At 42.0% G+C, this 72089-nt stretch overlaps 3 protein-coding genes across 5 annotated transcripts in view; 2 read left to right on the top strand and 1 right to left on the bottom strand.

Annotated features, from left to right (window-relative positions):
• The window catches only part of nipa1 (NIPA magnesium transporter 1), a 12344-nt gene extending 8883 nt beyond the window's left edge, over positions 1-3461 (bottom strand). The window contains exons 1-2 of one of the 3 annotated variants that reach the window (XM_080197970.1): positions 3361-3461; positions 3095-3283 (exon numbers count right to left, since the gene is read on the bottom strand). In XM_080197970.1, coding sequence (XP_080054096.1) covers positions 3095-3221 — 127 coding nt within the window. In that variant the 5' untranslated portion in view covers positions 3222-3283; positions 3361-3461. Of the gene's footprint in view, positions 1-3094 lie in introns of all 3 variants that reach the window. The other 2 variants (XM_080197969.1, XM_080197971.1) reach the window with 2 other exon arrangements.
• A 14733-nt stretch (positions 3462-18194) lies between these two features.
• On the top strand, positions 18195-20448 carry LOC145349432 (macrophage-expressed gene 1 protein-like). The gene has a single exon (XM_080197968.1). The coding sequence runs from the start codon at positions 18248-18250 to the stop codon at positions 20423-20425; it is 2178 nt and encodes a 725-aa protein (XP_080054094.1). The 5' UTR covers positions 18195-18247; the 3' UTR covers positions 20426-20448.
• Positions 20449-26976: 6528 nt separating this feature from the next.
• Positions 26977-71339, top strand: LOC145349314 (uncharacterized). Its single transcript, XM_080197814.1, has 9 exons — positions 26977-27042; positions 48117-48488; positions 51511-51786; positions 53660-54112; positions 56508-56538; positions 59467-59513; positions 63107-63181; positions 65616-65665; positions 70339-71339. The coding sequence occupies exons 1-9, from the start codon at positions 26997-26999 to the stop codon at positions 70417-70419; spliced, it is 1431 nt and encodes a 476-aa protein (XP_080053940.1). The 5' UTR covers positions 26977-26996; the 3' UTR covers positions 70420-71339.
• Positions 71340-72089: the final 750 nt, after the last annotated feature.

Genomic DNA, 72089 nt, shown 5'->3' with positions numbered 1-72089 from the left:
ATCTTAATCTTGCACCCCGCTTTGATTTGCATGTGATACATTTCAATGATTAATAGCTAAAAATCTTCGCATCCAAATTTCCCATCACCCTTTAGATGTGTTGTTACATAAAAAGCATCTTTTATTCACTGACCTCAAACCAAAAGCAGTTTTGATGATTTTGATTTGATTCATTATTGTCACATATATTAACATACAGTGAAAAGTGTTGTTTCTTGCATGTTATATATTCAATGCATACTGTTTGTGGAGACGGGAAGGAGAGACTGCAGAATGTAGTGTTACAGTCATAGCTAGGGTGCAGGGAAAGATCAACTTCCTCTACAGGGAACCAGCAGCTAGCAAGTAGCTCAAAATTGTCAAAGGACTGATTTTCACTTAGGACTGTTACAACAAGGGATTTTCACAATATTTTGATTGCAGTATTAATGTAAGCCTACTTATGACACTAACAAATAAACTTTAAAACATGGAAAGTTTTGCAATAGAAAGTGGTTGATTCAGAAAATATTTGATATGTATAAGATAAAGAAACAGAATTAGGTCATTTGGCCCATTGTTTCCGCTCCATCATTTAGTCATGTCTGGTTAAAGTCAAAGTTTATTTGTTAGTTCCATGAAGGCTTACATTTACACTGTAATGAAGTACTGTGAAAATCTCCAAGTCACACACTAAGGGAGAATTTAGCATGGCCAATACACCTGACCAGCTTGTCTTTTGGACTGTGGGAGGAAACTGGAGCACCTGGAGAACACCCAGGCAGACATGGAGAACATGCAAACTCCGCACAGACTGTGCCCAAGCTGAGAATCAAACCCAGGTCCCTGATGCTGTGAGGCAGCAGTGCTAATCACTGTGCCACCCTACCCATTTTCCTGCCTTCTCCCCATAATCTTTCAGCCCATTACCAATTAAAAATCTGTCTAACTTGAGGAATATTCACTGTCCCACCATCCACCACACTTTGCGGTAGTGAAATAAGTTCATAAGTTATACTATGAATCAGAACATATCACAGGACTATGAAGAAGCAGCAGGATTGTAATGAAGTGTTGGTCACATGTTCTGCATTTTGAACAAATATTTCCTAAAGTCAAAACAGGATACATTAAAAAACTCTTTGGATGAGAGTAGAAATAATTTTAAGATTGGATTTGCATAAGAAAAAAAGAAAATCAGCAGATTTAACATACACAGTATGTTGGATAACACCACTTTTCCCTTGCAAGACTAAGTATGCTTTTTAACATTTTCCAAACAAGTGCAGCCAATTTGAAAATGTTTTTCTAACGCAAAAATCTAATTCAACTCAAATATTAAAGAACAAAGTAGTGTGTCACATTCACCTGTTAAATTATTCCAAATCAATATTCCAAATCAACACTTAGCACCCTGAATTTTATATTTTAATACTGTGTTCAAATGCAAGTGAACATTATCCAATATATTTAGTGCAAAATTGCTTCTTCAGCACAATTAGGTGCGAAAAGTAAATAAAACTTCAACTTTACCAGCATCATTGTTGTAGAACTTGTGGTAGAACATAGAACATTGTGGTAGAACATAGAAATATATTGGATTTCTATGAGGATGTGACTAGTGCAGTAGACAGAGGGGAACCGGTGGATGTGGTGTTTTTAGATTTTCAAAAGGCGTTTGATAAGGTGCCTCATAAAAGGTTGCTACAGAAGGTTAGGGTGCATGGAGTTGGGGGTAAGGTATTAGCGTGGATAGAGGATTGGTTGTCTAATAGGAAGCAGAGAGTTGGTACCAATGGGTGCTATTCTGATTGACGGTTGGTGACTAGTGGAGTGCCACAGGGATCGGTGCTGGGGCCTCAGCTATTTACCATTTATATAGATGATCTGGAGGAGGGGGCTGAGTGTAGGGTGACGAAATTTGCTGATGACATGAAGATGAGTGGAAAAGCAAATTGCGTGGAGGGTGTGGAAAGTCTGCAGAGGGATCTGGATAGGCTAAGCAAGTGGGCGAGGACCTGGCAGATGGAGTATAATGTTAGCAAGTGTGAGGTTATCCACTTTGGCAGAAATAACAGTAGGAGGGATTACTACTTAAAGGGCAAAAAGCTGCAGCATGCTACGGTGCAGAGGGACCTGGGGGTTCTTATGCACGAGTCGCAAAAACCCAGTCTGTAGGTGCAGCAGGTGATCAAGAAGGCGGATGGAATACTGGCCTTTATAGCGAGGGGGATAGAATATAAAAGTGGGGAGGTCTTGCTGCAACTGTACAGGGCACTGGTGAGGCTGCAGCTGGAGTACTGTGTGCAGTTTTGGTCGTCGCACTTGCGCAAGGATATTTTGGCCTTGGACGGAGTGCAGAGGAGGTTCACTAGGCTAATACCGGAGATGAGGGGGTTGGACTATGAAGAGAGACTAAATAGACTGGGTCTGTACTCGTTGGAGTTTAGAAGGATGAGGGGGGGATCTTATAGAGACATATAAGATAATGAAAGGGATGGATAGGGTAGAAGTAAAGAGATTCTTCCCGCTTAGAAAAGATAGCAGGACTAGAGGGCACAGCCTCAAGATAAGTGGGGGGCGGGGGGGGTGCGGGCAGTTTAGATCAGAGTTGAGGAGGAACTTCTTCACTCAAAGGGTGGTGAGTCTCTGGAATTCTCTGCCCATTGAAGTGGTGGAGGCTACCTCGCTAAATATATTTAAGTCACGGGTAGATAGGTTTTTGACAGACAAGGGAATTAAGGGTTATGGGGAGAAAGTGGGAAAGTGGAACTGAGCCACTTCAGATCAGCCATGATCTTATTGAATGGCGGGGCAAGCTCGAAGGGCTAGATGGCCTACTCCTGCTCCTATTTCTTATGTTCTTAGAACTGATATTCTTTAAAAATATATATAACCAGCTATTATAGGAAGTGATGAGCATTTCCAGTCAGTGTGGCCAGTTTTAAATGTGAACATTTCGGATGACTCAATCCACAGGAAATCTGCAATAAGATTAACAACTGGGCATTGCCCAATAAAAGCAAAACCGCTTGGGAGGCGTGTGTGTTTCTGTACCCTGTTGCCAGGTATTAAGCTGGGTAATTTGTGGGTGGTGAATTCGGTGATTACGAACCTCTGCTCTCGGCTCGAAGGATGCCTTTTCTCTGCAGCACGAAAGTGCAGCCGTTCAGGAGGCTGGAGAGCAGGGCGATGCTGAGTCCCAGGGAGGCGCCTGCACTCTGCTCCCGCTCCGTCCCCATCCCGCGCTCACCTGGCCAGGTACACAGCTCGCGCCGCCTCACCGCAACTCCTAATTAACAACCTGGTGCAGAACAGTTCACATTCAGTCATTTTCCTTCCAAATCAATGTCATTAAAACTCCAATTGCATCCAACCTACCAAAGGTCATTTACCACCGGAGTTCTTTTGGAAGTAAGTTTTTTTTTAAGTTTTATTAAAACATTCCTTCCGTATTCTCAGCAACACACCCTGGTTTTAACACATGCGCAGTGAGAGAGAAACTAAGATGTCTGCTGCTCCGAGAGATGCCTTGCTTGGAGCTCCCTCTAGCATTACAGTGTCAGGACCCAAATCTCACATCAGCACATCAGGATTTTCCCTTTCTCTCTCTCTTGTTGTGTTGGTGGGTTGTTGATTGGCAAGAGATTGCTGGCAGCCAATCATCTTAGGGTGGCACAGTGATTGCCTCACAGCTCCAGGGACCCGGGTTCGATTCCCGGCTTGGGTCACTGTCAGTGCGGAGTCTGCATGTTCTCCCTGTGTCTGCTTAGGTTTCCTCCAGGTGCCACCATTTCCTCCTACAGTCCGAAAGGCGTGCTGGTTATGTGCGTTGGCCATGATAAATCCTTCCCCAGTGTACCCAAACAGGCACCAGCGTGTGGCACCTAAGGAATTTTCACAGTAATTACATTGCAGTGTTATTGTAAAAACTATTTGTGACTAATAATTAACCCCTACTTTTATTTTAACTTTACTTTGACATCACCGCAGATGTTCCTCAGGGCAGTTACAAAAGCCTCTTCCATCATTCTGTTGCTTCATAAAAGCAGAAGTAGGATCTGAGGATTGCAGAGTGTTCAATTCCATTTCAAGTTAAAGATTAAAGATTGAAGTTGAGTTATTAGTGTCACAAGTAGACTTATGGCACAGCGGTTAGCACTGCTGCCTCTCATTCTTTGTAGAATCCCTACAGTATAGGAAGAGACCATCCAACCCATTAAGTTGCACCAAGAACAATCCCACCCAGGCCCTACCCTGATATCCCTTCATATTTACCCACTAATCCCTCTAACCTACACATCTCAGAACTCTAACAGGCAGTTTTTAGCATGGCTAATCAACCTAACCTGTATATATTTGGAAACCAGAGCACCTGGAGGAAACCCATGCAGACACAAGGAGAATGTGCAAACTCCACATAGACAGCAAACCAAGCCAAGAATTGAACACAGGTCCCTGGGGCTGTGAAGCACTGTGCTACTGTGCCACCCTGCCTTCTGTCTTCCTATGAAAACCTAAGTTTCTGTTGCAGTTGCTGCAAGGAACTTTATTCAACGATACCAATATGTTGTCAATGAAACATTTTGAATTCCAGCCCAGAGATTAATGTGGATGATTGTGGCAATATCATATTTAGTTTGCTATTTTAGCAGAGATGAAACTTTTTATCTCTTGCTTTAAAATAATGGACAAAACAATATTATATGAATGTATCAAGCATTTTCCACCAGTATTGCTAATTGTTGGCTTAAAATATAATGATTATAGCAATGAATCAAGAAAAAAGGATATTACTTAATAATTGATTTATCCCAATGTACACGGTTCACAATTACAGTTTTCCACCCATTCTCTCATCTGAAATAGTATAAAGTAACAAAGGAAAGCCTGAGCCCCCCCCCGAGAAAATGAATTCCACAAGTGGTGTTTAGATGTAGCAGTGCACTATTTGTTCTCTCATCCAAGTATAGGCAAGACTGCTGAAGAGAAGCAAGCTGTCACTATACAATACCATTGTCTTTATTTGACAATGCAAAACACTTACACATAAAAAAATGATGTGCGTGGGACTCACATAACCACATGATTGCGTAACAGTCAACAAGTGTGACTGGTAATTGTAGAAGCGTGCATGCTAAGAACAACGCTTCCTTTTGTGGTAAATGCCTAAAGGATTGTTTGCTCTTGCTTAGTTCCTTCCATGATGCTGTGCTGTTTTCTTGTTGGAATATAGCAATACGAAGATTACAGCTTCACAAAAGCCGTGTGTGAGGAGAGGGCAAAAGAGAAAATGATATTTAAAGTTCTGTAAAAAACAATCAAGTTGGGTGTACTAATACAGTTACAAAAATGCCACAGCTCCTACATGTATCAACAGATTATTGAAATATTTAGTTTGATTTATTATTGTCATATGTATCAGGATATAGTGAAAAGTATTTGTTTCTTGCACTATACAGACAGAACATACTGTTCATAGAGTACATTGGGGAGAAGGAAAGGAGAGGGTGCAGAATATAGTGTTAGAGTCATAGATAGGGTGTAAAGAAAAATACATCATATGAAAAATGAAACACAATTTAAATATAAACACAACTGATGATGCCACCTTCTCTTGAATAACATAATTATCAGAAATTAACCTTTTAAAAATAGTTCATTCAGTGATGATTTATCTCCATTGTATTTCAGCTCCAATTCCCTGCAGCTTACAGTGCTACAAAATGGGCCTGATACTACAATGCCTTGCATGGTGAACTGTGGGGAAGTTCTGTGCAGAGGCCACAAGGATGGCAGGAAAATCAGTCACCCCTGACTGGTCGTGTGTGTTTCCTAATCAACCAGCAGCCACAGCATGGGGGTATTGAACCTGCACCTCGGCATTGGTGTTCCGGGATGCTATTCTAACAATGTCATTCTAGATTCAACTTAAATACAAAAATAAAAAAATTAGGAAATTGGTTTTTCAACCTATGAGCATGAATGTATTGAGTTCTCAAGGCAATGATATTGGACAGTTAGGAATATACGAACATAAGAACTAGGAGCAGGAGTAGGCTATCTGGCCCCTTGATCCTGCTCTCCCATTCAATAAAATCATGGCTGATGTTTTCGTGGACTCGGCTCCACTTACCCGCCTGCTCACTATAACCCTTAATTCCTTTACTGTTCAAAAATCTTTCTATGCTTTAAAAATATTCAAAGAGGTAGCCTCAACTGCTTTGCTGGACAGGTAATTCCACAGATTCACAACCCTTTGGGTGAAGAGGTTCCTCCCCAATCTGCTCCCACTTATTTTGAGGCTACGCCCCTTAATTCTAGTTTCACCCGCCATTGGAAACAACTTCCCTGCTTCTATCTTACCTAGTCTCTTCATGATCTTATATGTTTTTATAAGATCCCCCCTCATTCTTCTAAATTCCAGTGAGTATAGTCGCAGTCTACTCAGTCTTTCCTCATAAGCCAACCCTCTCAACTCCGGAATTAACCTAGTGAACCTTCTCTGCACCCCATCCAGTGCCAGTATATCCTTTCTCAAGTAGGAGACCAAAACTATACACAATACTCCAGGTGTGGTCTTACCAGCTACCCTATACAGCTACAACGTAACCTCCCTGTTTTTAAACTCCATCCCTCTAGCAATGAAGGCCAAAATTCCATTTGCCTTCTTAATTACCTGCTGCACCTGCAAAGCAACTTTTTGTGATTCATGCACAAAGTCACAAGATCCCTCTGCACAGCAGAATGCTGCAATTATTTTACCATTTAAATAATAGTCCATTTTGCTGTTATTCCTACCATAATGCATGACCTCCTGTTTACCAACATTGTACTCCATCTGCCAGACCCTCGCCCACTGACTTAAACTATCTATATCTCTTTGCAGACTTTCAGTGTCCTCTGCACACTTTGCTCTAACACAAATCTTAGTGTCATCCGCGAATTTTGACACACTATACTTGGTCCCTAATTCCAAATCAGTTATGTAAAATGTAAACAATTGCAGTCCCAACACTGATCACTACAGTCACTAATTGCCAACCAGAAAAACATCAATTTACCCCCACTCTTTGCTTTCTGTTAGTTAACCAATCCTCTATCCATGCTAATACATTACATGTAACGCTGTGCACCTTTATCTTATCGAGCAGCCTTTTGTGCAGCACCTTGTCCAATGCATTCTAGAAATCCAGATATACCACATCCACTTGTTCCCCATTGGCCACATTGCTCGTAATGTCCTCAAAGGATTCCAGTAAATTAGTTGAACATGACTTGCCTTTCATGAATCCACGCTGTGTCTTCTCAATGGGACAATTTCTATCTAGATTTCTCGTTATTTCTTCCTTGATGATAGATTGAAGCATTTTCCCTATGACAGAAGTTAAGCTAACCAGCCTATAGTTACCTGCCTTTCGTCTACCTCCTTTTTTAAACACTGGTGTCATATTTGCTATTTTCAATCTGCTAGAACCGCCCCAGAGTCCAGTGAATTTTGGTAAATTACCAAGAGTGCATTTCTATTTCCCCTGTCATCTCTTTAAGTATCTGGGGTGCAGGGCCAGGAGATTTGTCTACCTTTAGACTCTTTAGCTTGCCCAACACTATGTCTTTAGTGATAATGATCACTTTCTAGATCCTCACCTGCCATAGCCTTCTTGTCATCAATTTTTGGCATGTTATTTGTGTCTTCCTGTGAAGACCTACACAAAATGCCTGTTCAATGCCTCGGCCATTTCCTCATTTCTCACCATTAAAGGACCAATGCTTACCTTAACCACTCTTTTTCATTTTATATATTTGTAGAAACTTTTGCTATCTGTTTTTATATTCCGAGCTAGTTCACTCTCACAATCTATCTTACTTTTCTTTATAGCTTTAATATCTGCATTTTCCCATTTTTATCCACACCTGTTAATCAGACATAACCTCTAAAGTAATATGTTTAATATCAGACTATCTTTGCTTAGAGCCAAAAGAAGTGTATTTGAGCCTTTCAATTAACAGAGAAATAATTCTACAACTTGGATGGGAGACTCCATTTGAAATTTGAATTTGGAAATTCGTGAGTCATGCCTCTGCTGTCAGAGAGCAATGGAGCGGTATTCCCTATGCCAACAACCAAAGTCCTACAGCCCATCCTAAATCATGGTTACAGGGCCTTTTTCATGGCTGGGTTAGTTGGTCCTTTCTCTGAGAGGGGTGGAATGTCTTGGGACCTTTGGAAGGCTCTGGTTGATTTGAAACCAGCTGGATTTATTGGATTGTGTGAGAGGCAGAATTCCTAGGGATTCCTTGGAAGCCCCTTTGCAAACTTTGTACTGTTCGAATTGATGCAGTAGTTAGGCTCCCTTGGATTCATCGTGACAGACCACCTGTCTCTTGCTGCAGAGCTCAATACACGCTTCCTTGTGAGGCAGTCCTCTCAAAGGAAAAGTTTTATTTATTTATCAGTCATAAGTAAGGCTTACTGCAGTTGGCACTTGGTAAGGAGTGATGACTCTGAAAGTTTGGCCATGTTTGTAAACGGTAGGGGGTTGCATAGCTAAGGAGAGCGGCACGGTGGCACAATGGTTAGCACTGCTGCCCCACAGTACCAGGGAGCCAGGTTCGATTCTCAGCTTGGGCCACTGTCTGTGTGGAGTTTTCACATTCACCCCATGTCTGTGTGGGTTTCCTCCCACAGTCCAAAAGATGTGTGGATTAGGTGGATTGGCCATGCTAAATTGTCCCTTAGCATCAGCTGGACTAGCTAGGGTAAATGCATAGCTCTTCCTTATTGAAATTCCTATCGTAGCACCAATTATAGGCACAACTGTTATTGTATGTGAGCATTAACACTTTAAAATAGATTTTGCCATTTGCACGCAAGTAGGAGAGTTTTCAATGCATTTTGAAATGAAATGTTACAACCCATTTATTGATTTTAATACATAACAGTTTTTTTTATCTGTGTATTTAATTTTTAAAAACAGCTCTAGGATAGGGAGTGGGTTAAGGTTCAGGTACATTTGGGAGAATTGTATTTTGGTAACATTGGAAGATTGTCCAAGGGTTTACTAACACTGGACAACTACCCTGGAATTTGGGTGGTGATCCAGGGCTTTGGCAAAACTGTAGCAAACTTGTAGTTTGACACATTTGGGCTGGAGTGTGAGGTTTAGTGCACCAGTGAAATCCTGATGTCTGACGCATGACTTGTTCGTACTTAAAGTCTTCTAGAATCACAAACTGAAGGACCTTGCTGATCGGGACACTGCTGAAAGAAAGAGAAAAGAACCTCCATTTCTATGATATCCTTCAGATCATTCCAAAATTATCATCAGCTTTCTCCTGCAGCACAAAATGATGGACCACGCAGCAAGTCAAATCCGATGAGGGAAAAAACTAATAATCCAAGAGAGGCCACGAATGAAGTGAATATCAGGCATTGCTACTGCTGGTGTTTTCAGTGCTAACATTTAATATGAAGAAGCTATAGTCACTGATCATCATGGTTGCATATACCAGCGCACATGCTGATGTGGCTATTTTCCTGTGAAATCAGCCAATGTCTCCCACATAGGGAAAAGTACCGAAGGAAGGTGGCGGATATTCAAAGAATGTTTGTCTGGAGCTATGCGTGACAACGTTCCGATGAGACAAGGGGGTTTTGGTAGGTCAAGGGAACTGTGGTGCACGAAGGCTGTGTTGAACCTAGTGTCCTCTCTGACACTGCAGAAGGAGGCCATTCGGCCCATCGAGTCAGCACCAACCACATTCACACCCAGACACTATTCCCTTAACCCCATGCATTTTCCTTAAGGGACAATTTAGCATAGCTAATCCACCTAAACCACACATCTTCAGATTGTGGGAGGAAACTGGAGCACCTGGAGGAAACCCATGCAGACACAGGGAGAATGTGCAAACTCCACCCACGTGGAGAATCAAACCCAGGTCCCTGGGGCTGTGGGGCAGCAGTGCAAATCATTGTACTGTCGTGCTGCCCTCCTTAGTTAAGCTATCTATGTTTCACAGCCACACAACAAGGTGTTGGAAACACAGGCTCTTTAAACTCACAACTTGGTCCTCAGAATCAGCTTGATGTGATTCCCAGCAGGTTTTGTGAGTCAGCCAAAGAGAGCTGCTTTCCCTAAGTGTATATTGAGCTCTGCAGCAAGAGATAGATGGTTTGCCACCATGAATCCAAGGTAGCAGAATCTGCTAGACACTTGCAGTGAGGTGTCACTTAGTGAGATTGAGATAGTGATATGACACCCTGCCCCATGGTCACGGCTTTTTTGACACTTATTGTCAACGAGAGTAAGTTACAGGCCTGGCAAAGACAATCCGTCTCAAAGTTCATCGCAATCAATTAAGCATTTTAAAAGTAGAGTTACTATTACACTGACAGCTAATTTTCACAAAGCAAGATCCAACAAGCAGCAATGTGATGTTGATTGAGGAATAAAATTGGTCAGAAAACACAAGGTCTCACTGTTCCTCTTTGAATAGTACCATAGGATATTTTACATTCTCCTGAGAGGATGGACAGAGTCATCCAAAGTACAGGATCTTTGAGAATGCAGCACTCCATGTTGGTCTATTGGAGTATGAACTCCCTGATTAAGGATCTAATTGATGGGCGAATCAGAGACTCTTTGCCTAATACTTAACCGGAAATGTCAGTTCCTCTGACACCCCCAGGGGTAATCTGCTAACTGCTAGCACTCAGTGTGCTGCTTTAGAGTTTGTAAATAAAGGGATTTTTGTGAGGTGACTTCTGCCTCTGAAGACTTATAACAGAGTGTCTGTCTCGATTGTTGGTTCAAGTCTCTGGGATGTAGCTCGAACCCACAACTTTCTGACTCTAGGGTAAGAGTGAACCAAGGCTAACCTCAAGGTTTTACTCTCAAAGCCATGGGGGCCAGTCACAATACTTCTTGTCTCTGCTATTCCATCTCGAAGTCCGTCGCTACTTTCTCCTCCCTGCCCCACCACTGAACCTCCACCCTGAAGAATGGTTTGACATCAACTAAAGTGTTTAATTTCACTTCAGTAAAATCACTTGTCTCCAACCTTGGCCTCAACAAATTTGTTACTGCAACAGCCTTTGCTGCCATTAGGTTTGACCATTCCAATTCTCTCCTTGCCAGCCTTCCACCTTGCAATCTCCATAAACTGGAGTCCATCCGTCTAGTTTTTCATCAAACGTCCTGGTGTGGCAACAGTTTTCTCAGAATTATTCCACTGTTTCTGTTTCCAGCATTTCCCTGGCATGAACTGTCTCAAGAGATCCGCGACAGCACTTTATCCATCCTTCCGGTCAGCTTCGGCATCTCCTCATTCCCTCTCCTGAGTCCCCTTTACCCAACCCCTCACATTCCATTTACGTCGACTTATCCAAAAACCCTCTTTTGTGCCACGTTGCACCCTGAGATGTGTTGGGGAAGCCCCCACATGCGCAGAAATCATTCTCACTGGCATCCACAGCCAGGAGAGAATCAGACTCTGGATGACAACAGAGGATTTACAGCAGTGTCCAGCAATGACAATCATAGTCCTCCAGTGGCACGGCAACTGACATCAAGCCAAAAGTACAGGCCTGCTGATTTCCCACTATAAAACATAATTTTTCAGTTTTTCACTGAGGAACTCATTGCAACTGGGAAATAGGATCAGAAATCATTTTCTAAAACAAAACAGACTAGCTGGAATGATTTAGGAAAATTTGGGGAGTGTCCCATTCACTGTTTATGAGCAGGTCTCAGTTTTGGAGCGCCGGTTGTTATTTTCTGATTTCAATGAGCCAGCGTGAAGAGGAATTGTGTTTTGATCTGGGAAATCAGCAAGGCTTTAACTTTGGCTTGGTGTCAGTCTCTGTGCCTCAGCAGGTCAGAACAAAGAAAACACCAAAGATACGGACACTAACAGGCATGGACTGGAAGCTCTCTGTTCAGTTTAAAAGCAAACGACTTTTCGGTACTGGGAATATTCCCTCCACATATCGTATTTAACCTCACACCATCATTCTTGGCAGAAATAACTCATCAGCTATTTATAGTAAACTCCCTTTCAGTTTTCCTCTGACTGTGTTAATCTGCCCTTCTACTGGTGTGATGTCCCACCTCTCCACCCGTACACTTTACCCATCAACATGTGATAGTGGGTGTTGGTGAAATTATTTGGCTGGTGTGAGGGGTGTGTTTGGGTATTTGGCTGAGATCTCTAAAGTGAACCTGATGCTGTAATATCCCTCGCAGGTAGTCAGAAGGCAGCACAACCAATCAGTGCTGGCAAAGAAAGCAGGTAAGTTTGTTAAAAGGTCACGAGCTTTCCTGCTTGCTGCTTTGGGGGCAAACAAAATTTCCCACATTTGAGATATGTTCTCCAGTTTAAAAACAGCCTCTGACTGAAAACATCTATTGGCAGATGTTTTCTGCCAAAAACATCAGAAACTCCTAGGTATATTATGAAGTTAGCCTAGACGCCAACCTGCTTTGATGTTGGCATTTGGCTGACCATAAGGTGTTTTGCTCCAGGTATGATTCAATTAACCCACTTAGAAGCTTTTATTGAAACAAACTTTCTTTAACAACACAGTTCAGATATAATAAAAACAATTAGCATAACTTTAACTGAAACGTGACAAGGTATAATTCTCAACAGCTATCTATCTTGCCCCAGTGTAAACAATATCTCTACAGATATAAATCATTCTTCAGAGTAAGTTAACACAAAAATAGATATGCTGAAGAGAGTGCTACGTTTCCAGCTTTTTAAACCCTCTTGATAGAGGCAGAAAGACACATGTCTTCTGACTCCCATACAGCAGCCTCCAGAGAAGGAAACGTATTTCCTGGTCCCAGATTCCAGTCTCCAAAACCAGACAGAGAAAGGGAGACACTTTTCTCTAACAATTACAAGCAGCAATTGACTTGATTTCCCTGGTATGCCTAATCCCATCCAGTTACACAACTTTTCCTGTCAATTGACCTAATCAAGTCCTGCTCTGAAAAACCCCAGGGGAAAACACAAAAATAACACTACTGCATCAGTCCAGATTAAAACAAACACTCTAGTAATTAAGATCAATTATGCTGCTGCAGTAACAGCAAAGGCGTCAGTTATGGACAATGCAGCACTGGTTAATTGAACTGACTACTAAAACAAAAACTGCACAAGAAACATGACACAAAAACATTGCTTACAATAAAACACATTGTGCATTGTGGAAAAACTGCTGCCTCCTATAGCTAGGTGTACTAATACCGACACTGGCTGGACATATTCTACAAGATATCAGCACATGACTCCTACTTTCAACTGCTCCACCCCAGACTCCTGCTATTGGTTGCCCAACACACGCATCATGATGGGGCCCTGTCTTCCCAAGGTGTCTTGGTTTTGACTTCTGAAGATCTTGTCACCCTAATTCATCCAAAAACTCTTCTGCCCATATGCTAACTCAGACCAAATCTCTTTCACTTGTGACTTATGTGCACATGGCCAGTACAACAACACCTCAATTTTAAAATTTTGACCCTTGTTTTCAAATCCCTCCAAGGTCTCACTCATCCTTGTCTGTTACACATTCTCTAGTCCTACAACCCACCAAGAGCTCTGAATTTCTCCAGTTCTGGCCTCTTGGTATTATTGCTGGACAAGTAATCGAGAAACTCAGCTAATATTCTGGGGGCCTGGGTTCCAATTCTGTCATGGCAAGTGGTGGAATTTGAATTCAATAAGAAAAAATCTGGAATTAAGAATCCACTAATGACCAAGAAATAATTGTCGATTGTCGAGAAAAACCCACCTGGTTCGCCAATTTCATTTAGGGAAGGAAATCTGCTGTCCTTGCCTGATCTGGCCTATATTTGACTCCAGTGCCACAGCGATGTAGTTGACTCTCAACTGCCATCAAAGGACAAGTAGGATGGGCAATAAATGCCAACCAGCATGTCCCAACAATGAATAAAAAAAAATTATGCAAATTGATTTTCCTTGCTCCATCACTGGGGGCCTTGCCTTCAGCTACCTTGACCGAGGGCTCTTGAATTTCGTTCCTGAATCTTTCTGAATCCCTAGCCCTCTGTATTCCTTTAGGTCGCACGTTATTATTACGTTAGTTCATGAGGATAAGAGGAACTGATTCATGCCTCATGCTGTGCTTAGTTTCATTTCCTCAATTTTTATTTTTAAATTAACATTGCCCAAATTCCAAAGTCAGCTGACAAGGCCTCTCTTTGAAGTAACAAAGTTTTATATTAAGCTGCTTTGAAATTCACCTCAGCTAATACTGCAATGAAGTTATTGTGAAAATCTCTTAACTGCCACACTCCGGCACATGCTCAGGTACACTGAGGAGCAATCTAGCTTGGCCAATGCACCTAATCAGCACACCTTTCAGATTGTGGGAGGAAGCTGGAGCACCTGGAGCAAGTCCAGGCAGATATGGGGAGAATGCACAGACTTTGCACAGACAGTGACCCAAGCCGGGAATCGAACCCAGTTCCACTCAATCAATGGAGAGTTTTCCCCCGATTACAATGTGATGATACTGTGATATTGTGCCTTTAAGAAATGTATTTGTGTCACGTTTCTTGTAAACAGAATGTTTTAAACTTCAGCTCTGATTATATTGCTGATTTTGTCTGCTGCATGAAGCCCACACGCTGAAAATTTAGAACATAAGAACATAAGAAATAGGAGCAGGAGTAGGCCATCTAGCCCTTCGAGCCTGCCCCGCCATTCAATAAGATCATGGCTGATCTGTCGTGGCTCAGAAGCATAATTGATTCTAAATATCGGGGTGTTTTTTAATTTGAGTTAGTGGAGATTAGTTTATTTTTTGGGTTGTCCGCTGAGGTTTCAGAGTAGAGTTTAATCAGGTTGATTGACAAGAGCACATCATGTGCTAATGGGAGGAGCAAGTCTTACAGAGGGAAAAAGCAGGCAGTTTCTGTTTGGATTTGCAAGGATCAGCAGTTCTTCTCTCTCTCTCACTTTGGAGTTTGAACTCTGGGACCTACTAGACGGCGATGGGGAAATGGCACAGAAAAGGAGTTAAATCATAGAATCATATGATCCTACATTGCAGAAGGAGCCATTCAGCCCATCGAGTCTGCACCAACTACAATCCCATCCAGGCCCTATCCCCATCACCCCGTGTATTTACCCTAGCTAGTGCCCCTGACAGTAAGGGGCAATTTAGCATGGCCAATCCATCTAACCCACACATCTTTGGATAGTGGGAGGAAACCGGAGCACTTGGAGGAAACCCATGCAGACACGGGGAGAACCTGTAGACTCCACACAGACGGTAACCCAAGCCGGGAATTGAACCTGGGTCCCCAGTGCTGTGAGGCAGCAGTGCTAACCACTATGCTGGCATAGATCAGCCATGATTCTACTGAATGGTGGGCAGGCTTGAAGGGGGTAGTGGCCTGCTCTTGCTTCTATTTTTTGTGATCTTGTGTATTCCTGTTCCCATGTAGCAGGCTTGGGATACTAAATGACCTCCTCAAGAAGCTGAATGGCCTCCTTCTGTTCCTACATTGCAGGTTCTGGGGTCTGAACGGCTTGTACCTCCTATGCAATATGAATGGCCTGTAAATTTTGTTTCATTAATTTGGGTCATGGGTGTCAGTGGCTGGTTAGCATTTATTGGCCATCACTAGTTGCCCTTAGAGGTCAGTTGAGGGTCAACCACACATTGCTGTGGCTCTGGGGTCACATGTAGGCCAGGTAAGGACAGCAAATTTCCTTCCCTAAATGACATTTGTGAAACAAATGGGTTTTTCTGACGATTGTTTTGCATCATCAGATGAACACGTAGCTGTCATAACATTCAGGGCTATGGGTCAAGTGCTGGCAGATGGGATTAGGTGGGATTTCAAGTATTTACAATGTGTCAGTGTAGACTCGATGAGACAAAGGGCCTCTTCTGTGCTATGTGATTCTATGCGTAGATTCTTAATTCCAGGTATTTTTTATTGAATTCAAATTCCGCTTTATCTGCTGTGGTGGGACTCGAACCCAGGTCCCCAGAACATCAGCTGATTTCTGGATTAATAGTCTAACGATAATACCACTAGGCTATCGTATTCTTATGTAATAGGCTCAAGGGGCTGAAAGGTCTCCCCTTCCAATGTAACAGGTTGCAGGGATTTAGTAGCCTGTACTTCATGTGCAATATGTGGGGACGGTAACATTACATAGGGGTTACATGACATTCCCCCTACTCCTATGGAGGCGGCACGGTGGCACAGAAAGAAAATTAAAGCACAGGAACAGGCTCTTCAGCCCTCCAAGCCTGCACTGACCATGCCCCCTGACTGAACTAAAACCCCCTATCCTTCCAGGGACCATATCCCTCTATTCCCATCCTATTCATGTATGTGTCCATACGCCCCTTAAAAGCCACTATCATATCCACTTCCACTATTTCCCCTGGCAGAGGGTTCCAGGCACCCACCACTTTCTGTGTAAAAAACTTGCCTCATACATCTCTTTTAAATGTTGCCTCTCACACCTTAAACTTATGCCCCCTAGTAATTGGCTCTTCCACCCTGGGAAAAAGCTTCTGATTATCCAAACTGTCCATGCCCTTCATAATTTTATAGACTTCTTTCAGGTCGCCCCTCAACCTCCATTGTTCCAGTGAGAACAAACCAAGTTTCTCCAACCTCTCCTCACAGCTAATGTCCTCCATACCAGGCAGCATCCTGGTAAATCTTTTCTGTACCCTCTCCAAAGCCTCCACATCCTTCTGGTAGTGTGGCGGCCAGAATTAACACTATATTCCAAATGCAACCTAACTAAGTTTCTATAAAGCTGCAACATGACTTGCCAATTTTTAAACTCAATGCCCTGGCTGATGAAGGCAAGCATGCGTATGCCTTCTTGACTACCTTCTCCACTTGTGTTGCCATTTTCAGTGATCTGTGTACCTGTACACTCAGATCCCTCTGCCCTATCAATACTCTTCAGGGTTTTGTCTTTTACTGTATATTTCCTAACTTTATTAGACCTTCCAAAATGCATTACCTCACATTTGTCTGGATTAAATGCCATCTGCCATCTCTCTACTTGGGTACAGCTGATCTAGAGCTGATCTATATCTTGCTGTATCCTCTGACAGTCCTCATCACTATCTGCAAATCCACCAACCTTTGTGTCATCCGCAAACTTACTAATCAAACCAGTTACATTTTCCTCCAAATCATTTATTTATATTACAAACAGCTAAGTTCCCAGCATTGATCCCAGAGGAACACCACTACTCACAGCCCTCCATTCAGAAACACGCCCTTCCACTGCTACCCTCTGTCTTATATGACCGAGCCAGTTCCGTGTCCACCTTGTCAGCTTACCTCTGATCCCATGTGACTTCACCTTCTGCACCAGTCTGCCATGAGGGACCTTGTCAAAGGCCATGTAGTCAACATCCACTGCCCTACCCTCATCAATCATCTCCGTCACTTCCTCGAAAAATCCAATCAAATTAGTGAGGCATGTCCTCTTCTTCACATGTTGCTTCTCCCTAATACGTCCACTTTTTTCCAAGTGGGAGTAAATCCTGTCTCGAAGAATCCTCTCCAATAATTTCCCTACCACTGAGCACTGCTGCCTCACAGAGCCAGGGACCTGGGTTTGATTCCTGGCTTGGATCATTGTCTGCTCGGAGTCTGTATGTTCTCCCTGTGTTTGAGTGGGTTTCCCCTGGGTGCTCTGGTTTCCTCCCACAGTCTGAAAGACATGCTGGTTAGGTGCATTGCATTGGACTGTGGCGACTAGGGGAATTTCACAGTAACTTCATTGCAGTGTTAATGTAAGTAAGCCTCACTAATAAATAAACTTTATTTTTACTTCAATTGACAGGGGGAATGGGGAGATTAAATACATGGGATTACAGGGAGAGTGCCTGGGTGAGATTGTTGTGGGTACAGACTCCATGGGATGAATGATCTCCTTCTGCATTGTAAGGATTCTATTATCCAATCTGTCCATTATCCATATTGATCAAGGGTTGAAGGTTAATAAATGAGTTACTTAAATGAGGGGTGGTGGGGTCGCAGCGGGAAATGAAAGAGATGACACCGAACTTCACCTGATGTGTGGTGGTTCTGGACTTCCCCTTTGGATATTTTACACATAGGCACCGTGGTTGGTGAGATGAGGAAACAGAATGCTGTGAAATAGAAATCGAAATCGAGAGATCACTCAGTCGCCCAGACAGTGTGGCTGGGAGAGGAGCCGAGGGAGTGTGTGTTCCTGAAGGATGTTCCTGCTCTTGGTCAATGCTCTCCTGTGCACCCTGGCAGGGGGAGCAGTGCCGCCCGGCGGGGATGGGCTGACAGAATGCAGGAAGACCCAGAAAGGGCTGACCGCTCTGGAAGTCCTCCCCGGCGGAGGCTGGGACAACCTGAGGAACCTGGACCTGGGCAGGGTGATGAACTCCAGCTACTCGCAGTGCAGGACCACCGAGGACGGTCTCTACCTCCTCCCCGACCAGGTGGACGTGGTGCCGCTGAAGCGGACCAGCATCGACTTGGTGTCCGAGCTGATCCGGGACTGGCGCGACTACAGGAGCTCCACCAGCAACTCCATCAACTCGGAGGAGTCCTACCTCTCCATCCTGAACGGCAAGTTCTCGGCGGACGTCGAGAGGGTGAAGACCCACCAGGTGCGGGACGGCAGCGTGACCGCCCGGATCCAGGTGAGGGACCTCATGTACCAGGTCAAAGCTCAGGCCAACTTCCAGCTGGACCAGGGCTTCAAGGAGCAGCTGATTCTGATCGGCAACTACCTGGAGAACAACCAGAGCAGAGCTGCCCGCTACCACTCAGAGCTGCTGGTCAGGAACTATGGCACCCACGTGTTGACCGGTGTCCATGCTGGTGCCAACCTGGTGCAGGAGGACCAGCTACGGTCCAGCTTTGTGTCGGACAGTTGGAGCCACAAGTCCAGCATCACCACCTCGGTCGGCGTCACCTTCTTCCAAATGGTCCACGTGGGTCTGAGCGCCCACCACGAGTCCACCGACCAGTTCTCCAAGCAGTACCTGGGCAATCGCACGCACTCCCGGATCGAGAGCAACGGCGGAATCCCCTTCTACCCTGGGGTCACCCTGCAGAAGTGGCAGCAGGAGGTGGGCAACCAGCTGGTGGCCATTGACCGCTCCGGCCAGCCCCTCCACCTGGTGGTCAGCCCGGCCCGCGTCCCCGAGCTGCCCGAGCCCACGGTCAGGAAGGTGTCCCAGGCTATCGAGAGTGCCATCAACCTGTACTACACGGTTAACACCCACCCGGGCTGCCTGGACCCCAACTCCCCCAACTTCAACTTCAGGGCCAACTTGGACGACGGCAGCTGCCGGGACTCGGGCGTCAACTTCACCTTCGGTGGACTGTACCAGGAGTGTTTACCGCTCTCGGGGGAGGATTCCTACTCTCTGTGCCAGAGGCTGGAGCAGAGAAACCCCCTAACCGGCTCCTTCAGCTGCCCCCCGGGCTATTTGGCCACCCCACTGCACTCGGGGGTGCAGGAGGAAGCTTACAGCCATTATGAGTGCCAGCGGCACTGCCACACCTGCTGGCTGGTGGCCAGATGCTGCAAGAACGTGTGCGGGGATGCCTATCACGTGCGCCGAGCCTTGTTCAAGGCATTCTGGTGTGCGGCGGGCAGCACACTTGGCCAGCCCTCGGGGGGCTACCTCTTTGGGGGTCTGTACAGCGCCGACGGGGCGGGAAATCCACTGACCAACAGCCGTGGCTGCCCGCCCTCCTTCTACCCACTGACCCTGCTGCGCGAGCTCCGGGTCTGTGTCAGTGACGACGTAGAGCTGGCCCTCCGCTACTCCGTCCCCTTCGGCGGCTTCTTCAGCTGCGAGACGGGCAACCCGCTGGCGGGGCCCCCGGACCGCGGGCTGGGCCCCAACCCCCATGCAGAGGAGGCCAGTCTTTCCTACCCCAAGAGGTGTCCGGCGGGCTACAGTCAGCACCGGGCTGCCATCAGCGACAGCTGCCAGGTTCTCTATTGTCTGAAGTCTGGCGCCCTGGACGGGATCAACCTGCCCCGCATCAACCTGCCCCCCTTCTCCCCGCCCCCCCTGCTGACCGTCAGCTCCACCAACACTGTGGTGGTGCTCTTGGAACACCAGCAGCAGCCCTGGTTCCGGGACAGCCGCACCAACTTGTGGAAAACGGCCCCTGCTTCGGGTGTCCACCGCATCTTCCCGGACGCCACGTCCGTAGGTGGGGGAGCGACCGTCGCCATCTCCATCTCCGTCACCTTGGTTGCCATCGGGCTGATCGGCCTTGCTTACTACTATGGCAGGAAGCGCTGGAGGAACCATGGCTACCAGTCTCTGGAGAGATCCCCCGTGATTTCCCACTCTGAGATTGTGGAAGAGCAGGAGACGGAACAGCTATGTTCTCAAGATCAGAGTGGCCAAGTCTGATCAGAAAAGGCATTCTCCACTGGACTGGGGGACAAGTGGGGGGGGGGGGGGGGGGGGGGTGCGTAGGACGGGGCACTGGAGCTGAAAACCTGGCTTCAACTCATCAAAGAGAACAGACATTGCGGTGTAGACATTGCTATAATCAGTCATGTGTTATATTGACCAAAAAGAGATCAATCAGTGAGTTTGTGGAGTGAGCAGGAGACTCGGGTAGTGCATTTAAGGGTCTGAGGCAGCAACCTGTAGTGCAACCTAAACTGGGTTGGGTATCAAGAGATATGGGGAATGTGCAGGATTGCGTGGGATGAGGATGGGTGGGACATTTAAGAATACAGGGCAGTGAGTGGGGAGAGTGGGAAAGACTCTGTGGGATATTTAAGGGCTGTAGGGAATAAATAGGATAGAGGGAGATTAGGCTGGTGGGATGGGGACTCAGTAGGAAGATGGGATTGGACTGGGTAGGATATTAAGAGGTATGGGGAAATGGTAGGATCCTGTTGGATTAAAGTGGGTTGGACATTTAAAGGCATGAGGCAGAGAGCTGAACAGTGGGACTATAACTAGACTGGTTATTTAAGAGTTACAGGGTATTCGTAGGATTCTGTGAGATTAGGCTGGGTGGGACATTTAAGGGTATGGGACAGTGGGAGGGGGAGAGTAGGATTAAGACTCAACAGGATATTGTAGGGAATGAATAGGAGAGAAGGGGATTAGGCTGGTAGGGATAGGGAGTCTAGGAGAATGGGATTTGACTGGGTGGGAAATGCAGAATGAATAGGAGAATTGTATTCGAATGGATGTGGATCATTGTTGAGTTGAACACCAGCAGATAATGACAAGCTTATTTCTGTCTGAAAACGTTATGTGAATCACATTGAATTCCTTAAATTCAACTATCTTTGTTTATTTATCCTCTTGGCATTATTTTTTATTCAATATCTTAAAATCAAGCCAGATATTTTGATTTTTTTCAAAAAAGCCTTGCTTTGGCATTTGTCAATGTTCTGTCAATTGGTATTGTAAATGGGATGATTAGGAAAATGAGATGTAATTATATTAACCAGGGCAACCTCTCTATTTTGAAGTCAAGTGAGAGGAAGAAAAAAAATAAAATTTCAGAATGAAATGTATGTATGTTTGCTAAATAAAATTGAGTTGAATTCATTCACCTGTGTGTATTTCAGTAACAGTTTTAATTTATATCACATTTTAAACATAGCAAAACATCCCAAGGCTCTCTGCACTTTCTGATCTGCAAAGCTTGTACCGAGCCACAAAGGCAATCTTAGGTTAGGTGACCAAAGTCTTGGTTAAACTGGTAGGTTTTAAAGAGTGCCTGAGTGGAAGTGAAAAAGGTAGATAGGCTGAGAGGCATGGACAATGAATTCCAGAGCTCAGGGCCTGAGCAGCTGAAGGCATGGCTGCCATTGTTGTAGTGAAGGAAATTTAAAGAGAATAAAAACTTAAAAAGGGAATAAAAAGAAAAATGGCAAATGCTGGTAATGGGAAAATTCAGGAAATGGCTGAAAATGTTGCTTCTCCACAGATGCTGACAGGCCCGGTCTGTATCTTGCCTCTTTAAAAAAAAACCTGTCTTAAGTTTATTCCTGTGCACCAGCTTTGCGTCTCAGTGATTCTCAGATTACACTTTTGACTTCAATACACCTCAGGCACCTACTCAGGTAGGGGCGGCACGGTGGCACAGTGGTTAGCACTGCTGCCTCGCAGTCCCAGGGACCCCGATTCAATTCTGGTCTTGGGTCACCGTCTGTGTGGAGTTTGCATATTCTCCCCTGTGTCTGTGTGGATTTCCTCCGGGTGCTCCAGTTTCCTCCCACAGTCCAAAGATGTGTGGGTTAGATTGGTTGGCCATGCTAAATTGACCCTAGTGTCTAGGGGAATTATAGAATCTTAGTCATAGAGTCATAAAGGTTTACAGCATGGGAACGGGCTCTTTAGCCCAACTTGTCCATGCTGCTTTTTTTTTAAAACCCCTAAGCTAATCTCAATTACCTGTATTTGGCCCATAGCCCTCTATACACTTCTTACCCATGCAACAATCCCATGCCTTTTAAAAGACAAAATTATACCGACCTCTACTACTACCTCTGCAGCTTGTTCCACCATGCTCTGCGTGAAAAGATTGCCCTCTGGACACCTTTGTATCTCTCCCCTCTCACCTTAAACCTATGCCCTCTAGTTTTAGACTCCTCTACCTTTGGGAAAAGATATTGACTATCTGGCTGATCTGTGACCTCTATAAGATCACCCCTCAGTCTCCTACACTTCAGAGAAAAAGTCCCAGTCTACCCAGTCTATCCAGCCTTTCCTTACAACTCAAACCATCAAGTTCCAGTAGCATCCTAATAGATCTTTTCTGCACTGTTTCTAGTTTAATAATATCCTTTCTATAATAGGATGACCAGGACTGCACAAAGTATTCCAAGTGTGGCCTTACCAATGTCTTGTATAACTTCAACAAGATGTACCAACTCCTTGGTATTCAATGTTTTGACCGATGAAACCAAGCATGCTGATGCCTCCTTCACCACTCTGTCCACCTGTGACTCCACATTCAGGGAGCTATGAACATGTACCCCTAGATCTCTTTGTTCTGTAACTTTCCCCAGTGCCCTATCATTAATTGAGCAAGTCCTGCCAGGGTAAATGTGTGGGGTGATGGGGATAGGGCCTGGGTGGGATTGTAGTTGGTGCAGACTATTGGGCCAAAATGCCTCCTTCTGCAGTGTAGGCATTCAATGATTCTATGACTTAAAGCACCTACTCCCTTCAGTACCAGCACACCATGATTGCAGTGTGTATCTGCAGCATCTCCCAAACCTGCAACCTTCACTATCTAAAATAAGGGCAGCAGGTGCACAGGGACATCATCATCTTCATGTTTCCCTCCAAGTCACACAATGTGCCAACTTAAAATATATTACCTTGTTCCCTGTCATAATCAGTGGGTTAAAAACTGCAGGAGTACCTTCACCACAAGGACTGCAGTGGTTTAAGAAAAAAACACATCATCACCTTTTCAAGGACAACTATGGATGGATGAACAGTGAATGTCCATATCACAACAATTCATAGAATAGAAACCCTACAGTGCAGAAAGAGGCCATTTGGCCCATCAAGCCTGCACTGACCACAATCCCACGCAGGCCCTACCCCTATATCCCTACATATTTACCTGCTAATCCCTCTAACCTACGCATCTCAAGAAACTAAGGGGCAATTTTTTTTTTAGCATGGTCAATCAACCTCACCCGCACATCTTTGGACAGTGGGAGGAAACTGGAACACCCAGAGGAAACCCACGCAGACATGAGGAGAATGTGCAGACTCCACACAGTCAGTGACTCAAGCCAGGAATCAAACCCAGGTCCCTGGAGCTGTGAAGCAGTAGTGCTAACCACTGTGCTACCATGTCGCCCGAATTCACTGTTAAAATGTTCACAAGGAGCAACTTGGAGAGGTTTTTTTTTCTGCAAAATTATTTATTTTAGTGCTGACCCTCTGACTATTAACAGTCTGGTGCACGTGAATAAATTTAAGTCGGGAATGAAAAAATGGGGAGAAACACAGGACAAGTCAGCCAGAGTCTATGGAGAAGCGTTTTTTTCAATTATTCATGGCCTACGCAATTATGTAGGTGGATCATTTCTCGTTTGTTAATGAACTGAAGGACCTTTTCACATGTTACAGATGTGATATATGTGTATAAATTATTTATTGGGGTTTGGGGCTTTGACTGTCCCTTTAAGGAGTGCAGGTCAGGTGACTCCCTTGGCAATTAGTTCTCCCCAAGATGGAACCCCGTTGAACAGTCTTCGATCTGACTGTGAATGAGTGCACACCTTAAATAAAGAGCGCCCAGTATTCAGGTTATCAAGCCTACCTCGTCACCCTTAGTCACAGAATCATAAATTCCCTATAGTGCAGAAGGAGGCCATTTGGCCCATTGAGCCTTCACTGATTACAATCCCACCCAGGCCCTTTCCCTCAACCCTATTTGCTCCACTAATCCCCCTGACACTTAGGGCCAATTTAGCATGGCCAATCCACCCAAACTGAATATCTTTGGGCAGGTCCATTGGGTTACTCATAATAACAGAGCTTATTTTTCACTCATCAACAAAATTTACATGATATATGGGATGAAGATCCAAGGTTGTTGCAAGGCTATTCTGTCAAGGTGGTGCTCGTGGTTATTATGTGCCATTTAAGAGCTTTCCCGTCATCAAAATAAGTGATGATTGAAAGTTATTTTGTCAACATATGACAATTAATGGCTGTTTGGTTCAAAATTAATTTTTAAATTGCACCCAAGACTGGATGAAGAAATGCAACATCTTTCAGTTTAATGCTTTCAGAACATAAAACAACAGTATAATCAGTAGTCTGCCTTTTGCCCTCTTTCACGGTCAGAGGCGTGTATACACACAAAAAAGCAATTGGTTGAGGGTTTTTTTTAAAACGTATTCAAATGCATTTACCTGACCAAAGTTTTTCTATCTTTTGCTCTAGCATTTCTAGCAGTTCAGCCCCACAGATGATTCTTATGCATTGAGGCAAACCGATATGACTGTTTGCTCAGTACTAAAGGGCCAAAGTACATGACACATTCTAAGAATCCAAAATCCAACTTCAGCCAACATCATTTGGGCAGAAGATAAATTTGTGTCAGACCTTACTGGGTATAAATTGGTTGGTGTGGCTCCTACAGCAGTGACAACATTTTAAAAACATCTTGTTAGCTGCAAAGTGTTCTGAGAAAGGCAGTATGTATATGCAAATGCTTTCTTTCTTAAAACATGACATTCAAACCAAAGCTCTTGAACGAAGACTAAGGCCTTCAAGAGAAGGAAACTTTCTGGCGATCAAAGATATGAAAGACAACGGGCGGAATTCTCCAACCATACTGGACTAGAAGCCAGAAATTCCTGCTGGACCATCAATGGCATTTCACATTCTCCGCAACCCACCCGTTAAAAGTCCAGTGGTGGGCGAGATGGGAGAATTCCGGCCAACTTAACTGATAAACGTACTCATGTTATTTTTAAGTGAATGATTCCTCAAATTTTCTTCACAATAGTTGCCTTTCATTTTATTTCATTTCTTGAGAAAGAATGGAGTTTTTTCTTGGACCTTTGTGTTTACTGGCAGGGAAGTGGCAAATTTTCTCTCCCAGGCCTGCTGTCATATTGAACCTGAGGTGAACTTACAACCACACATTTGTACATCACTAATACAGCCAGTTTCCACATCTGTAACATTAAATTGTGGCTGCCACGGTGGCGCAGTGGTTAGCACTATGCCTCATAGCACCATGGTCCCGGGTTTAATTCTAGCCTCGGGTGACAGCTTGTGTGGAGTTTGCATGTTCTCCCTATGTCTGCATGGGTTTCCTCCAGGTGCGTCAGTTTTCTCCCACACTCCAAAGATGTGCAGGTTAGATGGGCTGGCCTGGGGAGTTAGCAGGATAAATATGTGGTTTTGCGGAGATGTTGCCCGAGTGGGATAGATGTTGATGCAGGCTTGATGGGCCAATTGGCCTCCCTTTGTACTACAAGGATTCTGTGATTAACTGACACCACCCCACATATGTTCATCAAATGTTGAAATCTTTATCCATGCCTTTGTTACGTCTAAACATGACCAGCCTGCATAAGTTTGAAGTCACCCAAAACCCTGCCACGTGTAGCCTATTGTGCATGTCACCCCTGAGCTTGCTAGCCTACATTAACTCCTGGTTAATCAATTTCTCAATTTTAAAATTCTCATTCCTGTTTTTTTAAATGTTCCAGGGTATCACCTGTTGTTGTATTGTTAAGTCTATATTCTCTTTATCATCCATTTTCTGCTTGATCTAAATGTTATTGACGTTGACACTAGATGCAAAAAAAGATAAAATGTTCCATTTGCCAACTTTGAAGCAATCATTTTCGTCATCGTAAAATGCCCCCCATTTTCCACTGGACAAATCAAATTGTTCTGTACCTTTAAAAGGTTCTTCCTTTCAACAGTTCCATTCAGGCGGTACAGTGGCGCATTGGTTAATACTGCTGCCTCACAACGTCAGGAACTGGGTTAAATTCCAGCCTCGGGTGACTGTCTGTGTGGAGTTTGCACATTTGTCCCGTGTCTGCGTGGATTTCCACCCATGATTGGCCATGCTAAATGTCCCCTTAGTGTCATGAGGATTAGCAGGGTAAATACTTGGGGTATAGGCCTGGGCGGGATTGTTGTCGATGCAGGCTCACTGGGCCAAATAGCCTCCTTCTGTACTGTGGGGATTCTATGATTAACCAGTTTGCGTGTGATTGTCGGAGCAAAGTATTTCTGAGAATTTTAAGATGTGTCGTTATTGGCAATGCTCACATCAGTAGTTCAGGAAACATGCTGGAATGAATTGGAACTTTGTTCGTTTGGTTTCCTTTTACCATTTAAGGGCAGACATCAAAATCCTGTGTCATTAGGTTGTGAGGGTGGTGTTAATTTCTGGTGTAATGAGGAAAACTCAGGTTTTTGAATTCTGACTGCGAACCAATTCAGAGCTGGAGCAATGCAATCCTGCAACATCTATGTGTACCTCCAATTCCTCAGTGTGGGTGAGTAAAACTGCTGGCAGCAGCTGAGAGGCAAAGTGATTGAGAGTTCAGTTGACTGGGGACAACTAGGGAGCTTTCTTATCAGAGTGGCAGTGATTCTTCCAAGATATCACTGTAGCTTCTTTGGATCAACGTTTGTGTCATTTTTCAATTCTCTGAAGTTATCTGAGAAACAACATCAGACAAGATAGATTTGTCTTCACAGTGGAACTTCTGAAAAGGAAGGGAAAAGCTAAAGTAACTAATTTACAATAGTTTCATTTTGTTATTTATTCATGGGATGTGGGTGTCCCTGGCTGGGACAACATTTACTGCCCATCTCGAGGGCATGTAAGAGTCCACCACAATGATGTGGATCTAGAGTGACATGTAGTCCAGAGCAGGTAGGGTTTGGCAGATTTCCTTCCCTAAAGGATATTAGTGAACAAAATGGGTTTTTCTGACAATCAACAATGGTTTTATGATCATCATTAGACTTAATTACAGGTTTATTGAATTCAAATTTCACCTGTCATGATGGGATTCAAACCTGGGCCCCCAGAGCATTACCATGGGTCTCGAGATTACAAGTCCAGTGATAATACCACTGCACCACTGCCTCCCCTAATTGTGTGACAAAATATTTTAACCAGTGAGTTTGGCAGAACTTTTGATGCCTCCTCAGCAAAACCACCTTCACACAATTCAACTAGTTCAATGATTTACTGAAAATTAGCTGGGACTTTAACAGGGTAGATGGAAGGAAGTCATATCTGCTGATGGGAGGTGAGTAACCAAAGGATACAGGTTTAAGGTAATTGACCAGAAAGTTGGTGAAGAGGAAATTGAGGGGAATATGTTTTGCTCAGTGAGTTGTTATGAAATGAGAAGTATTGACTGAAAGCCGAGTGGATGCTGTTTCAGTAGTAGCTTTCAAAAGGGAATTGTCATAAACTTGAAAAGGGAACGTTTAGATGGGGAAGGGAAAAGGGAAGGGAAAAGGCAAGTGACTGGGATTATTTAGATAGTTCTTTCAAAGAGCCAGCACTGATACAATAGACCAAATGCTTTCCTTTGTGTTTAGTGATGATGTGAAAACCCCAAGCAAAAGGCTAATGCAGCAACAAAAGGTTAAAAAGTACAGGTCAAAACTTAGTGGATAGGTGATACCAGAGCCCTGTTTTTCCAAACTTTCAGGGAGCTTTCTTTTGTTTGTTTTTGTAAGAGTACAAAGTATAAATATTGCATAGATAACCAATGATACTCTTACTTTTTATCTTATATAGTATCGTAAAAATTGTTTGTTTTATTAGTGTCACAAATAGGATTACATTAACACTGCAATGAGGTTACTGTGAAAATTGAGGCATTGTATCGGCAAGGCAATGAACATAATGCTGTGTATTTTATGGGTTATAGTCACTTCATTTTGTGAGATTCTGGACCAATGTACATCAACGGAGTGGCACACTGGTTAGCACTGCTTCACAGTGCCAGGGACCCAGGTTCAATTCCCGGCTTGGATCATTGTATGTTCTCCCTGTGTCTGCATGAGTCCCCTCTGGGTGCTCCAGTTTCCTCCACAATCTGAAAGATGTGCTGGTTAGGTGCATCGGCCGTGCTAAATTCTCGCTCAGTGTACCCAAATAGGCAGCAAAGTGTGGCGACTAGAGGATTTTCCCAGTAACTTCTATCAACTATTTCTGCTGTACAATATAATAGCATTGTGGTAAGGCCACACTTGGAATACTGTGTGCAGTTCTGGTCATCCTATTGTAGAAAGGATATTATTAAACTAGAAAGAGTGCAGACAAGATTTACTAGGATGCTACTGGGACTTGATGGATTGAGTTATAAGGAGACACTGAATAGACTGGGACTTTTTTCTCTGGAGCATAGGAGGCTGAGGGGTGACCTTATAGAGGTCTATAACATAATGAGGGGCATAGACAGGGTAGATAGTCAATACCTTTTCCCAAAGATGGGGGAGTCTAAAACTAGAGGACATAGATTTAATGTAAGAGGGCAGAGATACAAAAATATCCAGAGGGGCAATTTTTTCACACAGAGTCTGGAACAAGCTGCCAGAGGTAGTAGTACAATTTTATCTTTTAAAAAACATTTAGGTAGTTACATGGGTACGATGGGTATAGAGGGCTATGGGTCAAATGCAGGCAATCGGGATTAGTTTAGGGGTTTTAAAAAAAAGGTGGCATGGACAAGTTGGGCAGAAGGGCCTGTTTCCGTGCTGTAAACCTCTATGACTCTATGATTTCATTGCAGTGTTAATTTGAGTCTACTTGTGACACTAATAAATAAATAAACTTGGCTGTAGACTGTCTTTGACCTACTTAGTTGCCTCCACTACAATTTCTTTGTCTTTTAATGCTCCCCAAAACACAAGTCAAATTGTACAGTCTGTTCTTGCTATTGCATCTGCTATACCAAAAAATGCATTTTGGGAAATCTTTAATGGTAACTAGCAATGCAGTAATATATTTAAAAAGTATTTTCACAGTAACTTCATTGCAGTGTAAGCCAACTTGCGACACTAATGAATAAAATTTAAACAAGTTTCACCTCCCAATCTTAAATAATTGATATAAGACTGCATCTGATGTACATCGTACATCCATTCGCTTTTATTTTTGTGACAGATTTTCTCTGTAGGACCTGCCATTATTTGGGAAAAACAAGTTAACATTTGAAAGAAGTTTTATATTTATGTTTTTTATATTTTTATCATTTGGCTATTTCACACAGAGAAAAGTAAAGTAAATCTACATTTAATGTGACTAAAAGAAAAGTCAATAAGTTATGGTTTTAATATTAATACTTAAAATGTAATAATTTCTTCAGGTTTAGTTGGAATTATTTCTTGCTCTATAAGAGCTAAGCTAAAATGGCATTTTTAATATTGCCTGTCCTCAAAGAAAGTGTTGTTTCCTACTATGTTTGGAACCCATACTTATAATAAATTTCTCACAATTAGTTGTCAGTATTAGATTTTGTTGGATCTTGAGATTAGGGACGACTATATTAATACAGAAGCAGAGAACGAACTTTATTAATCTGTGAATGCCTGACCCTGATTTCCTGTTTCACGCCTCACCATTATAAAATTTTAAAACTGTTTTCGATGGAAAATTTTAGATCTTGAAATTTAGATCTTGAAATTTTAGATCTTGAAATGTCTCCATGTGTGTCTGTGTGTGCGCCTGTATCTGTGTCTATGTCTATGTGTGTGTGCGATTCCCCTTGTCCGGCTATTTTGAGCAGATTGGTGCATCTGTCAGAATGACAGACAATGGAATTAGAAGTCAACTTTGGAAATACCTATTTTACATAATCTAATTTTGCTTGATGTTACATTTCTTTAGAGCGAGCAACTAAAATACCCAAGAACGTTTAGCATAACATTTACCAACTCGGTCAATCCTCAATAGATAATCTTGATTTGCAAGCTCAATGACAATATTAATGTTCAACAACTCAAATCATTCTGGAGTGGGGGTGGAGGGAGGCGGGAGGAGATTAAGTAGCATTTCTTCAAAGTGAAACTGGTTTCTGGATGACATCTCATAGATTCAGTAATGAAATATGTGAACCCGTTGGACCTGCAGAACTCCAGACAGGTAGATGACAACGAACAACCAGTCTCATTAATGAGCATGAAAGCTGCAATTTCTCACCTATCTCTAGATGACCATGTAAACGAAAAGAATAGGGTGGCAGTGGCAGGATAGTGTTTAATTGTGGTCCAAGCATCCAAACAGTTTAATCTGAATAAGTGCAATGTTACCTACAAACCAGTTACATAAGAACATAAGAACATAAGAAATAGGAGCAGGAGTAGGCCATCTAGCCCTTCGAGCCTGCCCCGCCATTCAATAAGATCATGGCTGATCTGTTGTGGCTCAGTTCCACTTTCCCGCCCTCTCCCCATAACCCTTAATCCCCTCTCTTATCAAGAACCCATCAACCCGCTTCTTAAAAATATTTAGCGAGGCAGCCTCCACCACTTCAACGGGCAGAGAATTCCAGAGATTCACCACCCTTTGAGTGAAGAAGTTCCTCCTCAACTCCGTTCTAAACCGCCTCCCCTTTATCTTGAGGCTGTGCCCCCTAGTCCTACTGTCTTTTTTGAGCGGGAAGAGTCTCTCCACCTCTATCCTATCCATCCCATTCATCATCTTATACGTCTCAATGAGATCTCCCCTCATTCTTCTAAACTCTAACGAGTACAAGCCTAGTTTATTCAGCCTCTCCTCATAGCTCAATCCCCTCAACTCCGGTATCAGCCTAGTAAACCTCCTCTGCACTCCCTCCAGGGCCAAAATATCCTTGCGCAGGTGCGGCGCCCAAAACTGCACACAGTACTCCAGCTGCGGCCTCACCAATGCCCTATACAGCTGCAGCAAGACCTCCCTACTTTTATATTCAATCCCCCTCGCTATGAAGGCCAGCATCCCATTCGCCTTCCTGACCACCTGCTGCACCTGCAAGCTGGGTTTTTGCGACTCATGCACAAGGACCCCGAGGTCCCTCTGCACCGTCGCCTGCTGCAGTTTTTCGCCACGTAAGTAATAGTCCTTCCTACCATTCTTCCTACCAAAGTGGACCACCTCACACTTGCCAACATTAAATTCCATTTGCCATTTCCTGGCCCATTCGCCCAGCCTATCTAGATCCTTCTGCAGACTCTCCACACCCTCCGCACAATTTGCCTTTCCCCCAATCTTGGTGTCATCAGCAAATTTCGACACCCTGCACTCGGTTCCCTCCTCCAGATCATCTATATAAATGGTAAATAGCTGAGGCCCCAGCACCGACCCCTGGGGCACCCCACTACACTTCAAACTCAGTTTCATTTTCCCCACCTAAGGTATGACTTGTTAAACATTGATACCTGCTTTTCCTGATGAATATTAAAGTTTTAAAGTATAAGTTTATTTATTAGCATCATGAGTAGGCTTACATTTACACTTAAAAAGTATTTTCACAGTAACTTCATTGCAGTGTAAGCCAACTTGCACCATTAATAAATAAACTTTAAACAAGTTTCACCTTTTAATCTTAAATAATCTATTCAAGACTGCATCTGAATTACAAAATGTACATCATACATTTGTTTTTATTTTTGTGAGAGATTTTCCCTACAGAACTTGCACTTATTTGAGAAAATCGAGTTAACATTTGAAACAATTTAATATTTATGTTTTTAATATGTGTTATCATTTGGCTATTTCACGCAGAGAAAAGTCAAGTAAGTCTACACTTAATGTAACTAAAAGAAAAGTTAATAGATTCTGGTTTTAGTATTAATATTTAATATTTAATAATTTCTTCAGATATAGTTGGAATCTATTTATTTTTCTATAAAAAAGCTAAACTAAAATGGCACTTTTAATATTGTCTGTCTTCAAAGAAAGTGTTGTTTCCTACTGTGTTTGGAGTCTATACTTACAAAAAATTTCTCACATCTAGTTGTCAGAATTAGACTTTGTTAGATCTTAAGAATAGGGATGAGTATATTAATACAGAAGCAGAGAAAGAACTTTACTCATCTGTGAATGCCTGACCCTGATTTCCTGTTCCATGCTTCACCGTTATAAAATGTTAAAACTATTTTTGATAGAAAATTTTAGGTCTTGAAATTACTGTGTGCATGTGTGCGTGTGCGTGTGCGTGTGTGTGTGTGTCCATGTATGTGTGCGATTCCCCTTGTCAGCTACTTTGAACAGATTAATGTATCTGTCAGAATGACAGACAATGGAATTAGAAGTCAACTTTGGAAATAATCGAATTTTATATAATCTAATTTTGCTTGATGTTACATTTCTTTAGAGTGAGCAACTAAAATACCCAAGAACATTTAGCATAATCTTTTCCAACTCAGACAATCCTCAATAGATAGTCTTGATTTGCAAGGTCAATGACAATATTAATGTTCAACAACTCAAATCATTCTGGGGTGCGGGTGGAGGGAGGCGGGAGGTGGTAAAATAGCTTTTCTTCGAAGTGAAACTGGTTTCTGGATGACATCTCACAGATTCAGTAATGAAATATGTGAACCCGTTGGACCTGCAGTAATCCAGATATGTTGATGACGATGAACAAGCCAGTCTCATTCATGCAGCAATAAAGCTGGAAATTTCTCACTTATCTCTAGATCACCAAGTAAATGACAGTGGCAGGACAATGTTTATTTATGGTCCAAGCATCCAAGCAGTTTCATGTGAATAAATGCAATATCATCAACAAACCAGTTTCACTTCAAACAAACTCAGTTTCACTTTCCCCACTCAGGACATGACTTGTTAAACATTGATACCTGCTTTTCCTGGTGTGTATTAATGACCAAGACCTGGGCATGCAAACAAACTCAGTTTCATTTCCCCACTCAGGACATAACTTGTTTAATATTGATACCTGCTTTTCCTGATGTACATTAATTTGATTTGATTTGATTTATTATGTGAAGGCTGTGTTAACAAACAGTGAAAAGTATTGTTTCTTGTGCGCTATACAGACAAAAGATACTGTTCATGGAGAAGGAAATGAGAGAGTGCAGAATATAATGTTGCAGTCTTAGCTAGGGTGTAGAGAAAAATCAATTTAATGTAAGATAAGTCCATTCAACATCTGACAGCAGCAGGGAAGAATCTGTTCTTGAGTTGGTTAGTACGTGACTTCAGAATTTTGCACCATTTTCCCAAAGGAAGAAGGTGGAAGGAAGAATGTCCAGGGTGCATGGGGTCCTTAATTATGCTGGCTGATTTTCTGAGGCAGCGAGAAGTGTAGACAGATCCAATGGATGGGAGGCTGATTTGCGTGATGGATTGGGCTACATTCATGACCTTTTGTAGTTCTTTGCAGCCTTGGGCAGAACAGGAGCCATATCAAGCTGTGATACAACCAGCAAGAATGCTTTCTACAATGCATCTGTGAATGTTGGTGAGAGTCATAGCGGACGTATCAAATTTCCTTAGTCTTCTGAGGAAGTAGAGGCATTGATGGGTTTTCTTAACTATAGTGTCGTCATGAGGGGGACCAGGACAGGTTGTTCGTGATCTGGACACCTAAAAACTTGAAGCTCTCGACCCTTTCTATTTCATCTCCATTGATGTAGACAGAGACATGTTCTCCTTTATGCTTCCGAAAGTCAATGACAATCTCCTTTATTTTGTTGACATTAAGGGAGAGATTATTTTTGCTGCACAGTTCACCAGATTCACTATCTCATTCCTGTATTCTGTCTCGTCATTGTTTGAGATCTGACCCATTATGGTGGTATCATCAGCAAACTTCGAAATCAAACTGGGGGGAATTTGCCCGCACAGTCATAGGTGTATAAGGAGTATAGTAGGAGGCTGAGAACACAGCCTTCTGGGGCACCAGTGTTGAGGATAATTGTGGAGGAAGTGTTGTTGCTTATCCTTACTGATGACCTTATCCTTACTATGACTTAGACCCTGGACAAATAAATTCAGCTTTATTTTTCTTACCTAAGGTATGACTTGTTAGACATTGATACCTGCTTTTCCTGATGTATATTAAAGTTTTAAAGTTTAAGTTTATTTATTAGTGTCACAAATAGGCTTGCATTAACACTGCAATGAAGTTACGGTGAAAATCCCCTAGTCACCGCACTCCAGTACCTGTTTGGGTACACTGAGGGAGAATTTAGCCTAGCCAATGTACTTAGCCAGCATGTCTTTCGGACTGTGGGAGGAAACCGGAGAACCCAGAGGAAACCCATGCAGGCACAGAGAGAACATGCAGACTCTGCACAGACAGTGACCCAAGCCGGGAATCAAACTTAGTCCCTAGCTGAGAGGCAGCAGTGCCAACCACTCTGCCACTGTGCTGCCCCATGACCTAGACCTGTGTGGCAAAGGTTCAAAATGTGAAGGTGACACATGAGGGTGTGAACTGTGAGGAGGACAGTGAAGACATCAAGAGAGCATAAACAAGTTGGTGGAATGGGGCAACACACATGGCAGATTATATTCTACATAGAGATGTGTGAAGAGGTACATTTTGGTGGGCAGATTGAGGCAATTTAAGATAATGGGGCACTATTCCAAAGGAAGTTCAGGAACAGAGGACCTAGGGGTGTTTGTGCACAAATCATTGAATGTGGCCGGGCATGTTGAGAAAGTGGTTAATAATAATATAAATTCTCGAACTTTAAAAATAGAAGCATAAGCTTCTATTTATTCCAACCTCAGATGACTATGGAGTTTGCACATTCTCCTTGTGTTTACATGGGTTTCCTGGGGATGATCCAGTTTCCTCCCACAGTCCAAAGATGTGTGGGTTAGGTTGATTGGCCATGGCAAATTGCCCCTTAGTGTCAGGGGTATTAGCCATTCAAGCTGGCAGGATTTTCCCATCCCGCTGCAGTGAACAGAGATTTGACTGGGAGTCAAATTCTCCAAACTCGCTGCAGTAGGAGCATGGCACGAATGGTCAGTAAGATCGTGCCCCCAGAGCATAAAAGCAAGGAAGTTACGATGAACCTTTTTAAAACACTGATTTCACCTCAACTGGAGTAATGTATCCAATTCTTACTGCACTTGAGGAAGGATGTGAAGGCTTTAGGGAAAGGACTGACAACATTTATGAGAATTGTCCTTGATGATGCAAGACAGTTAGATGGATAGATTGGAGAAACTGGAATTATATAATCATAGAATCCCTACAGTGCAGAAGGAGGCCATTTGGCTCAATGAGCCTGCGCTAACAACAATCCCACCCAGGCTCTATCCCCGTACCCTTCTGTTCCCACTGACATTAAGGGGCAATTTGCCATGGCCAATCAACCTAACCCACACATCTTTGGACTGTGGGAGGAAACCAGAGCATCCCCAGGAAACCCATGTAAACAAGGGGAGAACGGGCAAACTCCATAGTCATCCGAGGCTGGAATTGATAATGCAGGTCCCTGGTGCTGTGAGACAGCAGTGCTAACCGCTTTGCCACTGTACCACCAATTGTTCTCCTTAGAGAAAAATAGGTTGAAAGGAGTTTTGGTAGAAATGTGTAAAATCGTGAGGTGTTTGGGTAAAGCTGATATAGAGAAACTGTTCCTATTGTCAGAAGGAACAAGAACTAGAAGACGGTGTTTTAAAGTGATTGGCAAAAGAGCCAATGGCAAAATACAGTAAAATCTTTTAACGCTGCAACTGGTTAGGATCTGGAGGGTGGGTGGAGGGAAGTACAGATTTAGGACTTTGAAAAGGGAATTGGATAAGCAGCTAAAATGAAAAGAAATCCAGCACTATGAGGAGAATGTAGGGGAGTGGTACAAGCTTCCTTTGCAGGAACTGGCACATACATGATGGGCTGAATGGCCTCCTTCTGTGATGTAACTGTTCTCTGGAATCCAACCATAGGTTAATTAATCATAGGATCATGCCAAATTGTATTCAAACTCTGGATTTAGACTTGTGGGATATTTTGATGGAAGGAAAATATGTCAGCCGGAATTGTCCGGTCGTTCACGCTGGCAGGATTCTCCAGTCCCGCCGGCAGCGCACCGCGCCCGTGGGTTTCCCGTCAACGTGGGTTGGCGTCAATGGGAATTCCCTTTGACAGCAACGGGACCAGAGATTCCGCGAGCAAACAAAGTGCCATCTCCTGCCACCAGGAAATGTGCGCCTGGGAAGGCTGAGAATCTCACCCGACATCTCCATCAGTCAAACGTACAATCTATTAGCGTAGATTTCTCTGTTGTGTGTTTTGGAGGCTCTTAATGTTTAGCATCTGCCTGACTGAAAGGGAAAAAAAAACAGATGAAAGTTGTATTTACTTTGTGGTCTTTTTCTTTATTTCTAATTTTCTCCTGCTTCCCTTGATGACACCTATTCATACCAGTTTCATAGGTGTCTGTTATCCTCTGTTAAATTGTGAATGGCATGAAACAGGCAGGAATGTTCCCATCTTACTTGAATGTGGTGTTGGGAAGAGTAGGAGTGGCCCTCCTGACCTTACATTATAAGGACACAGGCGATTCTAACAACCCATTGAGTGATTCCCTGCCTCGTCAGTAAAAATAAGCGTGCCCAAATTTCTAGATTGTGGTTTTAAAAATTTATTTCTGGGGATCTGAGCATGATTCACAAGGCCAGCATTTGTTGCTCATCCCTAATTCCTTTTGGGAAGGCAGTGGTGAGCTGCCTTGATGTACTGCGGTCCACCTGTCAGTGGACTATTCAACTATTTTGGTAGATTGAACCAAGGCAGGACTAACTCAGTCAATGGTAGGGTGTTGGAGAGAGTTATAGAACAAAGAGATCTAAGGATACAAGTTGATAGCTCCTTGAAATTGGAGTCACAGGTGGAGGGAATGGTGAAGAAGGCATGTGGCATGCTTGGTTTCATTGGTCAGAACATCGAGTACAGGAGCTGGGGGACGTCTTATTGAAGTTGTACAAGACATTGGTATGGCCGCACTTGGAATGCTTTGTACAGTTCTGATCACCCAATTTTAGGAAGGATATTATTTCAACTCGAAAGAGTGCAGAAAAGATTTACTAGGATGCTACCAGACTTGATGGTTTGAGTTATAAGGACAGGCTGGGTAAAATGGGACTTAGTTCCCAGGAGCATAGGAGCCTTCAACGTGATCTTGTAGAGGTCTATAAAATAACGAGGGGCATATATCAGCTAGATAGTCAACGTTGTTTCCCAAAGGTAGGGGAGTCTAAAACTAGATTTAAGGTGAGAGGGGAGAGATACAAAAGGGTCCAGAGGGTGGTGAGTGTCTGGAACAAGCTGCCGGCGTTGATAGTAGTAAAGGCAGGTACAATTTTGTCTTTTAAAAGGCATTTAGACAGTGACATGAGTAAGATGGTATAGAGAGATATGGGCCAAACGCAGGCAATTGGGACTAGCTTAGTGATTAAAAAATAAGGAGGCATGGACATGTTGGGTCATGGGGTCTGTTTCCATGCTGTAAACCTCTATGACTTATTATTTAGAACATCAAAATTAAGTTGACTCTCTTGTCACCTGATCACCACACTCATCTACTTTCCATGGGTTCCACTGATACACATCAAACAGCAGAAGCAGTGGCTAATGTTTTCCCTTCCCTGATTTAGGGTCCGGTGGGGACATTGGGAACTCCGTAAGTGCTATTCTATTAAGATCAGGGCAAATTAAAAGTAAACCACGGGACCTTTTCAGAATTTAAAACAAATTCTTTCATGTTGCAATCTTGGATTTATTTGAATATGCTGTTAAAGGAAGTGTGTACTGTAAGTTTCTTGTTTAACGTGTGCATTATGACACAGAGTGTGGTTAGGATGAGGAACTCACTGTCACATGCGATAGTTGAGGAGGCTAGCATGGATGATTTTTAAGGAGAAGCAAGATCAACAGATGCAAGGGAAAGGAATAGAAGGTTATTGTGGTAATGATTAGACGAAGAGTGACTGGTGGAGGGTCATGTGGAGTGTAAACATATCATGGGCCAGTTGAGCTGAATGGTCTGTTTCTGTACTGTATATTCTATATCTGTGATATGTGGTTGGACTAACATCGCATCAAGCACTGCTGTACTCTTCACATTGCTTGAAGAAAAGCACCAATCAAACCCTTTAGATTTGTCACTCTCAATATTTCCCAATAGGCACATTTTAAACAGTGTGGTCTTCAGAAGAGTTATTAATGAATAGTCAGTCATTGGCTTTTCCCATTAACTCCTTCATTTGAATCAGAAGACTGGGGGTTCAAGCTTCAGGATTTAAGCATATAACTGACATTTGCGGGCAGTACTGAAGGAATGTTACACGATTGGATTGCTGTCTTTTGGGTGAGTTGTTAAAGTGAAATCTAGTCTGGCCTTGCACTGAATGTAAAAGATCCAACAATGCTCTTCAAAGTCCTGTCCCTGATGTACCTCAGTGTCCTGGTCAATATTTGTCACCATAACACCACCATAAAAAACTGATAATTTATCGCATTGCTTTTTGTAGGATTTTCTGTGTGCAAATAGGTTGCATTTTACAACCTCTCATCTCTGGAATGCAGCTCTTTTATCCATGTCTGGACCAATGTTATAATGAGGTCAGGAGCTGAGTGACCCTGATGGAACATAAACTGAACATCAGTGAGCAGATCACAGCTATTTAAGTGTCACTTGATTGCACTTAATGTCAATGACATATTCCATCATTTTGCTGATGATTGAGAAAGGGCTGTTGGGATGGTAACTGGCCTGATTGGATTTGTCCTGCATTTTGTAGACAGGGCATACCTGGGCAATTTTCCACATTGCTGGGTCAATGCCAGTCTTGTAGCTGTTCTGGAACAAATTGGCTAGGGGCATGGCAAATTCTGGAGTACAAGTCTTCACTACTATTCTGGAACATTGTCAGAATCTATAGCCTTTGGAGTGTGTCCAGTGCTATCACTCCTTGATATCACATGGAATGAATCAAATTGGCCGAAATTGGCATCCTGGGGAGCTTAGGAGGAAGTGGGGCTGGACCATCCACTCAGTACTTCTGGCTGAAGGTGGCTGAAAATGTTCTGGTCTTGTCTTTTGTCCCAATGTTCTGGGCTCTCCCAACACTGAGGATGGTAATATTGGTGCAGCTTCCTCATCCTGTTAGTTGTTTAATTATCCATCACCATTAATGACTGGCATTTGTTGCCATGGCACTAAGCTCTAAAATTCCCTCCCTCAACCTTTCCATCTCGTTCTTTAAGATGCTTGTTGAAACTTATCACTTTCATTTAGGAGCAATGGATATTTATTGATAAGAGAAACTTAGGGTGACATAGTGGCACAGTGGTTAGCATTGCTGTCTCACAGCACCAGGAACAGGGGTTCTATTCCCAACTTGGATCACTATCTGTATGGAGTCTGAATGTTCTCCGTGTATCTGTGTAGGTTTCCTCCTGATGCTCCGGTTTCTTTCCACAGTCCGAAAGACATGCTGGTTAGGTTCATTAGCCATGTTAAATTCTCCCTCGGTGTACCTGAACAGGTGCTGGAGCGTGGCGGCTAGTGGATTTTCACAGTAATTTCATTGCAATGTTAACGTAAGCCTACTTGTGATACTAATAAATAAACTTAAACCTAAACTTAGGTACAGGAGGTTTATGCAGCACCAAGGCTGCCCTGGGGCAGAACTCTAGTTCTAGAAAAGCTGACTTGTAGTGTTAAATTTAGCATACTGTATCCAGAGGCAAACTGATTACTGTCCATTTCAGAATTTGAACATACATTACTCTCCTCACCATTGTACGATCACTAACTGTATTGCAATTATTTTTAAACTTTGAGTTTTTCCAAATGTTTTATCATATAATTGTTATAATTTACGAGACATTACTAGGGTGCTTTGACTTATGACTGACAAAGTACAAAGTAAATTTGGACTGAACAAAATGACAGTGATCGGAATAACATAAAGACCACTCAGATAGTCTGGACCTTTAAGCAGTGAGTGGTGATTGAGTTGCAAAGACAGCTTGCATTCTTCTGCAGAACAAACAATTGCCTGAGAAAACCAGGGAACCACTGGTAAGATCATGATGTTTGAGCCAAACAATTCAACAACAGTTTTATTAATTAGGTTGTTAAGGTTTAATGGCAATTACATTGTTAAGCAGGTGAAGGCTATTTGTGGGGATGGCCGGGACACTGGCTGGTTGGAGTAATGTTGACTATGAACTAAGTCAATGAACTTTCTCCAGCGAAGAAAGCAGTTGTGTCATAGTTTTAACTCGATCACCCATTGTGGAGTCTATTAAGATTTTTACAGCACCAATAATGTAATAAAGGTCTAGCAGCATTTACAGGAGTGCTATCAGACCAAATCTGACAATGTGCCACATAGGGATATACTAGCCAGCTGGAAAGGTTTCGGATGAAATGTCTCGAGCTTGATGCCTGGGAATTGAAGGCGTAGTGGTGAATTCAGTTTTATTGAAGCAATGTATCAGCATGTTACTGAGGCTAGAAAAATGCATGCATGATTTAATTCAATGTTAAATTCATTCATTTTATCTAGGGTGCTATATTTTGTTTGTAAGATTTCTAATTAAGAGAGGTGAAAACCAAAAAGTTAGCACCAGACTTGACTATGATGCCCTATGTGGTTAAGATGTTCGTCCACCCTCTCCATCTCAGTACAAGCAGAAGAATAGTCACTTGAGGTGCTAGAGGGCAAGTGGCAGCCATGGAGCTGCACTTTAGGTGTCAAGGATGGGGAAAATTTGACCAATTGGTGGGAGTCAAATCCAGTACAAATGTTGTTGGAGGCCTATCATCTCAGTCCCAGACATCATTGCAGGAGTTCCTCAGGGTAGTGTTCGAGACTCTGCTGCTACATCAATGACCTTCTTTCCATCAAAAATGGAGACGCATATTGATGATTGTACACTGTTCAGCACTATTTGCAACTCCTCAGATACTGAAGCAATCTGCATCCATATGCAGCAAGACTTGGACAAACATTCAGGCTCTGGCTGATAAGTGAAAAGTTACATTTGCACCCCACGGTGGGAGACCATCTCTAACAAGAAGGAACACAACCATCTCCCCTTGACATTCAGTAGTGTTACCTTAACTGAATCTCCCAGCATCAACATCCTGGGGGTTACTGTTGATCAGAAAATGAACTGGACCGAATATGCAATTTTTATTGTACAATTTTGTCTTTTAAAAAGCGTTCACATGGATATGATGGGTATAGAGGGATATGGGCCAAATGCGAGCAATTGGGATTAGCTTAGAGGTATTAAAAAAAAGAGTGGCATGGACAAGCTGGGCCGAAGGGCCTGTTTCTATGCTGTAAACGTCTATGACTCTATGTAAACAATGTGGCTACAAATGCAGGTCAGAAGCTGGGAATTTTGCAGTGGGTAACTCACCTCCTGACTCACCAAACCTTGTCTGCCGTCTACAAGGCACATGTTAGGAGAATGATGGAATACTCTCCATTGCCTGGATGAGTGCAGTTCCAACAACACTCAAGAAGCTTGACATCAACCATCTACCACCCCAAATATTCACTCCCTCGATGACTGATGCACAGCGGCAGCAGTATTCACAATCAAGATGCACTGCTGCAATTCACTAAGGCTCATTGAGTCATAGATGTTTACAGCATGGAAATAGCCCAACTTGTACATGCTGCCCCTTTTTTTAGCCACTGAACTAGTCCCAATTGCCCACGTTTGACCCATATCTCTCTATACCCATCTTACCCATGTAACAGTCTAAAAGCTTTTTAAAAGACAAAATTGTACCTGCCTCCACTATGATCACTGGCAGCTTGTTCCAGACACTCACCACCCTCTGTGTGAAAAAATTGCCCCACTGGACCCTTTTGTATCTCTCCCCTCTCACCCTCTATGCCCTCTAGTTTTAGACTCTCCTATCTTTGGGAAAAGATACTGACTCTCTAGCTGATCTTGCCCTTCATTATTTTATAGATCGCTATAAGATCACCCCAAGCCTCCGACTCTCTATAGAAAAAAGTCCCAGTCTATCCAGCCTCTCCTTATAACTCAAACCATTAAGTCCCAGTACCATCCTAATGACTCTTTTCTGCACTCTTTCTAGTTTAATAATATCCTTTCTATAATAAGGTGACCAGAACTGTACACAGTATTCCAAGTGTGGCATTATTAATGTTTGTGCAACTTCAACAAGCATCCCAACTCCTGTATTTAGTGTGCCGACCAATGAAACCAAGCATGCTGAATGCCTTCTTCACCACTCTGTCCACCTGTGAATCCACTTTCAAGGAGCTATGAACCTGCACTTCTAGATCTACTTGTTCTATAACTCTCCCCAGGGCCCTACCATTAACTGAGTAAGTGCTGCCCTGGTTTGATCTACCAAAATGCATCACCTCGCATTTATCTAAATTAAACTCCATCTGCCATTCATCGGCCCACTGGCCAAATTGATCAAGATTTCATTGCAATCCGAGAGAACCTTCTTTACTGTCCATACACATGGAAATATATTGCCATTCTTTCACTGCTGCTGTGTCAAAAGTCTGGAACTCCCTTCCCAAATGCACCATACGGACTGCAGCGGTTGAAGAAGGCAGCTCAACACCATGTCTTTCAAGGGCAATTTGGGGTGGGCAATAAATGGCTTAGCTAGTGATGTCCACATCCCATGAATGAATAAAAGATAATAAAACAAACTTCAAAATAAACACAAAAAAAGAAAATAATGTCATTATATTTTCAGTGATTTGATTTGTGAATGTAAAATTTGTGAATGTGAAGTGTATACGTGGCATCCAATTTGTTCACAGCAAGGTCCTGCAAATAACAACATGATAACGACCAGGTAATATGTTTTATCACGATGTTCAGGAGAGGGAAAAATGTTGACCAGGATATCGTAATAACACTCCTGGGGTTTTCGACAGTAACTTCATTGCAGTGTTAATGTGAACCTACTTGTGACACTAATAAATAAATAAACTTCAAAATAGTATCATGGAATCTTTTACTTCATCTTGAAGGTTGACAAGTCTTTGCTTTAATGTGTCAGCCAACAGTGCAGCACTCAAGTCTTGATATGGTTTTGTATTCAAATCCTGAACTGGAACTTATACCCATAAACGTCTGGATTTGAGGCAAGGGTACTACTGCTTGAGCCGTGGCAAACAGTTGTCATTGCATAAAAGAGTACACAGCTCTTCATCAGAACTCAACTTACCAATATACAACACATATTGTGCCATAGTTACTCAGTTACCCTGTATAATTGTTTCAATATGTAACATAACCAACTGAAGTCTTAAGTAAACTTAAGATAAAAGCAAAATAAGTAAACTTATTTGCAGTCACAATTGGATACAAGTTTTTCTGTCTTGTGCAACAAAATTGTAAAGCTGTATATAAAGAAATATTTTCCTTAAACCAGTCCAGAAATTGTCCATCCTTCAATCTGATAGTTATTTATATTCTAGAGAATACAAAACATTTAGCAACAGAGGACAATTGTTAACAGACGGAGATGAAACACTGCTGAACCTTAGCACTTAAACAGACTTCAGAAACACAGAAATAGGATCAATAGAATTAATTAATCGCTTCCTTTCAAAGCTTTCTTTTGTCAGTCTGTTTCCAAATAAGTCGATCCAACTGCATGTAAATACTGTTCAATTAAATTCCTAGTAAATAATGATCAAACAACTTTTCGTCTGGTCTTAAACACACTTTGTTCGGTAGGTGCCATGTTTGGATGGAGTTTGTACCTGAGTGCTAATCTTTAGTGATCTTTGTACTTGGAATTCAAGCTTATTTTCTCTGTCACATCACGTCTCTCATTGTTGAGAATTTATTCCATTTGTTCTTCTCCAGCCCAAGATAGATGCATTTACGTAGGCTGGGGTAGCCAATTTCAGTTTTAACAATCAGTCACATTCATATTGTATTTACAGTTATAAATAACACAGTCAAGAGGGCCATTTTTAAACTCTAACATGTGGCTTCTTGTCACGCATTCTATAAGTTTTGTTTATTAACTAATTATTGAAATTGTAGTAAATGTCATTCATGAAGCAGGTGATTAAGTAATATACCTTTATCGAGTTATGATTAATGATTCGCTGCAGTATAAAATTGCCATTGAAAAGGCCAGATCTATATTTTAAAAATTAATACTTTACAAACATAAATGGAGCAACAAGGTGGCACAGCGGTTAGCACTGCTGTTTCACAGTGCCAGGGATTTGGGTGGAATTCTGATCATGGGTACTGTCTGTGTGGAATTTGCATATTCTCCCTGTGTCAGCGTGGGTTTTCTCCACAGTCCAAAGATGTGCAGGTTAGGTGGATTGGTCATGTTAAATTGTCCCTTAGTGTCCAAAGGTTAGAGGGCTTAGTTTGGTAAGTACATGGGGTTTTGGATAAAATGCTCTGTCAGAGAGTCGGTGCAGACTCAATGGGCTGAATGACCTCCTTCTGTGCTATAGGGATTCTATACAAACTTCAGAGCTGACAGTGATTGCTTGAATTAATATTTTATTCAAATTTTGTTAAGCTACAGGACATCATATTCTGTCAAACTCTGGCTCAAAAATAAGACAGTTTGCGATGTCGATGGTAGTCATGATGTGGAGATGTCAGCGTTGGACTGGGGTAAAAAAGAAAGAAATCCCACAACACCAGCTTAAAGTCCAACAAGTTCATTTGTAGCAAAAGCCACAAGCTTTCGGAACAGTCTATCTCTTTATCAGGTGGCTGGGAGTTTCTCTGGGAAGCTCCCAGCCACCTGATGAAGGGACAGCCTATTCTGAAAGCTTGTGGCTTTTGCTACAAATAAACTTGTTGGACTTTAATCTGGTGTTGTGAGATTTCTTTCAAGAATAAGATACATTATTCAATCTGATTAGCAATAGCTAGGAAAATATTCTGTTGCACATTTTCTAACAAAGCTCATTGAATAGAAAACGGAATGGGAACACTGGTTCTACAATCCTTGATGCAGATGCTAAAGCTAACTGCACTGCCCCCTGCTGTCTTAGTAGAATGCAACTAACTGAACGCAATCTCGCAACTGGACTACTGAGTGTCTTTTAAGACAGAGACAGATCAGTTCTTGAGTTATAAGGGGACCAGGGGTTATGGGGAAAAGGCAGGAGAATGAGGATGAGAAAAATATCAGCCATGATTGAATGGCAGAGCAGACTCGATGGGCCGAGTGGCCTAATTCTGCTTCTATGTTTTATGGTCTTATGGACTCCCTTGCACAGTTCCATTTCCACCTACCCAAAAATGCCAGTGCATCTCCAGAAATATCTTCTTTTCTCTCATTGCTGCACACTTTGAAATTCCCTTTCTAAACTTTCCCACAGCTTTCTCCACCTTCAAAAATTTATTCAAAATCTGTAATTTCAACTTCGCTTTTGGCCCACTTCCCATTTCTCCCTTTTTGGTTAGGTGTCCATTTTCATTATGCCGATGTATTAAATGCCGAGGGATGCTTTTCATGTTGAAGATGTTATAGAAATGCAAACTTGTTGTTGATACGAAACCTGAAACTCATTAGAAATCACTCGTGGGCAGACATACAACTTCCAAAATGTTCGTTACCAACATTGCAGATTTACGGAACTCGCTGCTCCAAAGTGCAGTGGAGTCTGAATCGATAAATGGTTTCAAGAAGGAGATAGATATATTTCTAATAAAAAAAGGGATAAGGGGATGGGGGAACAGGTGGGGAGATGGATCTGAGACCGGAGAGAGATCAGCCATGGTCTGATTGAATGACGGAGCAGGCTCGAAGAGCTGAATTTGCCTACTTCTGCTCCTAATTCCTGTGTTCCAATATTATGATTATAGAGTCATAGAGTCATAGTGGAAACAGCATGGAAACATTTTCTTCAGCCCAATTTGTCCATGTCACCTTTTTTTTTAAATCCCAAAGCTAGTTTCAATTGCCCGCATTTGGCCCATATTTCTCTATCCCCATCTTACCCATGTAACTGTCTAAACGCTTTTTAAAAGACAAAGTTGTATCTGCCTCTACCACTACCTCTGGCAGCTGTTTCCATACACTCACCATCCTCTGTGTGAAAAAATTGCCCCTCTGAATAATTTGTATCTCTCCCCTTAAACCTATGCTCTCTAGTTTTAGACTCCCCCACCTTTCGGAAAAGATATTGACTAGTTCAGACTAGCTTCCCATTTGTGTAGAGGGCAGCCTGGGAGACAAGGCAAGTTACAAGTTTAATCCCTGGGTACTCGGATGAAAGTAGGTGATACAATTAATCTCATTAAACTACATTTACAACTCTATTATCTATTCATTATTCCTCATAAACTTCACATATTACATCCCACACACAGTTCCTCCTCCCTGGATTCCTGCTATACTATTTAAAGGGCGAAAAGCTGCAGCATGCTATGGTGCAGAGGGACCTGGGAGTCCTTGTGCATGAGTCGCAAAAACCCAGTCTTGAGGTGCAGCAGGTGATCAAGAAGGCGAATGGGATGCTGGCCTCTATAGCGAGGGGGATAGAATATAAAAGCAGGGAGGTCTTGCTGCAACTGTACAGGGCACTGGTAAGGCCGTAGCTGGAGTACTGTGTGCAGTTTTGGTCGCCACACTTGCGCAAGGATATTTTGGCCTTGGAGGGAGTGCAGAGGAGGTTCACTAGGCTGATACTGGAGATGAGGGGGTTGGACTATAAAGAGAGACTGAATAGACTGGGTCTGTACTCGTTGGAGTTTAGAAGGATGAGGGGGGATTTTATAGAGATGTATAAGATAATGAAAGGGATGGATAGGGTAGAGGTAGAGAGATTCTTCCCACTTAGAAAGGATAGCAGGACTAGAGGGCACAGCCGCAAGATAAGTTGGGGGCAGTTTAGATCAGAGTTGAGGAAGAACTTCTTCACTCAAAGGGTGGTGAATCTCTGGAATTCTCTGCCCGTTGAAGTGGTGGAGGCTACCTCGCTAAATATATTTAAGTCACGGGTAGATAGGTTTTTGACAGACAAGGGAATTAGGGGTTATGGGGAGAGAGCAGGAAAGTGGAACTGATCCACTTCAGATCAGCCATGATCTTATTGAATGGCGGGGCAGGCTCAAAGGGCTAGATGGCCTACTCCTGCTCCTACTTCTTATGTTCTTATATTGAAATCATGGAATGAATTTTCCCATTCCACGGGAATCGTAGCAGGCAAATGGTGGACCATGGAAAGGTTTGTTGATCGTGGGTGGGTTTTTCTAGTTTTAGGGCGAGCGAGGCTGGAAAATCTTGCCCCATGTCTCATTTCACAGTCCCTTACCCTGAATGGTTCTTTGCACTTAGTATTATAGGGCACCTTCCCTCCCCCTAGTTCTCTTCCAACTACGTTCCTCGGGTGCTTTGAAGTCAAGATTTGATGCCATTGAATTGCCACTTCTTCATTTACTTTATCTCTTCTTCTACCTTTTCAGTGTTGGTTGTATCCAATGCTGTGAACTTTGGCTATTCTTGATTTCACATAGGTTTGTCAACGAAAGGAAAATTTCAATGTTTCATGGTAAACAATTAATTTCTAAGTAAGGTTGACACTGAAATTATGGCACATGATTTTGTGTTTCTATTTTAGCTCTGCTCACCTTCCTCGAACTGACTGTTGGAGCTGAAGAGGAGGTGTCAATGACCGTTGGAAATATTGCTCTACTTAGTTGCTTAATCCCAGGGCAACTTCCATATAACCGTCCCGTGAGCTGGTACTGGACGCCACAATATCCGGAGTGCAGCAGTTACAATGGTGGCAAGATTGTGGACATCTATCCTGATGGGCGAATAGTCTTCGAAGAAGACTTCAAAGGGAGAGTGCTCGTGTACCGATCAAAAATAAAGAAGGGTGATTATTCCATCACACTAAGAGGAATAAAGATACCTGATTCAGGAGAATTCATCTGCACCCATGACCACCTTTCCGAACAGCAGAAAGTGAAGCTAATTGTTAAAACAGGTGCGTGAGATGAAAACAGTAGATTTTCACATATATGAAATAAATTATTTTCCAATTTTCTCAGCTCCTTTTCTGTGGACAATGGTTCTGGCCAGAGTACATTTCCACCGATGCCAACAGCCTCCAAAAAAGTGACCCAGGTGGCCATTCTTTATGGATGAGCCGAGCCACTTTAACCTAACTGGCTGAGTCATAAAATGCAAAGGGTAATTGTTAAGCTTGTATCTACATGGGAAGGGGTGGCTGTCAAGATCCTTTGGGTTTTAAGACTGGGGTTACTTCAAGTGTGTGTTTAAGGTTTGGGGGAAAGGAAAGGAGCCAGTTTAGCTGCGTTTGCTGCTGGTATAAAGATTGCAAGGATCGTAAGCTGGAAATCAGCAGATCAATGGAAGATAAAACCAAGCAAGTCAGAATACTGGGCCATAAAAAATGTGTTGTTTAATGCAGAAAAGTGAAGCCATAAGATTGAGATAGGAAAAAACCACCATGAGCAATGGAACCAGTGAGGATAATTTACAGGAAAAAATAAAAAAGAGGAATATGGGATTTTCTAGCTGTATCCTCCAGTGATGATTAAAGAGTGTTTAATCATCACTGGAGGATACAGCTAGAATTTCCTTATGCCTCTATGTGAAGTGCAGAGGGATGTTGTTCATGTTAAAGGTGCTATTTAATGCAAACTTTTAAAAAATAATAATTTATAGAGTGTGTGCATCGCTGGCTAGGTCAGCATTTATTTCCCATCCCTATTTGCCCTTGAGAAAGTGGTGGTGAATTGCCTTCTTGAATCACTGCAGCCTTCAGTTGTAGGAACACCCACTGTGCTGTTAGGGAGGGAATGAAGGAGACCCATGATTTGTCAGGTCTTGGAGATGTCAACCACAGAGCTCAAGACAAAAGTGATTTTAGTTAAATGACTTACATTTTGAATAATTTTTAATATTTTTTCATGGAACATTTGGAGGGGGTGGTCTTCATGGCTGTTGCACAGTGGTTGGGGATCACTAGTCTAGAAGGACAAGGATTCTGACTGAAAGACAGGGAAGGAACAGTGATATATTTCCAAGTCAGAAAGGTCAGTGACTTGGATGGGAACCTCCAAGAACAGAGCGTACACCACATCAAAGGGTATACAGCTTCCAATAAAGCACAGATCATTTACCAATGCAGCAGACTGGTCTAGGTGACAGCACAAACCCTAAGTGCAAAACTCATGTAGCACTTTCCAAATCTGCAACCACTGGCATCTAGACCAGTGGTTCCCAAACTTTTATATGTCATGGCACACCTCTGTACTATAAAAATAAATTGAGGCAGACTCCTTACTTTCTTTGTCTTTTTCCCTTACTTGGAACTTAATTTTTAACTTGTCCCCCTTTTTTTTAACCTCTTCCTGTTTCTCTTGCTCCTCTGAGGGCTTTTGCACCCTTTTTGAGATTTTGCTTTTTGTGTGGTGCATAGGACTTTTGCCTTCAGCTCCAAATCCCTTTGGTCAAGCATGGCCCTGGCCAACATATAAATTCTAAACAATGCATATATAGCTCTGTCCCAGCTGACACATGCGTGGGAAGCCCAAGATTCATCAGGTCCTAGAAATGCCAACCACAGAGCTGAAGACAAAAGGTAGTTTTAGTTTAATTACATGAATCTTGAATAGTTTTGAATCTTCCTTCGCAGTACACTTAGTGGGTGGGGGGTCTTCATGGCACATTGTCTGTGCAATTGCTGTGGCACACAATTTGGGAACTACTGGTCCAGAAGAATCAAGGACAGCACTCACATGGAACCCTACCACCCTGAGAACTGAGTACAGCTCTTGTCACCAAACAAAAAAAGTGAACCTCAGAAAATATGCAAAGCTGGGCAAAGGAATTGATTAATAAAATTGGGTACCTGAGCTTGAAGGAAAGACAAAACGTTACCCAGGTAGACTTAGGAAAAGCTACTTAGCAATGACTTTACTATATTATTTAACACCTTGGGGACCAGTGCAATGAGTGGAGCTCTTCAAAAACTCATGATGTTGGGACTAATACATTTGCCAAGTTAGGGGATTAGCAAACAAACAGAAAACAGAGAGTTATAGATGAGTCATCTTCAGGTTGGCAAACTGCATCTAATGGAATGTTACAGGGATCAGTGCTGGGGCTTCAACTACATATAATCTATATTAATGACTTGGATGAAAGCACCAAGTGTATTGTAGTGAAATTTGCTAATGATCTAAATAAAGATGGGAAAACAAGCTGTGAAGAGGACATAAAGAGTCTGCAAAGGGATATAGATAGCTTAAGTGAGTGGACAAAAATTGGCAGATGGACTACAATGTGGGAAAATGTGAAGCTGTCCTCTTTAGTGAGAAGAACAGAAAAGCAAATTATTTTTTAGATGTGGTGGGATTGCAGATTGCTGAGATACAGAGGAATTGGATGTCCTTGTACGTGAATCACAAAACGTAAGCAAGTCGGTACGGTAAGTAATTAGGGAGGCAAATGGAATGCTGGCCTTTAGTGCAAAGGGGACAGAGTTTACAAGTAGGAAGGTCTTACTACAACTGCACAGGGTATTGATGAGACCATACTCAGGGGACTGTGCACCATTTTGGTCTCCTTATTTAAAGACAGATATACTTGCATTGCAGTCAGTTCAGGGAAGGTTGACTTCAATGTATCTCATAAGGTGTATTTACACTTGAATCTATATTTACCTGGACCATTTATATATAAACAGAAAGAAAAAGTGCTGGAAAATCTCAGCAGGTCTGACAGCATCTGTGGGGAGAGAATAGAGCCAATGTTTCGAGTTTAATTGACCATTTGTCAGTGCTGGAGCGCGACTCCTTCATCAGATGAGTGGACCTGCTGAGATTTTCCAGCATTTTCTGTTTTTGTTTCAGATTTCAGCAACTGCAGTATTTTGTTTTTATCACCTGTATATAAGAAGCTGGTTGTGATCTACCAAAACATACATGTTGTATTTGTTATTTTGTATGACTACAGAAAGGCTTTTTTCTTTTCTTTAGGATGCTGGGCTAACCTCCACCTCACAGTGGACCCACCTGTGGTGTCAGTTGGAAATAAAGTCACATTAACATGCACCTATTGTGGATCAAAAGCGCTGTCACCCCGTATAAAATGGCAGTATGATGGATTGTCCGTATCGAATACTGGAGTTGTGAGCATCACCAATGATGGACAGTCTCTTGTCATTTCACATGTGGACCAGGAGCACCTAAAGAGATATGGATGCAGTCTGGCTAAAAAAGAATCTATAGTTTCTGAAATATGCCTGAATATAGGTAACAAAAAATTCCTTTCAATCACATTAGGGTGTCCAAGAATTTACACAAACATCAAATTGTTTTCAGCTTGGGAGTTCTAGAGAATGTGGCCATTCTCTTCCACCGGTTTACAGTATTACGCTCAAGCCTCGTTCCTGAATCCCCACTGCAGGAAGAAAGCTAGGGCTACCCAATGGGAGAAGGTTATTGCTGTCCTAATGCCACCTTAAACTTCCACAGGATGATGTGTTATCTCAACCCAGCATCCAATGGATCCCCTGACCCAGCCTCCCCCATGTTTAACTGAAACCCCATGGTCAAGATATAGTTTCAGTCTATGATCAGTTAAAAATAGCGAACCATGTTGACTTCTTTGTATGCATCTGCATGTACAATCTGTAACAGTGTACAACCTGTGCTGAACCATTGAATTATTTGTACAATGTGCTGAATAAGCAACTTTCAAAATAGTAAATTTAACACATTAGGGGGTAGATCCTCTCTCTATGGGAGTGAAAAGTGGGTGATATTTGACAGCCTGGCTTTAAACTCTCTTGACTGAAGTCCTTTGAAATGAGAGAAACTATAAAACCTGTTGCTGATTCATTAGTACTCATGTTATACTTTTGACCAAAGTCAAAATCTATCACATTCTCTTTACTTGTGCGCCAAATTATTTTACATTAAAACTTCCTCACTCCACCAGACCCAAATTGCCCCCACCCTCTTGTGTGCTTCAGCTGGGTTCAATGTTTAATAGTCACAAATAAGAACAGTGATTGGCATCGATTGTAGTTCCTCAAATCTACTTTCTAATTGAATTCAGCTAATTCAGCAGATGGGAGAATAAACCTGAGACTTTACAGGTTACAACAAGAACTGATATTCTGTAGCACATTTAGCGTGTAATACATCATCCCAAACTACTTCAGCTGCTTAGCCCTTTAATGAAACAGATACGCAGAGAGATGGTGGTGTTGTGATAATGTCCCTGGACGAGTAAGGCTAATTCTCTGGAACATGGGTTCAAATCCCACCACCGCAGCAGATGGGATTTAAATTCAATTAGTAATTCTGGAATTGTAATGTGAGTCTCAGTAGTGGTGACCATGAATTTATCATTAGATGTTCCAAATAAACCCATCAGGCTCACTAATGCTCTTTAGGCATCTGGATTACATGCGACTCTAGACCCACAGTAATGTGGTTGACTCTTAACTCTGAAATGGCCTAGCAAGATGTTCAGTTTGTGGGCAATTTGGCCTGGGCAACAAATGCTGGTTTTGCCAGTGATGTTCAATATCCCATGAGAAAATAAAGAAAATAAATTGTTGTACTCAAATCAAAAAAAGTCCTGGCCTCTAAGATTCAGAGTGGAATTTTCTGGTCACGCTCACCCCAAAACCGGAAAATCCCACCCGAGGTCAACAAACATTTGCGTGGTTCCCCCCTCTCCCCCGCTTGCTACAATTCCCGTGGTGGGCGGGACTGGAAAATTCCAAACTCAGAGTCTACAATGTTGTCCTTTTAAATTTTTGCAATTGCAAACATTTCTTCAGCAGCACCTTGACCTGGTATAGATCGTGGAACTTGTGGAACGAATGGCAATGGTGTCACTGGGATTTTGTTAAAAGTGGGACGGGAGGAGATTTTGAATCAAATCTAGTTCAAGTCTGGAGAGAAAGAAACTCAGCGTGAACATCAGTTTTGTGAACACACTTTTGCATATTAGAGAAGTGTACGATCATGGGTCACAGGTGGTCTAGAAACGTGAACAATTTGAGGTGGCTAAATTATAATTTTCCTGTCAACGCATACCAGTACATTCAGCAAGCTAAGTTACAGCTCAGTTTTGTTTTTGAAAAAACTAACATTTATTTCATTGTTGCAGAGTTTGATTTTCTTGATACAACATTTGCTGTAGATTATGATTACTCAGTGAGCACCGCAATTCCCGTTATCGCTACTGAGGCGACCACTATGTCGTTGACCAACCCAGAAACCACCACACAAGTGAAAACAACGTCAGTGACCAGAAATTCCTCTCAGAACGCGTGGAACGATTTAGAATGGATGCAGGACACATCCCCCGAGCCTGCGAGTCTGAGGACTGAAAGTTACCCCAGCACAGTACGACCTACAATAAAAACAGCGGAAACTTCAGATCCATGGAATGAAGACGCGAATCAAGATCAGCTAGGGTCAGGTGGAAGAGACTGTCCTGTTGTAGTAGCAAATGGCGACACAAATCACCTTCCCTTATATATCTGTATCATCCTCGGTGGCATTCTGCTACTTCTCATCATCATATTCCTTATCAAGAGAGTCAAAGGATGCTGCAAACGTAAATATTTTTTTTAAAATGAGGTTATAGATTTTTCTCTCTGGTTTAGTGTAAATACACTCATTGGGTGTTACTGAAGCATGCAGACTAACTAGTCACACAACACCAGGTTAAAGTCCAACAGGTTTATTTGGTAGCACGAGCTTTCGGAGCACTGCTTCTTCATCAGGTGAATGCATGCAGATGCAAGGTGATCCAGCTTTCTGCTTGGCAATGGAGAGTTGCGACTGACTTGAATATTGGGGGGGGTGGTGGGTGGACTGGTGAACCCAGTCATGATTTGCCCTCCTGATGGCTTTTTAGAAACTCCTGTTGGAAAGTGAACGTTTGGGTTTTGTGTGAAGCTCCAGACTGAACAGTCTGCCAATTCTGAGTTGACCAACCAGGTGAGTGGCCACTTAGCAACCTACCTCTGAAACCATGCCATAACATGAGTCGGCACTTTCAGGAGAGCTGTGACTAGTGGAGTGTCACAGGGATCGGTGTAGGGGCATCAAGTATTTACAATCTATATTAATAGTTGGATGAAGGGACAAGCTGTATTGTGATGAACTTTGCTCTGATACAATGATTCGTAGGATACAGAGTTGTGAGGAGGATGCAGAGTCTGCAAAGGGACACAGACAGGTTAAGTGAGTTGGCAAAAAAATTGCAGATGGTGTATAATGTGGGAAAATGTGAGATTGTCAATTATGGTGGGAAGAATAATAAAGCAGAATATTATTGAAATGGTGTGGTTTACAAAAGAAATCATGAAGCAATGACACAAAGATTGGCAGAGTTGCAAACAGTGATGAGGTTTGTCAAACATACAGCAGGATATAGACAGATTGCAGACTTGAGCAGAAAAATGGCAGATGGAGTTTAATCCAGGCATATGCGAGATGATGCATTTTGGAAGATTAAATTCAGATACAAATTATTCAGTAAATGGCAGAACCTTAGGAGCATTGAGATTTATATTTTGATTTATTTATTAGTGTCACAAGTAGGCTTACATTAACACCGTAATAAAATTACTGTGAAAATTCGCTAGTCGTCACATTCCCGCACCTCTTTCATTACACCAAGGGGCAATTTAGCACAGCCAATGCACCTAACCAGCACATCTTTCAGACTGTAGAGGAAAACCAGAGGACCTGGGAGAACGTGCAGACTCCGCACAGAAGTGGCCCAAGCCGGGAATCAAACCCAGGTCCCTGGCACTGTGAGGCAGCAGTGCTAACCACTGTGTCACCATGCAGTCCCATATAGACATACAGAGTGATCTGGGCGCACAGGTCGACAGATCTCTGAAAATGATAACGTAAGTGGATATGGTGGTCAAGAAGGCAAATGGCATACTTGCCTTCATCAGCCTGGGGTTTGAGTATAACATTTTAGTTAGGCTGCCATTTGGGGTATTGCATGCAATACTAGTCATCACACTACCACTACCAGGGTGGCATGGTGGTACAGTGGTTAGCGGTTCTGCTTCACTGCGCCAGGAATCCAGGTTCGATTCCTGGCTTGCATCACTGTCTGTGTGGAGTCTGCATGTTCTCCCTGCGTTAGGTGTTGGTTAGGTGCATTGGTCATGCTAAATTCTCCCTCAGTGTACCCAAACAGGTGCTGGAATGTGGCGACTCGGGGATTTTCATAGTAACTTTATTGCAGTGTTAATGTAAGCCTACTTGTGACACGAGTAAATAAACTTATAAAACTTAAACTTAGTAGGACGTGGATGCTTTGGAGAGGGTGCAAAGAAGGTTTACCCTGATGCTACCTGGTCTGGAGGATTTTAGATATGAGGTTGGATAAACTCAGGTTATATGCGAATAGCGATCAGGATTTTGAATTTGATGATCAGCCATGATCATAATGAATGGCGGAGCAGGCTCAAAGGGCCAAATGGCTTACTCCTGCTTCTAGTTTCCATGTTTCTACAAGAGGGTACAGATTCAAGGCGAGAGGGGGAAAGTTTAGGGGAGGTGTGCAGGGAAAGTTTTTCACACAGAGAGTGGTGGGTGCCAGTTGAGGTGGTGGAAGCAAGCACACTAACATTATTCAAGGCATATCTTGATAGACACATGAACAGGAGGCAAACAGAGGAATATAAACATATGGACAATAAGTAGAAGGTCTAAATAAGGATTAGAAATCGGTACAAGCGTGGTGGGCCATAGGGCCTGTTCCTGTGCTGTATTGTTCCTTGATCTTATGTTATTTTGCTGCTTTTAAAAACTAAGTTTTGACTGTGTAAATGGTGGCATAAAATACTAACTGCAAATCAGAGCCACCTACTTGACACATTAAATCTGTTGTGTGAATAAAACAATGAAGAACACAAAATATAAACACAAACACAGAGCAGAAATGCACTTAAGATGGTTATTTTCTGTTCTTATTTTGACAGATGGAACCCATGACGTGGAACAAAATGCAAGGTATAAACCAATGTGAATTTCTCACATATAGAGATTTTATTAAATTATCATTGTTCTCACGTCTTCAGTATTTTCAGATACACCAGGCAGCCAGATAAAATGTCAAGGTTCATGAAGACCAAATTTAGGGAAATGTCACAAAATATTTGGTCGCGCAGTGAGTGATTGACAGTTGGAACAGGTTGTCTGTAAGAATGGGGGAGCTCATAAGACATGGGAGCAGAACTCGGCCATTTGGCCCATCAGGTCTGCTCCACCATTCAATAAGATCATGGTTGATTTGATATAATCCTCAACTCCACTTCCCCGCCTTGCGCCTATAACCTTTGATTCCCTGACTGATTAAAAACTGTCATTCTCACCTTGAACATACAAAATGACCCAGCCTCTACATCCCTCTGCGGTAAAAAATTCCACAGATTCACTACCCTCTGAGGGAGGAAATTCCTCTTCACCTCCGTCTTAAATGGGTGACCCTGTCATTCATTCAAGGAACAAGTAGATCCTGTCAAGTGTTGCTATTCAATAGATTATCAACTAAGTCTTTTTATGTGGTGAAAGTACTGGTTATTTTAATACATTTTCTTAAAAATTCAGCTTGCCAAAACTTGAGTCATGTTTATATTAAATAGGTTACAATGATCTTGGGCTTCGCAAATGGAATTATCATTCTTGGTCATGATAATACACCTTTACCTTAGCCCCAAACATTTAAATTGGTTCATGAAGTTGGTTGAATATTACATGCAATGGAGGGGCTTCCTCTAACCTTTTTTCCCAAAGGTAGGGGAGTCTAAAACTAGAGGCATAGGTTTAAGGTGAGAGGGGAGAGATACAAAAGTGTCCAGAGGGGCAATTTTTTCACACAGAGGGTGGTGAGTGTCTGGAACAAGCTGTCAGAGGTAGTAGTAGAGGCAGGTACAATTATGTCTTTTAAAAAGCATTTAGATAGTTACATGGGTACAATGGGTATAGAGGGATATGGGCCAAATGCAGGCAATTGGGACTAGCTTAGGGGTTTTAAACAAAAAGGATGGCATGGACAGGTTGGGCTGAAGGGCCTATTTCCATGTGTAAACCTCTATGACTCTAACCTGGATTCTTTTACTGAGATACATGATGGACTTGTGACAAGAAGGGAGAAATTGCAGCAGGGAGGTAGGACTCTCTCTTACCTTTCTCTACCCATTAGATAGCACCTTTAAATGTGAAGTCACCAAACAGCACACTTCACATGAAAACTTGAACAGTTGGTGATAAATTGATCTGCTACATAGCATTACACCTGGATATATAGGACATTAAACCAATCAGTATATCTTATCCAGGCAGATTTCGATCATATTGTTTTGATTTGAATTATTATTGTCACATGTCTTAGTATACAGTGAAAAGTATTGTTTTTTGCGTGCTATACAGAGCATACTGTTCATAGAGAAGGAAACAAGAGAATGCAGAATGTAGTGTTACAGTCATAGCTAGGGCATAGGGAAAGTTCAACTTAATGCAAAGTAGGTCCATTTGAAAGTCTGATGGCAGATGAACAAATGCGAGATGATGCATCTTGGAAGATCAAATTCAGGTACAAATTATTCAGTAAATGGAGGAAGCTGTTCTTGAGGTGGTTGATACGTGACCGTAGACTTCGGTATCTCTCTCCCGATGGAAGAAGGTGGGAGAGAGAATGTCTAGGTCCATGGGATCCTTAGGCATAGGTATAAGGTGCAAGGGGCAAAATTTAAAGGAGATGTATGAGGCAAGTTTTTTTATACAGAGGGTGGTGGGTGCCTGAAACTCACTGCCGTGGGAGGTAGTGGAAGGAGCTATGATTGTGACTTTTAAGGGGCATCTTGACCAATACATGAATAGGATGGAAATGGTGGGACATGGGTTGGAAGGGTAGGGGGTTTAGTTCAGTCAGGCAGCATGGTCGGTGCAGGCTTGGAGGGCCGAACTCTCCTGAACTCTCATTTTCTTTGCCCTTTGTTTTTAATTATGCTGGCTGCTTTGCTGAGGCAGCAGGAAGAGTAGACAGAGTCAATGGATGGAAGACTGGTTTGCTTAAGAAAGTTTTGGCATCCAGCCCTTCATGTCAGTGGAATCTTCTGTCCTGCTGATTTGAACTGAGATTTCAATGGCCCATAGGCCCAGGGAAAAGGGCAAGAAGGCTGGAAAATTCCTGCTTTTAGAGGGGCAGGTGATTGCACAAGATCCGCACTTCCATTGGGAAACAGAACTTGAGATATGTATCTGCTCTGCTCAGTGGAATGGTCCCAAAGTTGTATTGTGAATTATGCCATGAACCAGGCAGTAGAGACCAATATTGGTCTGACCGCTTCATAAGGGTAGAACCACTGTCCGTGACTTACAGTGCTAATTTTGACAAGAGGGTGGTGACATTTGATGCCAGGAGCTCCCACCTAATTGGCACCACTGGGGACCCAGTGCATCAGTGGATAGTAATACACCAAGCGATAATAAGGCGTAACAACTTCCTCATGGGTCCAAACTATGGAGTCTGGGCCAGGAAATGAACACCTGAATTATTTTGTTTCCATTTTTTGTAATTGATTAGCCTTTTTGTTCAAGGAGCAGCGAGGGCCATGTCTGGAACTGTCCAGTGGGTGGTGGGTGAGGTCTCCAAACACATGGGGTAGGCTTGTGTCAGAAATTTGCCCAAGCTGAAACTTGTGCCATCTGCTCCATGTTACGTAGGTATTCTGTCACTGACCCCAACAAACTCAGGGCTGGGAGGCGCTAAGAGGCATTATTTGAGTGCATGCCAGAATTGAGTCCAAGGAATATTGGCAGGGATATTTATTACTAGCTAAATACTAGTATGGTAGTTTGCATTCATATTTATTTTTGTGGTGCTTAAATTTCTTTAGCATTTGGCAAAACATTCATTTCCAAAAATTATGATTGCAGTGGTCCAAACAATCAAAATTCCTCGGATCCAGAGGGAAATCCACCTGGTAAGGAAGAATAAAGCAGCTTTTTTTTCTTTGCTTCTTGAGAATGCTTTAACTCTAGAACAATGTTTTTATTTTACTCCTTTGGGTTTCCTTGCATGCTTTATCTCCGGTGAACAACATTGAGAAATTACCTCATCGCAGGCCTGCATTTTTATTTAGCAAACAAGATGCTTGTAGGTCTGTGAGGGCAATTTTAACCTACAAGAAATAAGAGTAGACATCATATATCCCTTAAGCCTACACCCCCATTTAACACCGTCATGGCTGATTGTTCTACCTCAATACTACTTTCTTGTCTGCTCCCCCTATCCCTTGATTGCCCAAGACCAAAATTTTGTCTATCTCAGCCTCAAACATCTTAATTGATAGAAACACAGAAAATAGAAGCAGGATTAGGCCATTCGGCCTTTGAGTCTGCTCTGCCATTCACTTTGATCATGGCTAATCATCAAATTCAATATCCTGTTCCCACCTTCCCCCTATATCCCTTGATCCCTTTAGCCCCAAGAGCTATATCTAATTTGTTCTTGAAACCAACTATTTCTGTGCTAGTGAATTCCACCATTCTCTGGGTGAAGAAATTTCTCCTCTTCTCAGTCCTAAAGGTTTACTCCTTAGCCTCAAACAATGACCCTTAGTTCTGGACACCCACCATTTTTTGTCATAGACAATTCCAAAGATTTACAACTCTCTGAGTGAAGAAATTTCACCTCTTCTCAATTTTAAATGATTAGTTTCTCATCCTATGTTTCCCTTGTATTCTAAATTCCCCAGCCAATGGAAACAACGTGTCCACTCTCTGTTAAGTCTCTTCAGAATTTTCCTTACTCTTGCACTGTACTTGAATCCCCTTGCATTAAGCTATCATAATGTTTGTCTTCCTAAGTGCTTGCTGTTCCTGCAAATTTGGTGATTCCCGAATGTGTACATGCATGTCTTTCTGAACATTGACACCTACAAATTTTGTGCCTTTAAAAATATGTTCTGCTTTACTATTCTCATGGCCAAATTGAATAACCTCATGTTTGCCCATATTACGCTCCCATCTGCCACATTGTAGCCCATTTGAGCCCCTTGAGGGGCCCACATTGAGCCCCTCTGTTGATATCTCTTATGAGTATAGAGGGATATGGGCCAGCCGTGGGCAACTGGGACTAGCGTAGGGGTTAAAAAAAGGGCTGTCGTGGACATGTTGGGCTGAAGGACCTGCATTAATGCTATAAACTATGAATCTTTGCACTTTTTGTATCCTCTTCACAGCTTACATTTCCACCCGAAGAAATCATATGGACTTGAAATGTTGGGCTGAATTTTATAGTCCCATCATAGAAGGAATGGGGCTCTAAAATGTGGTGAGCCATTCAAAAGTCCATTAGCTTTGGCAGGAGTGAAAAATCCCGCTGATGGAAAATCCCACCCATTAGCTCTTTTTCTCTCTCCACAGATGCTGCCAGGCCTGCTGGGTTCTTTTTTGTTTTTAGCACATGTCTATTTTACTTTGCATCATCAGTAAACTTGGATTCATTACTCTGTTTCTTCACCTAAGTCATTAGTGTATATTGTAAATAGCTGAGCTCCCAGCATTGACCCTTCTAACACTCTACTAGTTACAGTCTGAAAATGTGAAAATCCTGTGCACCCTTCTTCTCTGGTTCCTATCCATTAATTGACTATCCAACCGTACTAAAAATACTGCAAGCACTTTTATCTTGTTTATTAACCTTTTGTATGGCAGCTTATCAAATGTCATTTGGAAATCCTACTGCATTACATCTATTGTCTCCCCTGTGTCGAGGTACATCCTCAAAAAATGTTACTAATTTATCAAAGATAATTTTCCTTCTGTAATCCATATTGACTATCTGATTTTTTAAGTAATGAAAATGATTTTCTTGATAATAGATTCAAGCATTTCCCTTGATGACTGGCCTATAGTTCCCTGTTGGCTCTCTTCCTCCTTCTTTGAATAATGTATTGCATTTGCTAACTTCCAATCCACTGGGACCATTCTATTAGATCATCTTTGCCAGACCTTGCCAATTTTATTTGTCAAGTCTTTTCTTTCATTCATGAAATGTGAGTATCAATAAGAATGCCAGCATTTTCCACACTTAATTACCTTTGCAAAAGTAGTGGTGAACTGCCTTCTTGAACCCCTACGGTCCATCTGACATAGGTACATTTATGAGTATTGTTAGGAATAGAATTCCGGAATTTTAATCTGGCAACATGAAGAAACCTCAATAATTATTCCAAGTTGGGATGTTGTTTAAACTTGGAAGGAAACCTGGTGTTCCAAGGTGTCTGGTGTCCTACGAGGTGGTATTGGTTACCAGTTTAGAATGCCTGTCAAAGGAGGCTTGGTAGGCTGCTGCAATGCATCTTGTAGATGATGCACACTAGAGTCATGGTGCACCATTGCTGGAAGGAACTGTTTGAGGTGGTGTATCAAATGCTGATCAAGAAGACTGCTTTGTCCTGTAAGATATTGAGCTTCTTGAAGGTTTTTGCAGCTGCAATCATCCAGGCATGTGGGGAATATTCTATCACACTTTTGACTTCTGACTTGTAGATGGTGAACAGGCTTTGAGAAGTCAGGATCCCTAGCCTCAGAGTTGCTCTTGTAGCTATTTAAATGGCTGGTCTATTTAAGGTTCTACTCAATAGGAATATTCTTTCTTGTTTGAGAATTCTTTGTTTCAGTCTTTACAAAGGATGAATAGTGTACCAGAAGTGCTGACAGAAATATGTTTTAGTGAGGAGCTGAAGGAAATCAGCATTAGCACAGAAATGGTTTTGGGGAAATTGATAGGATTGAAGGTGGATAAATCTCCTGGGCCTGATAATCTTCAACGAGAGTACTTAAGGAAATGGCCCTGGAAATAATAGATCCATTGGGGTTATTTTCCAAAATTCTTTGGACTCTGGAATAGCTCCTACAGATTGGAGGGTAGCTATCCAAAAAGGGAGGTAGAGAGGAAACACGGAACAATAGTCCAGTGAGCCTCGCGTCAGTACTGGAAAGTTGCTAGAGTCCATTATAAAAGATTTCATAACTCGGCATTTGGAAGACATTGGTACAATCAGACAAAGTCAAATGAATTTACAAAAGGGAAATCATGCTTGACAAATATATTGGAATTTTTTGAGGATGTAGTTAGTAGAGTTGATTGAGGAGAACCAGTGGATGTGGTTTATTTAGACTTTCAGAAGAGTTTCAACAAGGTCTCACACAACAGACTACTATGTGAAGTTAAAGCACATGGGATTACAGGTAATGTCGAGATGCATAGAAAGCTGGTTAGCAGATAGGAAGCAAAGAGTTGGCATAACTGGGTCTTTTCCTGATTGGTAGTCAGTGACTGGTGGGGTTGTGCAGGGATCACATTGTATATTAATGATTTGGAAGAGGGAACTGAATGTATTATCACCAAATTTGCTGATGATACCAAGTTGGGTGGGAGGGTGAGCTGTGAGGAGGATGCAGATTGTACTATACTTGCATACATATCTCTGCATCTGCACATGGAAGTGTGCTGTCACTAGTTTATGCTACGTCTTTAAAAAGTTGTACTGTTACTTTTTTTTAAAAGAAACGCAAGATGAGGGTCTGGTGCAGACAGGGAATGAAGATGATAATACTGGGGTGACTGTAGATGGTGTCGATGGTAAGTATTTTTTTAAATTAAAGTTTTACTCCATTCTTAAAGGTACAAAGCCAATGCTCAGAGTGGACCTGACAGTCCTGAATCCATCCCCTTGCTTGCTCCAAAACCCAAGTTCAAATTTCAATTGAATTCAATTCATGGTCCCCATGGGAGACAAATAAGATCCAAACTGACAAGGTAAGGCATTGCACCCCATCTTAGGCTTGACCCAATGATTGATGTTAGCCAAAAAGCTGAGAAGCACAAGAAAGTTAATGGTATAGCTAAATAATCAAATTCTTTTGTGATATACTATACTGTATTTTCAAGTTCACATCTTTTTTTATTTGGTCTCCTTACACCATCCTAACTATAAGGGTAGGAAGACCTATCCAATGTTAATGCTCTCCTGTCAGGATGTGAAAGACAGGAGACTAGATGACTGTCTCTTCCTGAGATTTTTCTCAGGGTGGAGTCTCCGAGTTATGCAAAACAGGCTGATTCCACAAATGTCCATGTCAGTTTTATGAGCTGCTGATCTGCTACTAAAATTGACATTAGTTCTCGAGCTCAGGAGTGCAGAAAATCTACTATATCATTTAATACAATACTCACAAAAATCACCAAATACACTGATCCTTGATTAGAACATTGGTGAGGACCAGATGTGCTTCCTTCCATCGTCAACCTACTGTGTTCATGGTCTCTGACCGTACATGACAAATGACATTTTTTGCCTGCAGAACCATACTTAGACGGGGGTTTTCCTCTTGAGGCTATGTGTTGTTACTTAAGCCAATACAGAGATTAAGAATACAGTGTACTGATTTTTAAGAAGTGACTTTATTTAACCAAACGATCAAATTTAAGAGTGATATGAGGAAGCTCTGCACTACAGATGCGTGCAGCTGGATATCAGTCTGATGAACCCTGTGAAGGCAATCATACATTCCCAAAATCATATTGCCCACCTTTCCGGTGGGCACTATCCAGTAAACATTAATACATATCAGTCAATAATCATCCTGTCATTAACTCCAGCCAATAACAATCCACATCCTGGCCTCATGGGATTTCGTTTGTCATTAATTACAGACGTTGCCTCCCTTCTGCTGCCCAGCAACATGGGACGCTGGAAAGTGAAATGGGGAATGATTCCCACCAAATTGAACCCATATGACTCTCGTCTGACCCTGAGAAGTCCCTTATGTCTACTCACCACCTGCATTGTCAACTCAAAGTTGCATGACTCTATTCAGTAGCTGGCATTGGCAGCCATCTTGTTCCTGATAACTGCTGTTAACATAACTGTTCTGCAGTGGGCCTGCTGTATTTTGTCATTGACTGAAGTTTCACAAACTGTCACTAAAAGCAAAACACAGCCATCTTATAAATTCAAAATACATTTTTTAAATGAGAAATATTCGTTGATCGTATAATGCTGTCTTCTATGGCAACAGCCCTGACTTATGTTTCCATAGTCCAAGATCATTCAGTTTAAAGTTAGCATTGTGTTAATGTTCCTAAATCTACAGTTACGTTTTTTTTTAGCCTAATTATCCCCCCTCTATGTCACATACCCTAATCAAAAATGAGGAAGACATTAAAGCAAAGGGTAGACATTCAAGTTGCATCTGGTTATCAGTTTGCCATAGCATCAGAACTTTCTTGTTTTATTGATGTATAGATAACAAAAAAGTGGACACTTAACATTGCACCCCTTTACATGTTACCATTTTTAGTCATTCCATACTGGAATTATTACTTACTACATCTATCATAGAATCCCTAAAGTACAGAAGGAGGCTATTCAGTCCATTGGGTCTGTATCAACCACAGACCTACCCAGGCCCTATTCCCACAACCCCAAGCATTTACCCTACTAATCCCCCTGACACTAGGGTCACTTTAGCATGGCCAATCAACCTAACTTGCACATCTTTGGACTGTGAGAGGAAACCCACACAGATACAGGGAGAACGTGCAGACTCCACAGGCAGTGACCCAAGACTGGAATTGAACCTGGGACCCTGCTGCTGTGAGGCAGCAGTGCCAACTACTGTGCCACCATACCTGCCCAATCTTTCCTTTATCTTTCCTTTCACGGTTTTATTTTCAATTCTTCATACATAGCTTCTTCGGTCATGTCTAACCAACAGTTAAGACGCCTCTTATCCTTAATTACTCCACTCAGTCAACACGTAACAATTTCCTAATTATTTCAATCTCTTCCATTCTTTTCAACCACAATGGGACCCTGCACAAAGAACCGTGACCTTTCAATGCGCTCTTTCACGGAACATGATGCTTTGAATACTTTACAACAATTAGTGATAGTTACATTAAGAGCCTACAGAGTTGGCACTATGATGTGAGTCTGTTTTTTAAAGAACGACTATCAAAACAAATTACACAGTGGCTATGGATTGATGCATGTTGCTTATTGTCTCTCTAGAAGAAATGCAAGAACGCAAGGATGAAGAAGAGGATACAACAGAATCAGAGGTCAGATACTTTTGACAGAATATGTAAAATTGTTGGATAAAGTTACAGGTGCTGTGCATTGAAAGATAACTGGCTGTGCACAACAAAATTTTAATGGGGCACACTGCCCAAATGAATGAGCATGCGGGTCAATCAATTTCCAAGTCTGAACTGGAGTAGGTAACCTTTTTGTTACATTCGGATATCAAAGGATATGATCAAAGGTGGGAAAATGGAATTGAGGAATAGGTCTGCCATGATCTAATTAAAACGCAGAATCAGCTTCAGGAGATGAATTGCCTATCCCTGATCCAATGTAGTGTGTGGCCCAGATAGATCTTAGATGCCATGTTCCTTTTGTTCATTTCACATTTAAGCTAAAAGATTCTGTTTTGTGGCTGTTATCAACAGATGATAACATAAGAAATAGGAGCAGAAGGCCTTTCAGCTCTTCAAACCCACTTGGCTATTCAATGAGATCATGGCTGATGGGCTTCAACACCGTTTTCCTGCATTATCTCTACATCCCTTGATGTTTTTAAAATGTAAAAACCTATCAATCTCAGTTTTGAACAGTCAACGATCGAGCTTTGGCAGCCCTGTGGGGCGGAGAATTCCAAAGATTCACCACTCTGAGTGAAAAATCCCTCCAAATATCAGTCTTAAATGGCCAGCTAGTTACTTTGTGACTTAGCCTGCATCCACCCTGTTGATTCCTGTAATAATTTTCTATGTTTGAATGAGATTACTAATTAAAAAAAACAAATAGAATGTGCACCTGGTCAACTTTTATACTTAATTTTGTCAGTCAACAAATTACGTTTTATCGTGTGATTGGTGGTGAGTGAGTGGAATATATTTGATCTTGAGCAATAGTGTTAGAACAGGGTGATATTAAATGAACCGCCTCCTCCCAGGTTTCCATTCCAAGTGCCTTCTCTCAGGAGGGATGTTCAATGGGCAGCTAATCCACATTGCCTACTTGACACTTTCCCCCCCAAAACAAAATAACCAAGTTGCATTCTTTATATCCCTGTGGAAAAAAAGATGATGATCATTGAGGAATCAGCTATTTAAAAGAATCGATCACAGGTACATATCTACAAGGCAATTCTGCCATCACTTTTGGCATACAATAATGTATTTTGTTTTCGGTTTCGAGAATAACCTTCGACTTAAAGGCCCCTCTGTGGAATAGTCAACTTTCCAGCTTTCAAACGCCCAGGTTGAATGGGCACACTGGTCTAGGCAATGTGTGCTGCTTCAACATATCTTCCCAACATAAAAAGATTACCTATTACCATTACATGAAGACTAATTGTGCGCTTAATTATTCATTTAAGTTTCCTTACAGTTTGAAAAATATTAGTTGATATACACCAACTTTCTTCTCACTGCTTTTAGCAATGATAATGCAGGAGCAGTGGAAAAGTCCCTAGCAATATAACCAATGGCGTAACTCACTTATCCCATAATTTCCCTTCCCCTGCACTGTTCAAGAGTCCCTATTCTACTTCTGCAACTTCCCAGGAAAACCTGAGCAGTTTTTGGTTGCGCTTATTCCAAAAGGTCAGGATTAGTTCTGGGTTGTAATGGTAAAAATTTCCGGAAGAGCTGTTCCATAGATTATGAGTCTCATATTGAGATTAACTGTCATGTTGATGGGGAGTGGGAAATGTTTTTCAATGGGTGGACAGAGTTAGAATTCAAATGCTAAAAACAGCAGGTAGTCTAAAACTGTTTTATATAGCTTATTTATATAATATGGGAGTTAAATGTCATGACTTAAGCCATTCTATAAATAATGTAACTGTTTTGCTTGCTAGCATACTGTGTTGTCATTAACCTTAGGCACCCTGGTGGTCTTGAATCCTAATACAAAATGGTTTCTCCATTCTCAACACTACTTTCCCATACGGCCACTTCAGATTATTTCTAAAATTACTCAGGTGCATCAATAATTGATCAATATCTGTTACCATCATAATTACACAAATAAATCTGTTCTTCTCACCCATCCAAACAAATGATAAATCCACTGACTTTATCTGTTCTTGGTTGCAAGTAAATCTGTGCTTCTGAGTCATCTCTGTTACAAATAATTACTGAATTCCATTTTCATCCAATTACATAAATAATTTGTTCTCCATTGTTTTGGTTACATAAATATTGTGCGAGTTTCACCCATTACAGAATAGAAGCCCCATCATTAATTCTAGGATGGCATGCTGGTTAGCACTGCTGCCTCACAACGCCAGGGACCTAGCTTCATTTTAGGCCTTGGGTGATTGTCTGTGTGTAGTTTGCATGTTCTCTCGTATCTGCGTGCGTTTCCTCCAGGTGCTCTGGTTTCTTCCCACAGTCCAAAGGTGTGATTTGGTGGATTGGCCATGATCAATTGTCCCTTTGTGTCCAAAGATGTGTAAATTAAGGTGGATTAGCATTGGTATATGGGTGTGGTCATGGGTAAGATGTTCTTCTGGACAGTCCATGCAGACCCAATGGGCCAAATGGCCTCCTTCTGCACTGCAGGGATTCTATGGTTCCATTAATTAGCTAGGTTACCATACTGTAAACATTAAACAAATCTGAGATTTCAAAAATAAATAAAACAGTTGATAATCCTCAGAATCCTAGTGCGATCACATCACTTTTATAGTGTGGCCACCAGAATTGCACACAGTACACCAGCTGTGACCTAACAAGTGTTTTATACAGCTCCATTATAACCTCCCTGCTCTTATATTCTATGCCCTGTCTACTAAAGGTAAGTATTCCATATGATTTGATTTATTATTGTCACATGTATTAACATACAGTAAAAAGTATTGTTTCCTGTGCGCTATACAAAGCATACCATTCAGAGAAGGAAATGAGAGTGCAGAATGTAGTATTACAGTCATAGCTAGGGTGTAGAGAAAGATCAACTTTTACCTTATGCTTTCTTAACCTCCCTATTTGCCTATATAGTTGCCTTCGGGGATCTTTAGAGATTCACTCCAAGATCCCTCTGTACTTCCTGGCATCCTACCGTTCGTTATTTATCTTCTTGCCTTGTAGACCTTCCCTCATGCAGGATAAAGGCAATGCTGAAAAGGGATACATGTTGCCGAAGCTTTTTGTTTTGCATGTATTAGGACAAAAAAATTCCAAATTTAAAAATGTTCACAATTTACACTACAGATCAAGTATCCTTTATCTGTAAATCTGAGCACATCCAAAAAGCACACTTTTTTTGAACTTCATTGACTTTTCATGTGGAAAGTCTAGATGTTTGGCTGCACTATTTACCTTGTGATTTTTTTGGTGAACATGTCAAAAGAAAATTATAGATACCTTGTATTTATTATTCGAAGATACATTCATTGTAACACTTCCAGTCTTTTTTTTAAACTGTAGGCTATAGCTAGCCTAAGCTCACGTCATTGTAATGCAAGTGGACCTAGGCCTATGTATGATATCCAAAAACAGAAATGATTTGAAATCCAATTGACTTTGAGGGTTTTGGATAAAGGATATTCAATTTGTACAGACCACCAATTGTGTCTTTTTATTAAGATTCAAATTCTTTATTGCCAAATGACTGTTTGTACACCTGGTATAAAAACATTATTAATACCAGCAAGAAACAGAGTGCAGACCTGCTATGGTGGTCCCACATTAGCTCAATATTCAGAAAGGAAACCCTTTTTATTAACAAATATTCCAGGATCTTCATATAGAGCCATGTGAGTAAAATTGATGATTCCTAGGACCTGTGGGGTGTCAGTAATTCAGGCAAAGCCCAGAGCATTCTCTCCTTCTTTGGCAGCATCCTGTGAAAAAGGTGATAGTTCCACCTGTCAGAATACATCAGTCATCTGTTTTATACAATGGTAACTTGACATATTGACAAGGTCACCTGTTTTAGTCTAGACATGACCCTGGGACATAGCCACTGATGGCTGTGCATGCCAGGGCTGCACAACACATGGTAAAGCTCACTCACAGTCTTCCCAATAAAGTGGACACGCTGCTTCCTGTGGAAGTTAAGATACATTATAGAGAATGCATGTAGTACATGATCTTTGTGATGCACCTTACCCAATTTCATCCTTGTGCCACAAGTTCCTGCTCCCTGCTTGCTTCTCCAGCCCCGATGGCAGACCTACAGCTTATTTTTTTTTAGCAATTGAAAACTCAAAAATCCAGATGAAGCTAAAACTCCTGAAAGTCACTTTCCACAGGTTTTTCAAACACCTGTCTCCACTAAGATAATTACTAAATGGTTTTCTCTACTTTGTTGCCAAAAGGTCATTCAGCATTTGTTTTACACAAATTTTTTTTCTTAAATAATATTACAAGCCATATTTGGACACAGCTTCAAATGCTGATGTTTAATTGATCAAAATATATAGAATTTTCAGGATCATTTTAACTGAAAAAATATAGATGTAGATGTGATATTTAAACTTCTGGGCACATTGCTTTTTAATAATATTTTACAAAGCTACCTGTGAGCATGTGACCACTGAAAAGAAAATCATGGCCAGGTGGGGTGTTGGTACAATTTGAGAGAAAGTTACTTACTTCATACTGAGCTTCAGAGCAAACATGTTGCACAGAGAAAATGTATTTACAGATTTGGATATTAACACATTTTCTCTGCATTGAATATGAAACATGTTAAAATACAAATAGTACTTTTTCTTTAGGTGCAAGAAGTTGGTGTTGGTGACTCCAATCATGCAAATGAATCAGAAGATGTGAAGTCTCGAGATGAAGATCAGGACTGAATGAATTCTTCATCTATGCCTCAAATACAGTGTTCCCTAGGATACACAATTGCAGTTTGTGTTAATGTAATGCCAGTGCTCTGCTTGCTGCCAAACAACATCTTTCACAATCATGTTAACCAAATATGTTCTATATCCTCTCTGTAATCTTAAACATTCTAACTTTTAATGAAATAGTAATCTATCTTGCTCCCTTTAATTTTACTGTCACAGATGAACAAGACCTTAAAAAAGCACTATTTTTATAATACCATAGAAAGAAACTCACGATGACCGTTCGTTCCTAGCTTGGTTGAATAAAGTGTGCTGTTAAACAACTTTTACTCATGTTTTCAATTAAGAAGTTAGATATAATAAATTTATGTTCTTGATCTGTGATTAGAAATGCTTCAGGGTTGTATTTCTTACAGAATGACATGAAGGACAAGTGGCCTTCCATTTAACAAGAACCGCAGCTGTTGGTGGGAGAACTAAAACAATATTTTCCATTAATTTCTCTCAACCAGAGTCTTCCTTGAAGACCATTCTCGAGAACAGCCCAACATATTGCACCACAAAGACACAAGATTTGGAACTGCACCTCTAAGTCTCGACAGGATGAGATGTGGAGACCAGGCACTCCTCCTCCATAGAAAAGAATGGGGAGAAGTGTGCGGAAACAAGAGACAAGACATTACATGATAGTGCAATTTATTAATAATTGAAGTGAGCTTTCGTAGCGGATTTTTACCTGCTCTTTGGTCCCCCAGATATCATTAATTGCTTTTGATCAATTGATAGTGAAACACCTCAGCGTGAGATGTTTGTGAACATTGGAGATGTGAATGTGAAGTCAAATGCAATAGACACAACATTCAGTGCAGATCATAAGTTGTCCTTTTATAGTCCCAACATTGCACTCACATGAAGTTAGATATTGGACAATTCTTAGCAGAGAAGTTTGAAAAGTACAATATTGTTATTTTTACTCTTTTGTGGGGCTATTTACTTCAAAAAAATTAATGCCATCAGCATTAAATGCAAAAATGTTGATACAAATTTATTGTTGACTCCCATCTTGGGATCACAGTGGTTAGCACTGCTCACAGTGCCAGGGACCCATACAATGTTGGGTCCAGGACTCATACAATGTTGGCAAGTGTGAGGTTATCCACTTTGGTAGGAATAATAGTAGGAAGGACTACTACTTACAGGGCAAAAAACTGCAGCATGCTACGGTGCAGAGGGACCTGGGGGTCCTTGTGCATGAGTCGCAAAACCCCAGCCTACAGGTGCAGCAGGTGGTCAGGAAGGCAAATGCGATGCTGGCCTTCATAGCGAGGGGGATTGAATATAAAAGTAGGGAGGTCTTGCTGCAACTGTACAGGGCACTGGTGAGGCTGCAGCTGGAGTACTGTGTGCAGTTTTGGTCGCCGCACTTACGCAAGGATATTTTGGCCTTGGAGGGAGTGCAGAGGAGGTTCACTAGGCTGATACCAGAGATGAGGGGGTTGAGCTATGAGGAGAGGCTGAATAGACTGGGCTTGTACTCATTAGAGTTTAGAAGGATGAGGGGGGAATCTTATTGAGACGTTTAAGATGATGAAAGGGATGGATAGGGTAGAGGTGGAGAGGTTCTTCCCGCTCAGAAAGGACAGCAAGACTGGAGGGCACAGCCTCAAGATAAGGGG

The sequence above is a fragment of the Carcharhinus amblyrhynchos genome, chromosome 10 (assembly GCF_965287045.1).
Source record: "Carcharhinus amblyrhynchos chromosome 10, sCarAmb.v2.hapA, whole genome shotgun sequence".
Classification (NCBI taxonomy): Eukaryota; Metazoa; Chordata; class Chondrichthyes; order Carcharhiniformes; family Carcharhinidae; genus Carcharhinus; species Carcharhinus amblyrhynchos.
Note: the sequence above shows the minus strand (reverse complement) of the source record. Positions and strands in the feature narration are given on the sequence as shown.

Bases quoted from the DNA above. Each gene is read 5' to 3' on its own strand.
- LOC145349432 (XM_080197968.1), top strand. From the start codon at position 18,248: ATGTTCCTGCTCTTGGTCAATGCTCTCCTGTGCACCCTGGCAGGGGGA.
- LOC145349314 (XM_080197814.1), top strand. From the start codon at position 26,997: ATGCAATCCTGCAACATCTATGTGTACCTCCAATTCCTCAGTGTGG. The intron at 51,787-53,659 runs GTAACAAAAAAT...TCATTGTTGCAG, and splicing joins TGAAATATGCCTGAATATAG to AGTTTGATTTTCTTGATACA. The intron at 65,666-70,338 runs GTCAGATACTTT...CTTTTTCTTTAG, and splicing joins AGGATACAACAGAATCAGAG to GTGCAAGAAGTTGGTGTTGG.